At 35.6% G+C, this 72089-nt stretch overlaps 5 protein-coding genes across 5 annotated transcripts in view; 2 read left to right on the forward strand and 3 right to left on the reverse strand.

Annotated features, from left to right (window-relative positions):
- The first annotated feature begins 7904 nt into the window (after positions 1 to 7904).
- LOC117793969 lies at positions 7905 to 40886 on the forward strand. Its single transcript, XM_034634434.1, has 7 exons — positions 7905 to 8360; positions 11666 to 11845; positions 34598 to 34689; positions 34766 to 34891; positions 36687 to 37025; positions 39055 to 40308; positions 40399 to 40886. Exons 1-7 carry the CDS (start codon positions 7905 to 7907, stop codon positions 40877 to 40879), a joined length of 2928 nt encoding a protein of 975 aa, XP_034490325.1. The 3' UTR covers positions 40880 to 40886.
- A 9455-nt stretch (positions 40887 to 50341) lies between these two features.
- On the forward strand, positions 50342 to 58585 carry LOC117793970 (putative uncharacterized protein DDB_G0271606). Its single transcript, XM_034634435.1, has 2 exons — positions 50342 to 50635; positions 57446 to 58585. The coding sequence occupies exons 1-2, from the start codon at positions 50342 to 50344 to the stop codon at positions 58229 to 58231; spliced, it is 1080 nt and encodes a 359-aa protein (XP_034490326.1). The 3' UTR covers positions 58232 to 58585.
- Positions 51511 to 54830, reverse strand: LOC117793712. The gene is made up of 3 exons (XM_034634095.1): positions 54825 to 54830; positions 51883 to 51949; positions 51511 to 51811 (listed from the first exon to the last, which is right to left on the reverse strand). Exons 2-3 carry the CDS (start codon positions 51940 to 51942, stop codon positions 51566 to 51568), a joined length of 306 nt encoding a protein of 101 aa, XP_034489986.1. The 5' UTR covers positions 51943 to 51949; positions 54825 to 54830; the 3' UTR covers positions 51511 to 51565.
- On the reverse strand, positions 55260 to 55629 carry LOC117793710. Its single transcript, XM_034634093.1, has one exon. The coding sequence runs from the start codon at positions 55622 to 55624 to the stop codon at positions 55313 to 55315; it is 312 nt and encodes a 103-aa protein (XP_034489984.1). The 5' UTR covers positions 55625 to 55629; the 3' UTR covers positions 55260 to 55312.
- Positions 58586 to 65166: 6581 nt separating the features above from the next.
- Positions 65167 to 72089, reverse strand: part of LOC117793728 (cuticle protein 21.3) — a 7362-nt gene continuing 439 nt past the window's right edge. Inside the window, exons 2-4 of the mRNA XM_034634108.1 lie at positions 69934 to 70192; positions 65432 to 65558; positions 65167 to 65301 (exon numbers count right to left, since the gene is read on the reverse strand). Of these exons, the coding sequence (XP_034489999.1) occupies positions 65232 to 65301; positions 65432 to 65558; positions 69934 to 70192 (456 nt within the window). The 3' untranslated portion in view covers positions 65167 to 65231. The remainder of the gene's footprint in view (positions 65302 to 65431; positions 65559 to 69933; positions 70193 to 72089) is intronic.

The following is a 72089-nucleotide window of genomic DNA, read 5'->3' on the forward strand; positions in this document are numbered from 1 at the left end:
ATGATCGAACACCAGAGCGAAAAGTTCGATCAAATCAACTCAGCGACTCGGTCGCAACGGGTTCGATCGAGTCGCCTGTCTCTTTGTTTACGATCGAGTGGCGGGTATGATTTTTTTGCTTTCGAACAAATCGGGTAGAGAGGCGCTCGAGTCATACGATCGGATTGGATCGTGATCGTTTGTGAGCGTTCTTTTCGATCCAATCACGTTCGAGTAGCAATGATCGAAATGATTTGTGAGCGTTTGTGAGCGTTCGTTTCAATCGAGTCACGAGTCATGATCGAACTATTTGACTGATTTGATTTGATTGTGATTGTTCGAGTATAATCGAAAACGACAGTGTTGTTTTTGCATTTGTCTGCTTCTTCTTCTTCTAAGTAAATGTGCTCATGTACATACATATATAAGTTTTTATATTTATGTAAATGCATTTCTATATAAACGCAATAGCGTACACACATTTTAATAAATTATTTATTTAATTTTAAATATTTCTTATTATTTATTTAGTGTCAACTTAAAACAGTTGATTAAAATTAAAATAAAATGATGAAATATTTCGAACTGACCGTTCGAATTTAACGCTCAGTTCGAACGATCCGCTCCGATCGCTCAACCAAAGTGAAAAAATCACAACGAGTACGAGTCAGCGTTCGAGCCTGATCGAACATCTCTTACCCGCTGCAGTTTTCTGATACACACACAACATATGTATGTGGCATGCCACAAACAAATGTGTAAATGACAATATCATGATGTGTTTAGGGTATTTCCTTATCGCCATCATACTAAATGCCATTTTTCTGGACTTGCACATCATTCAAAATGAATGATTTTCAACTCAGCGGTGGCCAGTCAATAAGTAAGTCTAATACTTCAAATTCAATTTTTGCATTTTCAACACGGGCGAGCAATCCAAATAGCTATCGTCAATTTCAATACTAGTGGTTTAATTATAATACATAAGACTACAATAAATTTAATGTATTAATGTTAAATATATTAGTGTATATAATATTTGCATATATTGCAAAAATTAGGGAAATACATAATTCAAAATTTAAATATTAAAGTGGAGTGGAATGTGTAGTGAAACATGAAGTGAAATATTTAATTCTGCCTCTACAGAAAAAGTACGTAAGCTTTCATTGCATTTTTACAAGTTTTCACACCCAAATGTATTCCTTTAAGCTATTGAAAAAAGTCAAAGGATTCATCATGTTGAAAACTTTATGGAGCCACCCTCGCTGCTATAAGTTTTTGATTTGTCAAATTTCACAAACTAATTGGATGGCAAACTTACATTTATATACACGTGTATATTTAGCATATTATATTCATACATCTGCATATATATAGTATGTAAATTACAATGAGTAGCCAAGGCCAAGGACAAAGCCATACAATTTCACAGAAATTTATACGGCTTAATTAATTTGTATATTTGTTTTCAATTTCACATAGATGTGTAGGTGTAGGTGTTTATGTGTGTGTGATTTCATATCAAATAAGAAGAATGCACGGTTCAAATGGTATACATTTCATTAAATTAGTAAGTAATCAATATAATCATTGAGCTCTTATCTGTAATGAATAAAGCATTAATCCTTTAAGCTGAATTAAAGTGCAAAGCTTAAAATTTATAGAGTAAACAACAATCGACTTCTACTCTTTAAAGTACATCTGCATAAAATTGTTAGAGGAATCTGTCTTCTTTAAATTTCCGGAAATGTTGGTGCAACTATGCAAATCTTAGTATGAGGATTTCACGACTTAATAGTTCGTTGATACAATTGGATTATTATATAGTTAGTCAAACCATTCGCTTAACAAGTCGTAATTCTTGCACATTGCCATTATTTCTATTTTCCATATATTTTAAGTCCAAGCTATTACGGCTGAAAATTGGCTTTCTATAGAAGTCTTAAAACTGAAGCAGTAAAATTTACATAAACACATAGGAGAGACACACAGCAATTGATTTAAAATTGACAAATTTCTGTTGAAATGGGTGTTTGTGTCTTAGGAAGACCCAAGATAATATCCTGTATATAGCTCTTATTTAAGAATGGGTATATTAAAGTTGTACTTATTTTATATCGTGATCAAGTTCTAAGTTATTGGTCTAAAAGAGAGAACTTGACTTCTTAATCAAATTATATATTTTTGATTGATAGTGTAGCAAGTTGCTACTAGCAACTAATAAGTTGTTAAGTTTCATGTTCATACTGTTAATTTTTTGACAAATTTTTGTAGTAAAAACTTTTTCACTTTGGCCGAATACTATAAATCTAAGCTTGTATACAGTAGTTATATATTAGTTGTAGCGTAGTAGTCCCATTTTGCAGGCAATCAGCTAGTCAAGCTTGTTTAACTCGTATGTTGTTTGCCAGTCTGTCCATTATTTCTTATTATACGCAGTTTTATTTATTTTCTAGTACATAGAACTGAATTCACGGCATTTTATTGGGTGTGGAATCATGTAAATCTCTGTCGGCTACAGCTACTTAATTAGCAAAGTTTGAATGAGAATAAAATTGGTGTTAAACAATTAAAGTCGCGATGAGTAAGCAAAGAAGAGCAAAGCAAAACAGAAAAAAGGAATGGAAGAAGGGAGAAGCAAAGTGAGCAAACACAGCTTGGCTGACAGGTGGAGAGCGGCTGACGGAGGACAAGAGGGAATTGAGAAAAAGACGGACAATGGCAACTGACAAAGCCGACCATAATATATACAACCTTGAGACGCACATAAAGTTGTTAGCCGTCGCATTGTTGCTAATGTCACACGTTGTTGCTGTTGCTGTTGTTTATGCTGTTGCTGTCAGTATTATTGTTGTTGTTGTCGCTAGCAGCACCTTCGTCTAGTGTGCGCTGTTCCGCATCAATGAGCGTAAGAAAAATCAGTATTAATTACTTGACTTCTTGTTGCCAACAAAAGCAGCCAAAAGCAGCATCAGCAATGCCACATGTCGCACACACACACACACACACTTACACACACACACACACACACACACACACACACTTACACACACACACACACATTAAGACATTGATGTGGCAAATTGTTTTGATGGCAACCCTAGGACGGGTAGTCGCCAACCATTTAATGGCCAACTAAATGGCGAATCACAACGCTCTTTTAACCGCGCTAAGTGGCTGTGATTGATGCACTAACGCTTTTTCATACTAAACTACAAATCTCTCTTGCTCAATCCTACACACACATAATTGGGAACCACATTGAACTGAGGCTTTTGGTAAGAAAAGAAGATGACTCCCATCTAATGTTGAAATGAAATTTTCCAACTTTTACATTTCCTTGTATTTTTCGGCGCTGGAAAGTTTTAAAATTCGATTGAAACATAATTCCATTCTCGGTTGTACTTTTTGTTTGATGCATAATTCGATTATTTTGTCTCTTTTGCTGTGAGCCAAAAGTGGAACAAAAGAGTCAAAAGTCGAATATGTGATCCCATTTCCTGACTGTGGATTGACTAGAGCAAAATAAGAAAAAAAAAAACATTCTTGCAGGAAGGTCAACTATGACAATACTCGATTACCATTTCAATCAGGCATGTTTGACAAATCTCAAACAACAATAGCATTGCTTTCAAATGTCCAAATAATTTTCATTTTCATGCATGCAACCTTAAACATCCCATTTTCCATTTTCAAAAATGAACTTAATCATTTAGACATAGTTGTTTCTTAATTAAAAGAAGATAACTTTGAATGAAAATTGTAAATTCAGTTTAATGTTTACAGTTCTAATACACATGATAGCAAATGATGATTATAAGTAATATTTTACCGAATCTGAAATCAAGTTGTTAAACTTCAAGTGACACATTTGCGTATCAGAAGTTCAAACCACAAAGTTTTAACTGGGTGTTGCAAAAGACGTTGCAGCCACTTTAGTGGCAATGTCAGTGTCACACCAGCAACAACATCCACATCTGCAGACCACAGCGTGTTAGTTGTCTATCAACATTTTGAGCCAATTAAGAAATTTAAACTGTGAGCTCGATAACCACAGAAGTTGGGCAAAAGTTTTACTAAATTTAATACTAAAATATCATTCAATTTGCAAGTCAACTGTGAACCAATAAGGTGTGGTGGGGGTTGATTTGTTCTTTTGGTAATTGAAGTGTTTACAAGTAGATGTAAAAGTGTTCAAGAAGTGTGAAAAATCACACGTTATTCTGTCAATTGCATTGTTTAGCTTAAAACGCAGATGAGCAAACGGAACGAAATGGAATGAAACGAAACGTAGGGAGCTGAAGAGAAACTGGAACGAGCGTCCCGTTGCAATCGACACCCCCCACGGGAGCACCCTGTAGCCGTAATGCGGCCTGTCATTGCCGAATAAATCATTGAAAGGCATAATAAACTCGACAGGCAGTCGGCATAAAACGGGACGGATAGACGAAACGACGGGGAGCACACAAGCTGCGGCAGACGTGCAAGTCAAGATATACTTATCCCCGACTCCCTTTTCCAATTCCCACTTTCCACTTCCCGAATAACGACTCCTACTGGGAGTCCCTCAGCTAAGGATAGAAACAGGCGCTGCACTGAGCCATCTCAATTGGGGCCGAGTCATGTGTGTGTGTGTTTGTGCAACCAAACGTAGCACAGATAAGCGAGCCAAACAGGCTGAGGGCAAAAAACTACTAATGCATGGTGCATACCACGAGTAGGGTGGGCATAATAAAGGGAAGGGAAAAGGTCGGTAGGTTCAAATAAAATTAAGCGCGCCAACAGTTGCCAATGCATGGGTCATCAAACCGAGCGGCCGCTGCAGTCCAGGATGCAGTTCTGCACTTTATACAGGGCGTCCTAAATAGAAAATTGTAGAGAAAATATTGCAACGAATTATTTTCTTTGAAACTTTTGTTCTACATGTACTGATCAAAAAGACCTGTTGTTATAACAAAAATATTTATCTTAAATACTTTATGATTAAAATGTTAGTTATAAGACAAAAACACCAAACTTGTACCAGTCATTTTAGGTGTTTGTAGGGCTTAAAGCAATAAAAAAAATAATAAAATTAAATGTCATGCTGAGCTTTCAGATTAATTTGATGAGCATTGACGTTTCTAGGATATCTTGAATTGAAATAATTATTTTAATTAATTTAAATTTTTGTTTATGAAATTTAAATTTTAGCTGATTATTATTTAATTAAATGACATCCAAATTATATAGATCATGTATAGATGAATGCAATGAAAAAATAAACAAAATCAAAATACAATGCTTTGTATACTGGGTATGACAAATGAGAATGCACATATTTAATAAAAAAAAACAAAACAAAAAACATTCCAAATATAGTAAAGTCTTATGCATATAAAGTACTCGTATATATTTAAATGAATTAATTTTAACTCATCTGGTTCGTACAGAATGTCACAACACCTGTGGGAAATTCGATAGCAATTCACCTGATGTGGCATTTCCTGTAAATGATGGCATCATTTGGCCTTTGGCATTCAGCTGTTATGATGTAATGCAAATTGCATTGCCTTTAATTTAAATTGAAAGACAATATCAACATCAATTGGGTTCCCTTTGGGTTTACCGGAACACCCTATAAAGGTCTGACAACGACGTTTACAAACAAATATTTTCGCCGAAAGTGAAGAAAAATTAGGCACAATAAATTGAACGGAAGTTGCTGCTTAAAATGGAAAATGAAAACAGAAACAAAACAGAACAGAACAGAAAATGAAAAAATGGAAAAATAAAAGAAATGCTGGCATAACGGAAGCTTTGGAAATACCAAAATGCCGGCAACTGGTAAATGTGGAAACTCGACTCTGGTTGTTGGGGAAAGAGCCCAAAAAAGGGAATATGTCTGGCGTTGTTTGTCTGCGGTTATTGCTGTGGCTATTTGGCCAACATACATGCATACATATGCACATACGTGACACACTGACTACGTATTTGTATGTGTATCTGTGTCTGCTGTGAACTTGTTGTTGCTATTGTCTAGTCATCTGGATTGAAATTCTTGAACCGCCATGGGCCGAAAATAGGCGTACTTTGAGCTTACACATCCCATAAATACTCACACACACACTCAAGCACATGTACCTCAAGGCACAGCACTTAAATAAAGCCCCTACAAAATACAGGCGAAAATAGGGACAGAGACAGACAGATTGAGAGAGAGAGGGAGATAGATAGAGGGCCGTCACAGAGCAGCTGTGGATGTAGAAGAAGGACACACTATGGACAGACTTTATGTTGCAAGAGAGGTGCATACAGATTTTCAATTTCCATATACTCGTAATGTTGCAAGGTCTGGCTGAGGCTTGTTGCAAGTGCCGTTTGGAAATCCTTTTGGTAATTTCCGTTGCAACTGCTAAACAAAGGAAAACTAAATGTAACAACAACAGCAACAATTGCAACAATTTCAGCAGCAACAAAAGCAACTGACAAACAAACAATAAAACAAATGAATGAATAGAAAATTTTATAATGCCAGCGACAGCAATGAACACAAACCGCAGGCGACAAAATTGTCGAAAACAATTGCCGCTGTCTCGGATCTGGCAATTTATTAACTTGGTGTATTTTCACCTTTTATCAGTGATCATAATGTATCTAATGTCTTTCAACACTGGTCAATGTTGGTTGGCAACTTATGTTGATGTTGATGTAAAATTTCATATTGCATTCGATTGTTAATGAGAGGATTAAAAATATTAACTTGGTCTCGAAACAATTGAAATTATAAATATTTTTACTCATTGCTATTTTAAAAAAAAATAATTTTTTGATCTTTTATACCCGTTACTTAAAAAATTAGCAAAAGGTTATATTGTGTTCGGGCAAATGTATGTAAATGGGAGAAAGAGGCATCTGCATCCCTATAAAGTATATATATTCTTGATCAGCATCAACAGCCGAGTAGATACATGCATGTTTATAGTTCCGTCTGTCCGTCCATCCGTCAGTATGAACAAAAGGATCTCACAGACTAGAAGAGATAGAGCAACCAAATTTGGCGCACAACCCTACGCAGATCAAGTTTGTTTCAAATGTTTGCTACGCCAGCTTTTGTCCCCAAAAAGCGCGAAAAACCACCACACCTTATGTATTATATCATCTCTTAATATTATCTATTATCCTACTTAATCGCAGCAAAATCGGACAAGAAGAACGGCAGTAATAGCTAACCAAAGCTATTAATAATTATGGCAATACAAGCACCCAAAAGTATGCAGTAGTTTTCTTTAGATAGTAATTTCCATAAAGTACTTTATATATATATTTAAATAAGTAGCGGGTATTCTGTGGTTGGGATCTCGACTATAGCTTTCCGACTAGTTATATATAATTTAATGCAATTCCGAGTAATTTAATGCAATATGTTGCCTTTAAAAATGAAATACAATTTAATTTAAATTGTTATATAGACAGATAAAAATTAAATTCAACTTGTGATCTTTTTAGTTCTTCTTTAGTTTCATCTCTTTCATTTTTGTCTTGTCGGGTGGACAAAGCGAGAAATGATGAGAAAGATGCTCGTTGTTATGTTATGCCTTGCATAACTTGACAAAACGAACTGTGAACCCCTTTAACTACGCCTTCCCCTTCCCCTTTCCATTCCCCTTCCCGTATCCGTACTTATTCATTTTTAACGTCGGCAAAACTGCAATTTTTTTTTGCCTGCACCTGTATAACGTAAAACGAATGGAAAGCCACCAATTGTTAGAATCCTTCCTGCCGACTTTCCTTTTTTCCTTCTATTCCCTCCCCTTTCATCACCATTGTGTGCCTCCCTTGGGTTTCCAACAGCTTTATGCCTTTTGTTATGGTTTGCCAGGCGTGTAAAATATTCATTGTTGTTGCTGCCTCTGTTTTTATCCCATTCGCAGGTGGTAAGAATGTCGCCCGCTGAGCATCATGTGGCCACGCCCAATGGGGCTGGCGAAGAGGACTATCAAATGGCCGCCAGCACCAGTGAGGGTGAGAAGTGGAAGGATGTGCCGGATAAGTATCTACTGGCGATTGCGAACTTTCTTGCCGGCCATGTCAATGTGACGGAGGACGTGGAACTCTTCAATGGCCCAATACTTAAGGCCAGCATCAAGTCGGTCTATTGGCTATTTCTCATCCAATACGCAGCTCTCGCACTGCTGGGCGTCCTGATGAACATCACCATCATTGTCTACATCATGTATCATCGCCTCTACAAGGATGTCACGCATGCGTTCATCACCAATTTGGCCCTCTGCCATTTCGTCCAATGTGCTTTGGTGTTGCCCATTTCTCTGATGGTGATGCTCATCCAGAACTGGATATTTGGCCAATTCCTGTGCTTCTTTTTGCCCATGCTGCAGGTGAGTGTGTCTGTTCATTTATCTATTATTTATTGCCACACGGGCTCCAGAAATTTTTAATTAAACTCACTCACGAGCATTGTTATCTATTGGTCCTGCTCCTCCCGTTCTCTTGCTAGCCTGGCCAATTGCCGGCCGGGGAGCTGCCAGTGGACCAGATAAGCCGATAAACCCCATGGCACTATGACAAGTTAATAAACTTAACGCATTCTTCTTTATTTGCTCCTTCGTTTGCTTCACACAATGAAAATTCAAACAGTTGCACTGTGGAGCGAAATGTGCAATTGGACAAGTTAATTCATAATTTTGGGTTATTACTTAAACGAAGCAAGCTGTCTAATTTTTAATTATTTATGTATAATTATTTCAACTGTTAATATTAATTTTAAAAATTGGCTAAGATTTGCTAATTACACCCCATTGTGCAATGTGCAAGTAAGTTCCTTAAAGAACCATAGAGAATGGAGAGAAAGATAACAACCAATTAAAACTAAAATATAAAGTAAAAAACATAGTGAATTCAAATGGGCATGGCAATTGTTGCCCCTTTTAAGCATTCAGACTTGACCTTCATATTCGAATTATATTAAATTGCTTTTAACTTAAGTCTTGCTGAACATTACTTTAATTCATAAAAAGTTTTTAATCCACAAATATGTTAACTTTTAAAGTAAACACTTTGTCAGGAATTTGTCCCAGATTGATTTAGCATTAAAATACATATTTATGGTTTTTAAAAGAATTTCCTTAAATAATAAATAAATATAACAAATTTATTTTTTATTCTCTTTTAAAACTGTTGCACCATATGAGTAACAAATGCATTGTATGAATCCTAAAAATTGTATGTCAATAATTGAAATATGAAAACCCCATTATATTTTTAAACCTATTTATGCTATGAGTGATTTGGCTCAGAGTACATGAGACAGTTAAAGGGTTGTTAACTGTACCTAATTGGCATGTCAGGACCACACATGCATAATGGTGGCTTTGAATCAGATGTCCTATCCAAAACGATTTGCCAGTCCTACTTAAATTCACACTTTTTCGCTTTGTCACCTTGTGATATAGGGCATTTCCACGCAATAGCTTTTGCCACGTCTTGTTGCCAAAAGCCACAATGATTGACACATTTCACAGGCGCTGTTAACATTACACACCTACACCAACATATATATATATAAATACGTGTTTCTGTGTTTGTTACACACACATCAGGATATAAAATAATTTACTCTCATTCAATTTTGTTTTTCTACCTTTATTTAATGTCGTCAGCTACTCTCTTGTTCTCTTTGCTTTTGGCTCGATTGAAGAAAACAATATTTTTGCCAAATCGAAGTGGTTAATGCTCTAGCAAAAGACGTTATAGGCCAAGTCAATAAATCATCATACATATGATTTTCTTTCATAAACAGAAAGCTGATTTTAGATGTTGCCTGAGGCATCAGCTACCCACAAATAGTTGAAAGTAGTTTATGCGGAATACATACATACTTGTGAAATAACATTCTTTACAAACTTCTAACCAATGCCTATGTACTTCACAGGGAAAATAAAAATTGAGTTAGACGTTCTTGAAGATTGTATTACCGACTCATTCGTAAACAATAGACGCGAAACAAAATGCCAGGCAACGGATATGATTCGATTTGATTGCTATCACAAAGGGCGACAAATAGCACGACCCTCACATCCACACACCCACAATTACACACACGCACACACACAAAGAGGGATTCACACAGATCTTGGTAGCGTTTACGCACACATTTATCATGTGTGTGTAAGTGTTTGGGTCCTGCATCCCTTTCCTCCCTATTGAAATTGATTGATGCCACTGGTGCCACAGACAACGCTCAAAAACTCTGAAGTCGCTTGTGTGATACGTTAAATTTCATCACTTAAAGTCACATCCTGTTAAATATGAATTGCAACAGAAAATGGAACAAATTTGTTGAGAAAACTTTCAAGCAAGAGCAACTAAATAATACCGATTTATAGATATGTTAAAATTACAATATCTTTGAATTATGTTGCAAACTATAAAAAAGTTTAAGTACAACCGATCAATGTATATAATGAAAACATTGAAGAGTCTTTTTTTTACATGAACCTGTTCATCTGTTGATCCCTTCCGAGTTCGACAATCACATAAAAGTTATTGGCATATTTTTTGAAAGAAGATAGAGCTAAAAAGCTTGGATAAGTTATATTGACATTTAATTTTGTTATGTTTTTTTCAATGGAATTAAAACTGTAATTTTTATGTCAGTAAATGTTAATTATAAAATAATAACTATATAAAATTCAACTTGGAACAGACTTATCAAGTTTTAAAAATCAAAATATTATTGTTATCTTTTTTTTGTAAAATACCAAAGGTCCAAGGCCTTTATGAAAATCGGTTATAGTCATCGAGTCGAGTTATTTATATTGCGCCACCCTGGGTACATGTATGTGCTCTGACGAATATATTGACCATAGGCTTATGCTAGACAATCCGTTTAAGATGATTGCATTTTAATGGTTTGAGGTGTTGTCACAATATCCAATCTGGCATCTCAGACAAATAAACAAACAAGGAAACGGAAAAGGAAAAGACCGAGCCAAAAATGGATAGCCTGGAAAATTTTTGGCATTTGGGTATCACAACAACATATGTTATGTAAAAATACTCACACATACATTTACACAGTAAAAAATAAATAAAATAAAGTTTCACGTTTAAATTGCATTAACGTTGCCTCACAACATAAATATTTGTTTATGTTAACAATTAGCAAACCTTAATTAAATTGTATTCAAATTAATTATAAAATTAAAAAATGTGTGTGACTTATTTGAATACTCGCTGAAATTATTGTAGTGTTTTTTTTTCAATTTAATTATAAATTTAATATCTTATCTTAGAATAACTTTTTCCATAAATCAAATCAATGGACGAAATATCACTATCATAGTGAAAATATTTTAAGTTCAGAGCAGTTTTCTCTGTGTACATATTCCAAAGTATGTTAATGCCGATTCGAGCGAAACTCAATCCAACCTGTGTACAACAATAATCAGAGGCAAACAAATTTGTTTCAATCACCGCACACGGACGAAAAATGGTTGCCAAAGCCATTTGGACTAAGTAAACAAAGCTGAGGAATCAGCTTCCCCAAAATCTCATTCTCTGTCCTTGTTTGCTTCAACTTTTGGTCAGCTTGTTGCTTACCTTTACTTATACTCGTATATGTGTATTATTCTTCAGAAAATGTATCTGCATCTATAGCTGTATTTATTTCATATTTTTTCAGGACATTCCATTACATGTTGCCATGATATCACATATACTGATTGCCTGGGATCGCATGCGTTGGCTAAACGATCCGCTCAAGGGTCGCATACCTGGATTTGTCTGCTGCTGTGCCACATGGCTAACTGGCATGGTGATTGCGCTCCCTTATCCCATTTATACGATTTACGTCGAGCTTGGGGTGAGTATTCATTGGGGAACAAGCTCAATGTGTTGCTTTATTAAAAATTACGCGATGCCATAGATGCGACATGTGCCACGCGCTCACACACACATACACACACACACACACATCTACATATGTGTGTCCCCCTCATTCACTCTCTCTCTGTTTCTTTATATGATAATACCTTATACCTGCCTAGATCAAAGTAAATTCAGCAGACCGTTAAAGCATTCCACCGACGTACTCAACGGTCGACAATCGCAGACAGTGACAGTCTCTTTGTTACTTATGTTGAACAAATTTATGAACACATTTGTGCCTCATGCCACATAGTTACGTTTGTGTTCCTGCCACACCATATTGATTTCTGATATCTCAGCTGTTCTTTGCGTCATTGAGACAATACTGATGTGCATTTCCCACAGGCATCATCTAAGAGCTTGCATCGAAATGTTGACAGCGCACATATCTCAGATCTTAAAGGAAATAAAATGAATGGAAACTTCAAAATTGAAATAAATAAGCGCTATATTTGCTCAATAACTATTGCTGTTTCCCAAATATGGGAGACTTAATTTTTTACAACGCTTTCGGAATCACAGAAATCGGCTGTCATTAATTTACTTCAAAATTCAACAGAATAATACGTTCTTGTTTTGCTGGTATATAATAAATTAACTTATTCACATATCTATATATATAAAATTCTTTGTCCTATACATTCACTAATTCATTCATTCACTCATCATTGTACAGGCCAAACGGCTTAAGCTACAAGTTTGAAATTTGGGGACAGCAAATTTATGACAATTTCATAGGGAGATAAGACGTTTTGGAAAATTCGACCCGCAAAAGCGTTAAATAGAGATCAAAGTTCGCGTTTATTTTGATTTACATGTAGCAGAGTTTAGTTTTTAGTAGTGCAGAGGATGGTGTCGTAGACTCACGCACACGGGATCGCGTGTTCGAGCCCAGCTCAGAATACGCTTGAATTAATTTGTATTTTTTAATTTATTTTTATAAATGTACAAGGAGGCGCGGGTTCAAATCTCACAACAGGCAAGATTTTTTTTTTCTATTTAATTTTATTAACATTTTTAAAATTTTACGATGTTTTACAATTTGGTCAATATCGGGTTTATATATCATATAGCTTCAATAGGAACAATCGGGGTAAGATTCACCATTAGTATGGAAAACTTTTTGTTTTTTAAGTTATTTCAACCAAACTCATATATTGTGTATTTTTACCATATGATACAGCCTGACCAAAATCGGATGACTATATCATAAAGCTGTCATAGGTACTATCAAGCTCAAATTAACCTTAAGTTTGAAAAACCTTTTTGTATCTTGAGACATATGAGCCAAACTCACAGATTGTGTATTAGAGACCGCCTGTTATGATTTTGGTCAACATCGGGTACTATAATATATCATATAGCTGCCATTGGAGCAATTGAATACAAATTAACTTTTTAAAAAGAAATTTTTTTTTTATTTTTGAGCTATCTCAACCAAACTTACATAATATGTCTTTTTTATGTTACCCCCTGTTCACATTTGGTGTAAATCAATCAATTAAATCAGTTAAAAGTTAAAAGCAACAACAAAAATAGCCAATTTTGTACGAAAACTTCAAAGATAAAAAAAAAAACTAGTTGAGTCCCCAAACCCTATTTGTGCTTTTTTTTTTTGATTTGGACTTGGCCCAGACTAATAGACTTTCACCCTTGCGTTAATAAGTTTATTCAAAAAAAATATTAGAAGTGCTCCTTTTTCACGCTTCAATTCCGTGAGCGAAGCGATGAATATAAATAAACATTTATTAAATTTGATCAAATCTCATATCAAATTATTTGACATTGTAATGCATTGGCTTCAGAAACACCGGTAGCTAGAAAATTGTAAAATATACCTTATTATTCAATTCTTTACTCAATGATAATTTCTTAAAAAAATCATTAGCGCAAAAATCTAATAGAATAATCAATTGGATGCAATTAAATTTTATTTTGAGCAATTCTGCAAACCACCAAAATTTTGGAAAAGGTTCGGATCGATGGTTCAAACCATAGAACAAGACTTAGGTTCGGTTTGAAAATCGGTTTTTATTATATCTTCACTTCTCGTTAAGCACCAAATTCTAAAATATGTTTCGATTGTAGATCATTTAGTTCTGCAAATGAACTACGATGGACAAAATGCAGTGAGTTTTCGATGTTTTCATGGAAACCGATTTAATCAACTCGATAGATCGTCGAGTCGAAGTACTCACTTTCGCTTTAGCGAAAATCGAGCTGTCGAGTTTCGAACCGAACATATTATTTAAGAAATTGGTTCGGTTCAGGCTGGGGTTCACGGAGTATAAAAAATTTAAGGTTCTGTTCATAATCCGATTCGGATTGCTTAAAAACCCGAACCGAACCGGTTCAGCGAGGTTCGGCTCAGAACCGACTAGCGGCCTTGATTTTGAGTCTAGAACACTTTATACTATATGTATGTGGAATTGCCGTTTGATATTTATTGTTATTATTATTTAATGAATGCATTTTTTTTACATATTATATTTATGCAATGGGAAAAAAATATTGTTAGTTGTACTTGTCACATTTCTATGAAATTGTGTGTCAGATTTTGATTAAAAGCTTGCAGTTTATCGTATCAAATGTGTGATTTGAAAATGGTTCTCATTGTCTCTCATATATATGGGAAATACTTTACATAATGGGGCAGCCGCTACGTTGCATTCGCTTTATCATTGTCTGCAAAAACCCCAATGGTCTGATTAGCAACTGGAAACTGGCAAACTTGCAACTGGCAAAGTGGCAACTGAACTGACTCATTTCGAGGCATCTCACATTGTTGATATGGGCGATATTATACTGTGTGTGTTTGTGAATGTGTGTGTGTGTGTGTGTGTGTGTGTACTGTGCGGGCCAATTTGAAACTCGTTAACATGGCTTGTCAACTGCGCTTGCATTTTGCTGCCAAAATATTTGTTACATGAGCTCTTAAAGTGCGCCCACAGCAATGCCAGCAACAACAACAACAACGGCGGGGGCAACAGTAGCAACACAAACAACAATAACAACAACAACAATAGACATAAATATTTATGGGCCATAAAGTGTTGCAACTTTTTGATACACTCAACGTGTTTGCATTCTCCTCCATCTCCCTTTCCGCCTCCTTCCGCCTCTCTCTCTCTCTCTCTGTGCTGTGTTTGCTTGTGGATATTGCCAAGCTGTGTTGCTTGGCATCAAACAACAAGCAGCAACATGAAGCACAACAACAACACAGCATGCATATACCCTGCACTTATTTAAGTGTGTGGCATGCCATTTCATTAAGTTTATACGATTATAATTAATGAAACTTCTCTAATGCAATATAGTAACTTATTGGAATATTTAATTATCGTGTTTATTTGATTTTTTTTTGGCTTGGATATTTAATTGTTAGTCGTATATACCTTAAGTAAGCCCCGTTTAATACACTTTCCGTTGAAGCGAAATTTAAAGTTCAACTTTTATGTATAAAAACATGTATGAACATGTATAAAAATTCAAAAGTCTTTCAAACATTCATTTCTAGTAGTATTTCTAGGAATATATACTTGTGTCTTGGGTTGCACAACTATCGATTTTTGTCTTGAATACCAAAGAGGTATCGATTATTCAGACAAAGTGTTCAATATGTGCATACATTGATTGTGCGACTGTAATTTTCCATTTATTTAATTAAATATTTTATTTATATTGAAATATGAAAATTAGTTTTTAAAACTATTAACAAAATCGGAATTAAATCAGCTGATAATTAAATTATATTTAAACTTAAACTTATTTAGCGAATAGTTAGTTTAGTTTAAGCTATTGTATAAATAATCTTTTTTTTTTTAAATTTAACCTGAATTTTAAATCCTCCGCTTATAGTTTTTCTCCGCAACTATTTATTATATTTTTTTTTATCGCGTTCTATCATATTTGCAGGCCAGTCTTGTATTTCTTATTTTATTTTTATTTTCTCTCTATTCTCATTTCTGTCCGCTGCGAACGTGTCGTGACGACACTGTCGTCCGTTATAAGACTGCGCCCCTCGGTTGGTTGGGCGGGGGGTGGGTTTCTTCGTAGCCTGAAATCCGCGCGTTACAAGCTTTGGCTTTGTGTCCTTTGGACCACTAGAATGTACATACTATGTACGTCAACTCAAAATAAAGTTAGCATACGATCTTACTATTAAATTGTTAACATTGAAAGTTGTTAAGTGAGATAGAAAGATATATAAATAGATAGCTACATATATGGTTTATTAAAATTTCGTTCGAAAGAGCGAGACATGGCAATAACAAATCCATTTATATTTATTCTACACACGAGTTCTTATAAAAAAGAAGTGCCGCAAAAGTTCGCGTAGAGTTAAGCGACCCGAAGTTGCTTGCCACTTATCATTTGCCACAATGTGTACCGTGGCACAACTACGAGATACTTGAATATTCGTAGAATGTCGATTCGAACTTACCATAAAAGGAAGCATGCAGGAAATTCGTTGGTTTAGGTTTGGTTTGAACATATTTCATAATTGGGTCTTGTGTGTTGCTCGAACACAATTATATAGTACAAGTATGAGTACGACTATTTTTGTTATTTATGTTAGAGACAGCTTTCATGTTTTCATGTGCGATGGCTAACGACAATTTGTATAATTTATATGGCAATTAAATAAATGTCTTCGCTCATAAAACGGGCTACCTGATGGCAACAAGTGACACACGCAATAACGATTATGATGTTATCGATGATGATGATGATCATAATGATGTTGATCATTATACTTTTACTCGTAATAATAAAATAATAGTAATAATAAAGCCAATGATAATTACGACGATTTATAATACTTATGCCTAAAAGTCGATTTTCATATTCCGCCTTGTTCGATGTAGAGTGTGTGTGTGTGTGTGTGTGTGCGTTTGTGTGAGTATGAGTGCATACTTATAAGGCAGTCAAACTCAATCAGTCGTCAATAATTTCATTAGTTCAATATAAGCGTATACTTAATTTGATGGCTATGACTCAGAGAAAAAAAAATTACAGAAAAAACAGGCAGACAGACAGACAGACAGACAGACAGACAGACAGACAGACCAAGGACACCATCTGCTTAGACCCCTGATCCTCTGTGCTCGAGCCCTACAGAGGGCTTATTATCTCATTTGGGTACGCCGCTTGTGCAATTTATGAATAATTTAGGAATATGTTATGACCAAGTTGTTGCCATAGACTGTGTCGAAAGAAGGAGGGATGGGCGAAGGGATGGAATGTATGTGCCATTGGATATTCGGCATTCGGCATTTGGTATTTGGGTTCAACAAATTGCTTTGACACTCACATACACTCACGCACTCTAACACAATGCGTTCAGAGCTTTGATTGTCATGTGGCAAACAAATCTCTCGCATTCTATTGTATGTGTATAAGTCCGTGATTAACAATATGATTCTGAACTCATTCATTTGTATTCATTTTTAGACCCCGTATTTAAAAAAGTACAGGGGTCTATTGGGTTTGTTTTAACGAATATGTGCGTAACAGGCAGAAGGAGGCGTGGCAGACCCTATAAAGTGTATATATTCTTGATCAGCATCAATAGCCAAGTCGATATAGCAATGTCCGTCTGTCTGTCTGTCTGTCTGTCTGTCCGTCCGTCCGTCTGTATGAACACCTAGATCTCAGAGACTATAAGAGCTAGAGATACCAAACTTGGTATGTAGGTTCCTCTATATTGCAAGCAGATCAAGTTTATTTCAAAATTTGGCCAAGCCCCCTTTATCGCCCACAAATCGAAAAAAAAAATTTCATATCAAAATTATAAGAAAAATTTAAAAGCTAGTGACACCAAATTTGGTATGTAGATTCCTCAATATTGCAGGCAGATCAAGTTTGTTTCTTTTTTTAATCGGACCACCATATCATATAGCGCCCATGGGAACAATCGGTCGAAAATCAAGTTTAAATATTTTTGAATTTTTTCCATTATTAGTTTTTGCCATAGTAAGTACGGGGTCTCCGACAGTCGAGTATGCTCGACTGTAGCACTGGCCCACAAGTTTATACAATATTTGTTCTTGGAAAATAAATTCAAATTATCGCTAATTTGGAACGTTGATTAAATATTTTCAACTAGAATTTCAGTAAATGGAGTAACAAAGTTTTTTACTTAACTAAATTCATAAGAATTATTTGATTTGATTATATTAAATATTGCAGCCAACGTCAATTAACTTTTAGTTTAAATTTTGATTTCACAATTTTGAATCAGTTGAGATTTGACCTCGATTGCCACCATTTGAAAGCTTTTATATTTCGTGTGAAAGCATTTAAGATATTCAATAATTTTACGCCTTTCTTCTGGCAGAAAATCACATAAATGAAAGAGTTTTGCTTAAATGTAAGCTTTAACTAGCCATTATCCATTTGAATTTTCAGTTTTCTATTTTGACGTCTCGTAAATTTGATGCCAAATTCAAATTTTGTTTATCTTTGTCAAAATATGCCAAAACTTTTGCAAAGTAAAACAAATTGAAAATTTTTTATATTTTTATTTGACCAAGTGTCTCGCCCCAATAAACACGTCAACGATGCGACAAATTTATTTTTCGATATAGTCTGAGCGAAACAATAACAAGCCAGGGATATGCCTTTTACCTACGTCAATTTAAATCTGTCGTATACTTGATATCATAAAGACCACGACTTTATAGAACTTCAGAGAATTTTGACCGCAGTCACGAATAATAATGCAAGTCATGAACTCTGAGATAAAGTGTATGTATAACTGAATTAGCCTAAAGTTAAGACATAATTTAAGCTAAATGAAATGTGAAAGGCTCAAATCCTTCTCACTTTAAAGTCATACTCATCCTTGTACTTGTCTTACTCGTACTCGTAATGCAGCCACCAACAATAGCAACAGCAGGAACAACAATGTGGCTACAGTTTATTTATGTTTACTGCTTCAACTCCATTTTGTTGTTGCTGTTGTTCCTGCTGCTGTCGAGCAATGTCTTGTTTTTACGAATATCCGTTTGCCCGCGTTGACTTTGGCACGAACCGTTTCCTAATCCTAAGGCCACCCCACCATCCCCCCACGTATTGACGACCCCTGCTATCGAACTAACCCGGATATGCGCTTGGAAAACGAAATTATGCTACAGGCTACGGGCCATGAGAATTCAAGTGACTGCGCAAAAGAAATGCCAAAAGTAATCGCATACAATATCTAAATAAAGACCTGTAACAAATCTGAGGCTAGCAGAGGATTGCAGGAAAATACAATCAACTGTTTCCTTGGTATTTGCTTTTGGGCCTATTATAACAATTTACAAAAGTTGCACACACATGACCGTACACGTAAATGCGACTTCCGCTCTAACCGGAAATCAAAGTTCCCTATGGGCCGGCTACCCCATACCCCATATCCCATATACCACATTCCATTTTTCATTTTCCTCCGTCTTAACACTGGCAAATAAGATGCGCACTATTTTTTTTATCATAGTCAACATTATTATTATTATTTTTATGATGAGTTTAACTTTGTTAGGACGCCGACCATTTTCTTTTGTCGTATATGTGTATGTGTGGGCATGTCTAAGGCTTATTAAATTGCCATTTACCAGGCGGCCAACACGGACACTGACACAGACTTAGATACAGTCGGGCCATGCAAATTGCTGACAGTCAAAGCAAATTAGTTGAGTTCATTTGCCCAGGGGCTATGGGCTGATTGCATTGATGAAAGTTGAAGCAACGGGAACAAGAACAAGAACAGCACAATGTCAGCTCCTCTCTCTGTCTCTCTCTATTAGTATTATATGGTTCCGGATAGGCTTTGTCTATTGCACGCGCCAGATATTTTCAATAGAGCTTGTCGCCATGGATATTATTAAATCCACTTAACAATTGTCCAAGACGTGCAATTCGAAACATTTATATTGAAATTGTAAACAGCACGTGTTGTTATTATCTTCTTTTTTTTTAAAAATACACGTAGCCACATAATGCTAGAAGCTTTTCGGTAAACAAATCATAGATCAAATGAAATTCACAGACAGGATCCAAATATAATCAATTTGTTAAAGGAATTATCGCGAATTTAGAGGGAAACAAGCTGCAATAATATTAATAATAAAGAATTCCAAAAAAAAATATGCAAAACAAAGTGAAAAATTAAACATTGAATCCAGCGGGCAAGACTGAGTAGACGCCGCCTATAGAATACCCATTGCATACTATTAGGGGCTCGCACTTTTTAAAAACTTAAAACAGCCATTACGGCCGTTCTATTTGATCGATCTCGTTGTGATTAAGCTCGATGATTAATAACAAAAATAGTTAGCTATAAATAACAATGTACCAATACCAGGTACTGTGGGTGTGATTTGATGTGCGCAAAGCTGTGCCAACAATGAATATAATTATCTAATTGATTTTTTATTTTAAGGCTCAGACTTTTGGGCAGAGATAAGGTTATCGTATCATATCGGCAGAAACTATCAATAGTTATAGATCACTACCGAGCGTATTCCATCTATATTTAATAATTTTAATTCTGCCTTACTGACACGATTTGAAGGCAGATGTTCTTATGTTGTATTTTAGACACACGACGACAGCATTTTTGTTTTCATTTTTGGTATATATATGGCCCTTTGACATGAATATAACGACTATTGAAATGAAAAGGAAGAATTCATAGCATACTTATGAGGGTCATGTATCAGCTGGAGCTGAGTAGTTTTCTTTGCCAGATGCTGACTGTGTTCCTTTTTTTCTGTTTCTATTCTTTTTGCCTTCGTTATTAATGGGTAACAGTAAATTCATTTCAACGGCAGATCAGAAACGCAAAGAACACACACTCACAGCTGCAGTTACAACGCCATCCCTCACTCCTCCCTCTCCGAGAATCTTGGCTCACGCAGAGACTCAGTGTGGTAGATGCTGCAAATACTTGTAGATTTGTTGCACATGCATCTACATAAGAATCCTATTAGAAGTTCGCTTGACTTTTTACTCGAGTTTAGTTAGCGCGTGACTTTGCCAGTTCCAAGCCTGATGTCTCGATTGCACTATGGTCCATTTAACCATTACTTTGGAATAAATAAATAACTTTGGTGTATTGCCAAAAATTATAACTAGTCTTATTTTATTATTCAATATGGTAGATCATTTCTTTTTTTAAGGATTCTACACTTTACTATTATATTAATACACCACTTGGTTCAAAACAAATTCGACCTAACATTTTTTTTATGATTTTAAAATAAAAGTATTTCCTAACTCTTTTTTGTAACTTTTAAAATAAAAATCAAATATATGACTTTTTTTTATTTTTCCAATAAAAATTGACATCTAAATATAATTTTGCACTTTTTAATTAAAAATTAAAAATAAGTGTAATTTCGTAACTTTTAAATTAAATTTTGGAAATAATTGTAAGATTGCAATTTAAAAACTTATAACAGTTGGTTATCCGAACTAGTCTAAAGCCAAAATTTGTATGAAGAAAATAAATTAGTTGTAGCTTTTGTTATTTTTTATTATGTACTTTTTGTTGACAGAAATGCATTGGCATTAAAAAATTTTTTGATTTTAACATCTTTAAATATAAACTTGATTCTAAGAAAATGGTCAAACGGACCATAGTGGTGCATGCCACTACCAGCGCGCTGGTTGCAATTGTAGTTCAGCTATATTTCTCAGAAATTTGGAGCGATTTTAATGGCTCAGCTGTTCGAGTAAATTGCGTGGCAATGGACAGCAAACTTCATTGATTTTATGCGACTTGCAGTCAAAATCGCTCGTCAGGCAATCAATTTTTATAACCCAAGCAACAGCTGGAGCAGCAAAAACAATAACTACAACATCAGAAGAGGCAGGGACAAGCAGCTGCTCTAATAAGATGAAAACAGCAACTCCCCCAAAGCAAAAGCAGCAACAAGCGACTTTGTCACTGTGGAAAATCGACATTGACAAGTTTCCCATAAATTCCAGGTAAAATATGTTGTTGCTTTGGTTACTTTTTCGTACCTCAACGTGGAGTGTCTGGAGAGTGTGTCACACACACTGACAAATTCCGAAAAAAAACTTTTACATATTGTAAAATAACAATATGAAAATTTGGCAAAAGGCAGCGCATAAAGCATATACACAATCTGTGTGGGTTGCTACTAAACTTAGTAGAAAATGTGTATTAAATAAAATGATTGTCAGCTCTGCTCTATGAGAAATACCACTGATAGAAAAATTCTGTGAAAATTTAATATTTTCGCATTGATTTAACTGTCTTGCTCTATGATTTAGCGTAAAATACGGATTAACTAGATTAAAAGTGTAAGCAATTTAAAACAAAAACAAAAAATGTTGTATATAGCAGGTCGACAACTTCAACCATTAAGCCATTTTTGTCCAACAATAATGTACCAATCGGCTCCAATTTTAATTGGCTAAAATCTAAAATTAAATATAAAAAATATTTAACTGAAATATTTTTGCGAAATATATAAATTAAGTACATAAAATTTTTATTTTAATTTGAATAAAATATTTAAAATAAATGAGACATTTATTCCATTCGATTACGACTTAATTAACTTTCCGCATATTTGAAATAAATATGATATATTTATTTTTATACCCGTTACTTAAAAAATAAGTAAATCGCGAAAAACCGTCTGTTCGTCTGTATAAACAACAGGATCTTAGAGATTGAAAAAGATAGAGTAACTAAATTTGGCACACAGATTTCTGCATACGCCACGCAGATCAAGTTTGGTTTAAATTTAAGCTTTGCCTTTACGCCCCCACAAATCGCGATAAAACCACCACACCCACAGATTATAAGATAATACAGCTTTTATGGTAAATAATGTTATCTATTAATATTATCTATAATCTCACTTAACCGCAGCAAGATCGGATAAACAGAACGGGAGTAACCCCAAACCAAAGTGATTAATAAAGTTATTAGTTCAATATAATCACTTAAAAGTATTCAGTAGTTTTTAGGTAGTAATTTCTTTCAAGTACTTTTATATATATTGAAATAAGTAACGGGTATCCTATGGGCGGAATCTCGAATATAGCCTTTCCCACTTGTTTTTTATTTATTTTACGTATTTGTTATTTCTATCAGTGAACAACAGCTTCGAGTCAGGAAGATGCACAGTTTCTATAAATATTTATCGTTAATATATTCTTAGTAATAATATATATTAATATTCCAATAAAATCCAATAATCACCATTACCACAATCACAATAAGGTATAATAGAAAAAAAACTTTTCGATTGAGTCTCGCTAATTGGGCTAAAAGCTTGTCAGATTTTAAGGCAAGAGATGCTCTGTTCGAATATCCTTATAATGTTTATGCACTCTCAATATATGTGTTGTCTGTGTGTCTGTGTGTGTAGGCGTAGCATTGTGTATTTGTATTGCCTTTATATCGCTATGGGCACTTCACAAGATTTGACGATTCGGTAACGTTCTGGCAAATTGACATGCGATTGCTCCTTGCTCAAGTTGTTGGCCTCAGTTGTTGACGTTGTGCGAGGAGCTCTCCTTATGGTAAGGGAGAATCGTAAGCTGCTTATTGTTGTAAATCACTTACTGTTATTCTCATTGTTATTAAGGTCGTTGTTGTTGCTGTTTGTTGTTGAACGAGCGCCAAACGAGTTGGATGGATTGGCATTCGAATTGGAGAGTGTTTAAAATAAGCAGTACATTATCCAGTGCGCAATGCATTTGTAATGAAATGCGTAAAAACCAGGGAAATGATTTCACTCTTTTTACCATTTCCTTTTTACTTTCCTCTTTGCATCCTTTTGCTTAACTGCATAAATTTGCTTAAGTTTTTTTAAATTCAGACCTGGTAACTTCAGAAAATTTGTTGTAATTTGTTTAAAAGTCGAAAGGGTAGTGCTTTTTGTAATCATATAATTCAATTTTAATCGATTATTCGAGCATTGAGATTTCAGAAATATATATCTAATTTAATTTAATTTCTAGCTGACTTAATTTAAATAATGTTTAATGACTAGCTTTGAAAAGTATAATTAAAAAATGATTTATCGACTTAAATTGAAAACATTGGGATAAGTGTAATCGGGAAAAAAGTATAAATTTCAAATAACTGAGTCGAGTATAAAACATTTAAATTATTCTGTAATTGTAAAGATCAGAACTCTATTTGAACTTTCTCACTTAACGCTAATTTATCATCACTTTTTCCAATTCTAGTTAATTTCTATGGGCTCTTGAGGTTCTTCTTATAAATATATTATATATATTTTACTTTTTATGGCAATTATGGTTATTGATTTTATTGGTTATTGGTTGGGCATAAATTTTTTTTGTCACCAGCTGATTGCTTGGCTTGTGCATATCGACATGAACCAGAGTTCTCATGATTTCAATAATAAAAACATTCAATCTTCAATTTTTCTCTTAAATCTGATTAGAATTACTTAAAGCTATTTTTAAAAATTTATTTTAAATTTCTTGTTAAATATAGCACATAGAAGCTAAATTAGACTAAAATTTCGTTGTTCGAATTTTATTTATCAATCGAAGTAACTCTAGCAACTTTCGATTGCGAGAGCTGGTATCGATAGCAAAAAGTAAAGTGAAAGTCAAAACAGCTCTTTTTAGTCTATGTTAATAAATAAATTCTTTTAAAATATACTTCAACTTTAAACAGTTGAAGTAGTGATTTTAAACGATTCTAAAAATGTTCAAGGTTATTTGAATTTTCAGTTTATTGTTTTATGGAATTATTTTAATGCTTTATGTAGCATTTACTTTTGATTTCACTCGCTCAACAGCACACGTTTTGAAAACGACAATACTTGTCGATTTGCGGAATTCGGAACAGCAATCAACTCGATTTGCGGCAATTCCAATCGTTTTGGGAATTCGGAACAGGCCCGATTATTTCAGAACCATATGCTCATTGAAAGGTTACATACGTCGAGAAGTACTTTACATTGCTGTGTGTATATTGTAATGATGCTGCCCACGTAGCATATACTTAGCATATTCCAAAGTTTTCCAACTGCCTTCTCAATTTCCCTTAGGCCAATCTCATCTGCATTTTTCACAGAAGTCTGTCTGCCTATTCGACGGTACGGACTGAATTACAAGTAGACAAGAACGGGGACGAGTACAAGTACAAAAAATGATGGAAACGAGAAAGAAACAGAAAATACAAAACACTTTCAAGTGCCAAACACTTCTAACAAAGTTCAAATGTACGTGTATTTGGCAATTGTATTACACACACACACACACACATATATATAGATACACACATATATACACACTTGCGCAACGGAAAACATATGTGAAAAAGGGGACGATTGTTTCTGCCATCTCCTGTTTCCACTGTCAGCAGCATTTGGGCACAACCACTTGTTGTTATTGTTGTAACATGTTACAATGCATATCTTTGTTGCTTTTGTGTGCTGCTATTGCTTAAGACTCCGCCTTGTTGCATGAAATATTAATTATATCAACTTTAGCAGAAGGCAAGAGAATAAAAAAAAAGTAGTTATAAGTTGGTGTTCATTTAATATAGGAAGAAATATAAAAATAAATGATAAAACAAATTGATGGAAATTATAAAGTAGATATGCATAGGGTGGTCCATTTAAAAATTGGAATTTAATTTTGCTATATAAAAAAAAAACAGCTTGATATGTCATTTATTTATGAAAAACCATATCGGTAATTAACCACCACGGCTGACTTGTTAGGTGATTTTTTAGGTGATTGGTTCTTCGAGGAAATTAAAGCGGAAGACTTGGACGATATTTTGTTTCAACAAATGGCGCTACGTGCCACACAGCGCACGCCACAATCGATCTTCTGCGCCCAATCTTTGAAAAAAAAAAATCTGCAAACATGGAGATGTGAATTGACCGCCAAGAAGCTGTGATCTGACACCGTTAAACTATTATCTTTTGGGAAGCGGTCAAGGACAAATGTTATGCAAACATTCCTGAAACAATTGATGAATTGAAGAACGAGATTCGAGTTGCTATTGCTGAAAAAATGAAAATGCTCTCAAAAATTGGGTGGATCGAATGTGCTACTGCCAAGTCAGCCGTGGTGGTAATTTAACCGAAATTGTTTTTCATTAATAAATGACATGAACCCACCTCTTTAATAAATGTTCAACCTTTGAAAAATATAGAGCCGTTTTTTTATAGCAAAATTAAATTCCAATTTTCAAATTTACCACTCTTTATTATACGTTAGGGTGCATACATTTTTTCATAAAAAATGGTAACTGAAAACACCAAAGATTTGCTCATAATAACATGCTAAAAATTTCGAAAAAAAATACATTTTTCAACTCAAAAAGCGGGAACTAGGAATTGATTTTAGAACTATGGTTTCGTGGTGGACATCTTAGATTTGACCGTAGATGACGAAATTGGGTTACCATTTTTCAATTTTATTTTTGTCGATACAAATCGATGCACCCTAATGTACATGGAATAGGCACTCCGAGTAATTATAATAATTGATAAGACACTTAATTCACTAAATTCAATTTATCGTTAAAAAAAGACCAAGCTCAAATAATTTTTTTAAGACGTCTGTCCTGTTTTGCGCAAAGGGGGTCAAAGTTTTCTGTTTTATTACAGTATACAATATTTATATTCATAGTAACAAGATAATTGCCTAGTATATCGCCCACTTTACACAAAGGAGTACCCGAAAGAGTAATAACTCTAGCTTCATTAATAATAAATTATAAGTTTTCTTTTGCCAATGTATATAGTAAACACAACCAGATATTTGTCGTTTGGGATCACATGAATTATAGCATGGAGTTGGAAATATTTTGAAGCTTATGAATATTTCATTTACTAATCTTATAAACATTTATTACAAAATAACAAATGCAAAAATCCATTTAATAATGGAGTTTATAAACATTTATTTTGAATTTGTGGATTTGGATAATACAAACTTTATGTTTCTAGAATCATGATTAAGTGGGAAAAGACGGTTTGAATCCTAAATTGAAGATCGATTCATACTTAATATAAGATTTTTAGTACACAGCAATCTTAAAATTTTAAGAACAAAACGGTATAAATTTAAGTACGGTCGTGAATAATTTTAGGATGGCATATTTGTCTGAGTGTATACGAAAATTAAACTAGGAGGCTGAAATTTTTACACAACATATAATGTAAAAGAATATTTAATAATTAGACCAAATTGTATTATACACATAGATATAATTTTTGCTTCTATACAAAATTCAGGGATTCTCATTTTTCTGGCCAGGGTAATACCCTTTTGCCAATCTAGCTTTTTAAAACAGTTTTTAGGAGGCTTAAAAGTTTTTTATTATAAATTCAAGCCGAACTCTTAAATCATAAATTTTTCTTTGTGATTTGGCTGCATTGCTGCATTTTTTTAAAATAATTTTTTATTTTTTTATACCTCTTTTATTTATATTAGTTTTTTCAATGCTGGCTTTTTTTAACGGTCAAATTCTAGCAACAGTGCAGGGAATACGTAAGATTCTGTCTTTGTCGTTTTGAATCAAAGTCGAGTTACTCGCACATTATACGTACAATGCACAGTCAGCGTATGTATGGATGTGTATCTTTCTATGTGTGTGTTTTCTTTGTTTGTATTTGTGCACTTTACGACTTTAATTATGTAAGTACATAATTGTGTTATTATCATAAGCGTACGGTCCCCGTTCTGGTCAGGTCCTGTTTGCTCCTATGCGTGTGTATGAGTTTATGTGTGAGTGTCCTCTGTTGTATGTGCTGTGCGTCCAGGCCTGACCTTGTCTGGCCGGTCTGCTTGGCAAGCATTTTACGGCCATTAAGCCCCGGCAGTGTATTTTTTGGGGGTTACGGTTACGGTTGTTATTGCTTTTTGGGTCGTTGCCGTTTTAATGCTACGCACCCACCGCCTTCGACCCGGACTTGAACTCGCACCCTGACCAAGACTACTGTAAGTAGTATGTCGCTTGTTCAACCTTTGGGGTCGTCCTTACTTACAATTTAATCTGTGCTCAGTCTTCTGGCATTGTTATTCTTATTATTTAAATTATGAAATGCGCAATGCTTTTAATTATGCATCGAAACATTTTCGGCGCTTCCTTTTTCATTAACAAACTTTGAAAGAAAAGAAAAAAAAAAATGAAAGCGGAAAAGCAAAAATTAGAAATATGAAATGAAAATGGCAAATAATTAAAACCTGAACGGTGATTATTGCCTCAAGTTCTTCATTTTCTTTTCAATTGCGCTTCTGTGATTGTTTTTATTGTAAACAATTTATTTGTATTTAATTAGCGAGGCAAATTAATTACACATACGCCATGGCTAATTTTGTCTTTGTGTGTTTGTTTTGCTTGAGTATTTCTCTTTTTTATGCTTCAAACGGCATTTAATTAAATTATGGCTTTAATATATTTACTATGCCAACATTACATGGATCTCAGATTCCGTTGGCTTCATTTGAGAGCCTCCACCTCCAAATTGGCCTCCGTCATCGCAGGCTCTTTATATATTTCCAGTCTTCTTAATACATGTGAGGTTGTGTGTGTGTGCTGGGCGCACAGGGGCGTCCCAAAAGGAGCTAAAACTAATTGGTCAGTTAATTAAATTCCAGAACTCAAATTTTGTATCGAATTTCAAACACATTTCTAAGAAATAAACTAAACAAAAAATTAACACAAATTATTTTAAGAATCAATGTAGTTAATTTATACCAGGGACCGTAACAGTTATAATTTTTAAAATAAAAATTATGAAATAAATATTATTTGCGGATTTTTATAAAAAAGTTGAAAAATAACTTTTAACTTTAATTTTTATTTTAAAAATTAAAAAAAAACTTAATTTTAATTTAATTTAAAAATTAAAAATACCTATTAATTTTAATTTTTAATTTAAAAATTAAAAATGATTAATAATTTTTATTTTTATAATAGAAATTGACAAATAATTTTTATTTTTATCATAAAAATTAAAAATAATTTTTGTTATTCAAATTTTTTTTAAAAATTGCTTTTTATTAAATTTTTTTAAATTCATAACTATTATTTGCAGTCTCTGATTTATACAATGACGAAATTAAAATAAATGAATGATATAAAAATACGAACTTCTTATATTATCTTAAGAATTAAAAGGTTTAATTTCTAGGGAATAACTTATGTTATCGAGAACATTTTCATAAACTTGGCTGCAGTTGCTAAAATAAGGACGACTCTGAGCGCAGTGTCAGGCGCAGGCATTTTAGCTGGTACTAAATTATTATTAAGTGCTTTTCATTTTAAGTTACCAACAAATACACACAAACATACAATGGTTTGTTGCCTCTGTGATATCCTTTAGCAACAATTCGTCAATGTCAAAATTACGACAGTGGGCACGATTATACTTACGAGTACTTTTGCGCCTGCTGTTGCAATTTGTTGTCAGTGCCTGCCCCCAGCTCTTAAGCTGCCACTCCTTCCTGCCCCCGCGCCTTAAGTTACCGTCTGAAACTTCCTGACTTATCTCCATAGCCATACCAATTTTGCCGTCTAGATATTGCGGCGAGAATCTGTGGAATGTCGCCTCTGTTGCTTGCCTTTTGTTGCTGCCACGATGGAAATAAATTGTTATTAATGCTTTTGGTTCATAGAACGCCTTCGAATGCGGCCCTAGCCTCTCTTTCAATTTAGTTCAGTTCACTACAGTTTTCGCTAAAGTCAATGAAATATTTGAAACGCGCGCTAAATTCTAAATGCCAGTCTGGATGCTTGACTGTGGGTGTGGGTGTGGGTGTGGGAGTGTGTGTGTATGTGTGCGTGTGCATGGAACGGCGTGGGTGTGGCCAAAGCTCAAATAATGTGCGGCAATTTGATGTGGCAACCACTTGTTGCAGAAGGCGAATGTGCCCATAAACCGTTTACGGCCGCCATCAAATTGATTTGTGCCGCTCACACGAACCAAATCAATTTCACTGCTTGAGGAAAGGTAATCATAGCTCGACTCAATTCAGCAAAAAACATCAACAGCAAATGGGTGGTACCAAGGATGCCAACCAAAAACTTAACCCCAAACAACCATCCCCTTACAAACTACCCAACGAAGGGCGTCAGTAAGCTTAAAAGCGAAGTGGAAACAGTTACAGACGGCACACAGCAAAGTCGCTAAACCTAAATACGCCAAACGAACGAAAGCCATGACAAAACAGAAGAAGAACTAAAACCGAACGGCAAACAAAAAATAACAAAAAATCTCCCAGCTTGACAAAGTTGTGCCTTAAAAGTCGGCGCTTGAATTTGCTTTCAAGGCCATCAGAAAGTTACAATTCTAAAAAACAATTGTGAAATATTTTTTGATTGCATACTTTTAGGATGGTTTGGAAAATTTGATCTTAAAATTATGCTCTATATTATGTATATCTACCGGAACTGAAACCGAGATAATCAGGTGTGTTCCAGAAATCTCTAGAGATTTTAAAGTGAAATGTTTTTTAAAGCAACAGTTCGAAATATTAGAGATTTTATATTTACAAACATATTGTTTTTTCATTTTTATTCAATTTAAAAATATTTTAACTTAACTTAATAAATATTTAATTTTGTAAAATCTCTCAAGAATTTTTAGACATTTGAAAGCAATGGTTTTTTGTATTCAGGAACACCAACAAATGCTTTTGAGATGCTTCAGCGCTGCTATAAATTTGTAGAACACACCTGAATTCCTTTTTTAAGAACCGAAAAACGATACGTTTGTACCGGTTTCGGTACACTTTATTCAAAAATAATATTAAATTATTTATTTTCCGTATGTATGTAGGTATATCACTTTGCTTTATATAACAAATAGCTAACACTTTCAGTAAGGTTTTTCTAGATTTTAGTTTGAAATTTCGAAAATAAAAAAATTTTTAGTGTTAGGGCCGGTTTTTCAATGTCTCCTTAAATTTTATAAAACAGATACATTCAAATTTGACATTGATTTCAAAACATTTTTATTCAAAACTTCTGTTGTATAGTTATCAAACCCCCTAAATACACATTGAAAAACCAGCCCTGAACCTATTATTTTTAATCAACTACTTACATATATCGATTCTAAGACTTTTTTCTCGTGTTAAAAATCATGACAAATTGGACAAAAATTTTGACTCGTAAAGTTGCTAGATCTAAAGTCTGACCAACCGATTTTCAAGTGGAATGCTATTTTAAATGTATGCCCTCTAAATTCATTCTGCATTTAAATTTTAATAGTTAAGTTTTAAAAATTTCTTTATTTTAAATTCATATTTTTTAATCTGAATTTTCAACTTTTTCATAATAAGTATAAAACCAGACTTTACCATTTTAAACTGTTTCAAAATTTGCTGACATAGTAACTATCCGATGAGTTCCATAAATCTCTAGAGATTTTGAAAAGAAATGTTTATGAAAACAACCGTTCGAAATGTTGGTGTTCCTTAAATGTCCAAGATTTAACATTTTCGAATATATTTTTTTGTATCTTAAATCAATTTAATAGATATTTTTATTCAATTGAATAAATATTCAATTTCGGAAAATCTCTCCAAATTCATTTAGACATTTGAAAGCAATGGTTTCTTTTTTTTTGGGCTGCTTTAGCGCTGTTACAGATTTGTAGAAAACATCTGTATATGATTTCTGTTACAGAGAGTATCAGATTGATGCCCGCAAGACTCGTTAAATTGCGTGCGGCTTCCGTTTCGATTTTCGCCCTTTCCCATGCCCAGCACAGATCCAGTCCCTCATATTCTACTTGGCTCCTGTAGGCGTCGACGTAGGCGTCGCAGTTGGCCGCAGCCGCAGCCGCAGCAGCAACAGGAGCAGCGTCTCATAAAATCGCTGGCTGGCTCGCTAAATGCTGTGGGGCCGTCTACAGCTTCATCGTTATAGCCATCAATCCCAGCCTTATACTTATGCTCGTGCTCATCCTCAAGCACACAGTCATTGTCATTGTCGTTGTCGTTACCATTGTTGTTGTTGTTGGTTTTGTCGTCCTGTTTGTCCTTTATTTGCATTTTGCTCCCTGCGTTGGCCAAGGAATTCAAAACAGATTTCGTGGCCAGATTGTACAGCGCTAACAGTTCATTACCCAAATGACTGCTGTGGTCTGATGAAACCGTTGGCTGGGTTCGCCGGAATCGTTGGTGGGATCGGGGTCAGGGTTTCAATGTGGTCACTACAGTGATTTAGCTGAAAAGGTTCCATTCAAATTTTTGAGTCAGGCATCAGGCCCAAGCCAATGCCAAAGCCAAAGCCAAAAACTTTTGCTCATCTTCCTTATGCATACTGCTTATAGTTTAGGCTCTGCAATTTTCTTTCAGACTTTGACCTAACTTTTCCTTTTCCACTTTTTCTCCCTTCTCCCGTACAATTTTATTTTTGTTGCTCGTACGCTCGTACAAAATCATTTTCGAGTGTCTTCCATTCAATGTTGACCCTCTCTCTCTCCCTCTTCCTCTCTCTCTCGCTGTGTATGTTTGTGCATTAAACATATGCAAGAGAAAATGAAAACTTTATCACTGTGCCAGGTTTTTGACAAAATAAATGTGTACGGCAAATGTTAACGAGGCAATGGGGTAGAATTTTTCAAGTCCTTCGTCTTAAATCCCAATTCGAAACCCAGCTCAAGCGAAATAATCACGTAAAGCACTTGAAAATACTTAAGCTCAATTAGCTGCAAGTAACTTCAGGTCTGGACAATCGAGTGGGCTGAGCTTTTAATTAAGTGCTACTCGGAACTGTGTGTGTTCATGTTGCAAAGTTGCAACTTGCAAGTTTCGTTCAAGCAAAAGCCGTCTTGAGGCAACTGCAGTGATTAAATAACTTGCTACTTTAATCCTCATAAGCAATAATAATAAACTGGCACTTAAGATTAAAATAACAGCAACTACTTAACTTTAGTTAACAGCTATAAATAAAGATTTTGTTTTTTAAGAAGATTAATTATCTGATAGAAAAGATCTTAGAAAAACAAATTTACCACTGAGTGCAGCTCACAGTTTGCATTGTTGCATAACTTAAAGAAAACACATTCAACAAATCCATCGGATAATTATAATTATGTAAGAGTCATATTCGTTTCGCAATTATTTCGAATATTTGAAACATATAAATAACTATGCTTATCATCACAAAAGCTGACAATGTCAAGCTTTCTTTTTGTCGTTTTTGGCATTTTTATTTATTGCCAAATTTTACTCATTCCATGTAATAAATTAAAGCAAAGCTCGTAACGCACTCGTAATGTTGCTCGGCAATCTCAGGCGACTTTCATTTGAGTAATTTGAGAATTTTCCATAAAACTGCTGATAATGATAAGAAACATCCATGGCAACTACTTTGGTGTACACTGGCATTCCATGCGTATGCGTAATGTGTCTTTTACTTTGACTCTGTAGCGCGTAAGAAGTGTACACGTTTTATCAGTTGGCCCATTACGGCAATAACTTAATATCCATAAATTCATTTCCGCTTCTTGTTCAATGCCGCTTGAAGCTCTCCAGTCAAATACTTGCATGTGTATGTGTAATTACAATTACGCAAAATGCCTCCACAAAGCGTTCGTGGTGGCATGCCACAGGCCGTAGGGGCAGCATGGAGATCAACGCATTGTGTGCTGGAATGTGTGTTGGAGGGTGCAAGGAATACAATTACGAGTGAGCAGACGAGAGGGTAAGAGTGACAGAAAGAGAGAGAGAGAGAGAGAGAAAGGACACAGGTAATAGGCATTGGTAACAGGCCTTGACATCGGCGGGGACTATGGCCAGGGGCAAGGCCAGAATGGGAGCCACGGCCACGGCCATTGCCTGCGAATTGAACTTTCCGTCTGAGGGAAATTCCATGAAATTGAATTTCTATTTTCTTATTTATTCATTTTTGTTTGTTTTTTATTTATAAAATCAATAGCAGCTGGTCATTTACCTGCTTTGTATTTGTTGTCAGTTGACTGTTCCGCGACTGTAATTATAAAGTTAACTAGCTTTGATTAAATGACATTTTATTTGGGTTCGAATGGGAGTGTCTTTAATTCAGAGACCTTAACTGTTTAAAGTTTTAAAAATTAAAATTGCAACTTAACAATTATTTCCAAACTTTTATTTAAAAGGTACGATATAACACTTATTTTTGATATTTATTAAAAAAGTAAAAGATAATAATTAAATAACAATTTGTATTTTAAGGTTTAAAAATAACACTTATTCTGGATTTTTTGAATGAAAATTTAATAAAGTGATTTTTGATTTTTATTTTAAATGTCAAATGAGTTATTCAATAACTTTTAAGTAAAAATCAAAAAAAAAAGTTCAGTTGAATGTCTTTTGAACCAATAAATAAATTTAAAGACTCTTATTTGTGACATTAAAAATAAAAATCATAAAAAATAACACTTATTTTAAATTTTTATTGAAAAATTTCGGAATAAGTGTTATTGTTCAAGTTTTAAATAAAAATTGTTATTAATTTATTATTTCTAACTTTTTTAATTAAAAATTATTTTTTTCATATTTTATCGGAAATAAAAGTTTTCAGCTTAGATCTTTAATTACGACAAAAATTAGAAATTTTGGTGTATTGCATGTTATCCTTACATAATTCTATCCTACTGAATTATTTACGGTCCCTGCTTTAATTTGTATTGAACACTTGAATTAAGCTCGTGTTTATTTGCAGGACTACATGCCCCAGCTGGCTGGAATTGGTCTCTGTGTTATCAATTTGATGGATGACATGCAGGAATACTCTCGTGGATTGTTTCTAATCATGTAAGTTACGACATTTTTGTGTATTTCTGTATACGACAATTGACAAATGTTCTACCTTTTGATTATTCAATTTCAGGTACTGTGGACCAGCAGTTTTATTGTCATATTTGTATATACGCACCTCCCAGGAGTTGCGTCCCCCCGATGGGCCCTTTGCGGTCATGATGTACGAGCATCGAGCCGATCTTCGGATGAGACAGAGGTAAGTTAAAAGAAGGAGAAAGAATTTGAAATATACTTGTCAGCAAGGCTGCAAATCGGTTCTGAACTGAACCTCGTAGAACCGGTTGGCCTCGGATTTAAAGCAGCCTGAACCGGATCATGAACCGAACCCTTGAAATTATTTACTTTGCGAACCCAAACCCAAACCAAACCACTTTCTAAAATACATTTTATGGTTTTCTAATATTACGTTATTATTTGAGACTTCAGATTAAAATAAGTCATATTTTAATCTTCAAATAAATTTAATTTATAATGAAAATTTGATTTCTCTACAAAAAAATTTAATTATTTTAAAATAAAGAGAAAAAATGCATAACAATAAAAATATTTTTATACCCTGAGCCCATTGAAAATGGGAAGAAAAGGGTATAATGTGTTTGGCAGAATGTAATTTAGGGGCTTGTATTTATTAATTTATATTAAAATAGAGCTATTACTGGAGAATGTATAATGTGTTTGGCAGAATGTAATTTAGGGGCTTGTATTTATTAATTTATATTAAAATAGAGCTATTACTGCTGTTCTACTTGTCCGCTCCAAATAATTCTTATCTCTAAATTCATCATTAATCAGGCTCTATTTGTGATTTTTTTTTTTTGAGGTAAGTTCCACCTAACAGACAAGTACCCATATAAATAACACGTATAGTATGTACATATAACTTCTCCATCAAAAGTGGAAGTTAGATATTGTTTTTAGTTCCATTTTTTTTTTGGGCAATTCTTCTTAGAATTCATAGTAGATTACGATTTTGATAATCGCTTGGTGCATTTTTTTTCTGTATACTCACTGTAAAGCATCTCCCAAACCAGAGCGAATAAATCGCAGCGGCAGCGGCGCGAATAAACCGCGTGATGTTTTCCGCGCCAAAATCGCAAGTGTGTTCACACCGCGGCGAATTTATTCGCGGTTTCTTTATTCGCAAAAATGTCTTCGTCAAATGACAGCCATGAAAAAAGACATTGCGCATAAACAGCTAAACGCATAAACGTCACATGTGATGATTTTTAATAAATATTTTTCAATAAAAGTGAATGATTATAAGTTAAAAACTGCTTCTCGTATTATATTATTATAATTATATTGTATTAAAAGCCAAAATATAATAATTTAACATGTAAACAAGGCAAAAATTCAACACATGCATCACATGTGACGTCATCAGCGCAGAACATGAGCAAATTTCTGCGCAATCTAATTTTATCGTTCTTGGCGGCAAGCGGAAAAAACGCTGCATGCGCGGTTCTGGAAAAAAACGTTGCACATTCGCCGTCGAAACGAATTCGCTCCGCTTTGGTGTGCATACGTTCATAAGACGCAATGTAATTATATATTCGCGCCGCTGCCGCTGCGATTTATTCGCTCTGGTTTGGGAGATGCTTAATGTAAATACCTGTGACCGGTTTGTTTGCCGTGAGCCGTGTCATTAAATTAAGATAATAAGCACTTGGTGGGCAATGGATGAAGTAAGTTCATTACTCATCTGGATTTTGGCATCGATTTGGGTCTCAGTCGTGCGAGCCGTAACACTGCTAATTGAGCTGATTAATTTTGCGAACGGATTGAAATTGAGATTGAGGTTGAGGTTGAGGTTGAGAGCACGGAAACCGGAGAGCACCTGGTCTCTTGTCGTCCGTTGCTAATGAGCTCAATTTCAACCCAATGGCAGTTTAATGACTTCGATTTCCTCAACAACTTTCTTTTTGCCCATACCTCTTGTTCATCTCTTGGCTTCGGCTTTCGTTTTCGTTTTCTCTTTCTCACCCTCACAGAAACTCATCCACATCCTCCATGGAGCCGCGCACACTTAGCGGAGGAGGCGTGGCCGGACTAAGCAACGGCCACACCACCAGCACCCGCTCCTACGATCTCTACAGCGCCGAACTGGATGTCCATCGGGAGAAGCGTAAGCAGCGCAATTTTGGAAGCATGGCCGCTACTCAGGTGGTCTGCCTATGTCCATTGATGATACTCCGATTCGCACGTCTCTCCCTCGAGGAAACCTACGAGAATCAGAAACACTTTGACTTTACCTACTTGATGTTTGTGTGGGTCGCATTTCTACCCACGGTCATATTTCCCTGTATTTATGCCTCACAGATATTGCCCAGGTATGTGTCATAATGTATTTTGCTTGTCTTCAGATACTTTTATAATTATACGAATGGAGCGCGTGAAATAATTAATAATTGCGAATTACATACTAGCTTAAATTGCATTTCGTATATTGTTGCTTAACAGTGAAAACCATTCATGAATGCATTTCCAAGTACTTCCAAGTGTGTATGCAATTACATATTTCATTTGAAATTAAAAGGTCTGTAAAAAAAGTATCTTGTTATTGAATAAGAAAAACCAAAAAATGAAGGAAAATTGTTTTTATGCGTTAGCTTCCAGGAACTTGGTATTTACTCGTGTATTAAGAGCAAATTAAAGTCTAGATGGAAAACAAGCTCTGAAAAGTTTAATTTATTTTCCGTATACGTATATATATTTTGTATATATACATATATATAATTTAAATTCAATTTTAAATAAAGAGATATATTTTGATTTCGTAATTTTTTTATTATTTACACCAAAAATAAGGTGTAAAATACATTTTTGACATATTAATAAAATGTAAAAAAATTTCATTTTTATTTTCGAGTTTTTACGAGTTTTGTTATTGCGTCTAACGTGGATGAACGAAAGTGAATTTTGATGAATTTCCAATGAAATTAGCACCACAAAAACCATATTTTTTGTTGAAAAATATTTTTTTCTAAAAGAAAATAAAGGTTTTTTTATGAAAACATATAATTTGACTGTGGGGTAAAACTTATGTGCATTATTTTATGCAAAAACTGACGAAGCCCTATATGGCTCTCTATGCATAAGGGGAAAAAGATGGGAAGCCATATATGGCTCTCTATGAATATAGCTTACTTGCTGTGAAAGGTTGTGAAACAGTTTATTTTATCATTGTAGCACAAAAATACTTTTAGGGTGTTCACTTTACAGTTGCAGCATGGCAGCGGGCAAATGTGCTTTATTGAAATCGTGAGCGTCCCTTTACAATTCAGTCCTGCCCAGATATTTTAATTTCAATTTTATAATTTGGCTTGAAAATTTTTGAGCTTTCTGGTAGTCTAGATGCTAGAGTTTACGATCTAAGTACAAAAGTTGCCGGCTCAAATCTGGAATCTTCTCAATCATCTCAATGTTTTCAATTTATTTTTATTCGATGCGCCCATTATTAACAACTTATATATTTATAAAATATGAAAATACCATTAATTTTTTGTTGTTTCGACTTTCAAAAATACTAACTTTCGATTAATTTTAATTTTAATTTAATTAATTTTAAACGTGTTTTTTATCATCATTATATGGGCATATGTGCCTGACTTTTCGTAGTCAAGGGTCTGGGTCTAGCACCCTGGCAGGAAATTTTTCAGTACCAGTTGTTGTTGTGACGTCTGGCAAATGTGCTCACTGCCATGCTGCCACTGTCAAGTGAAAACCCTAAAACCCACAAAGTAAGCAATATGCATAGAGAGCCATATATGGCTTCACTTTTTTTTTAAGCTATCTACAAAAAAAATTTTTTTTTTCAAGTATATCTTAATTAAAAAAAAAAATAAACACATACTTAAAAAAAAATATTTTTTTTATCGGTTCTGGGGTCATTCAGTAGAGGATTAAAGCAAAATGAGCACATTTATGACTCTGACTTGTTGTTGTTTTATTTTATAAGGGTCTGGGCAAAACTAACGGATTGAGCAGATTCAGAGTCAAGCATTATTTTAAAGTGGCTCGAGATTCGGCACTCTGAGTACTGCGTGTATTTTGTTATTTCAGAATTTCGGTTGTCCGGCGAGCAGGCGCCCTTGTTTCATTTTTTTTGTTTTTCAAAACATATGTAACTGTTTGAGTACTGCGAGCAGCAAGAGCAAAGACGTGCTCTCCGTTGTATTGGAGTATTGATTTTCAAGCTTTTTTTTTGCAAAACACTTGTGAGACATTTCATTCAATGGATTTATTCCTAATATGCGAGTATATTCCTAATTGACATACTATATTCACATCATTCCATTCACATACAAGACCACTGATTGACCTTGTTGTTGTTGTTCTTCTTCTTCTTCTTCCTGCTAGAGATGAACAGGAGCGTCTGCGTGGCTATTTTCGTCTGTCGGCCAAAAGGAAGCAGAAGTCACAGCGTCGGAGCGATGCCTGCACTGGCAGCTCCCGTGAGGACTCCATTGAGAAGGATGAGCACACGAATACGACCAATATTGTGGGCAGTGGACCAGGGTCGCATCCACAGGGTGACTTACATAAGCAGCTGTCAAAGGGCAACGCAATATCGGTGCGGCATGAGAGAGGACATGGACATGGCTTGAGTTCCAAGGATCGGTATAGTGGTGCACCTTATAGACAGGCTCAGACTGGCAGCAAGGATAGGGATCGGGATAGGGAACGAGAACGTGATAGAGACAGAGATAGGGATAGGGACAGGGATCGAGAAAGGGATCGTGATAAGGATCGGGATAGGGATAGGGATAGGGATCGAGAACGGGAACGGGAGAGGCAACGTGGCGGAAATACGGTGAGTGGACGAGGTGCTGGAGATGCTGGCGTGGTCAATAATCTGGGCAAGAATATGCGTGGTAAGAAGCATGATGTGAAGATCAACATCATATCGGATGGGGGGCATGCCACCTCGCAGACACGCAAACAGCCGGCGAGCAGTGGCAGCAACAACAGCAGTCGGAGCAAGTCCGGTCAGGTCAGACGCAAGTTGGCCATAGAGTGTATGTCCGTGTCCAACAACTCGGTGTCCAATCTGACCGCCTCCACGTTCTGCAATGGCAACAGCAGCGCCCTTTTGGACGACAGCAGCACCAGCAACTATGGCGATGGCGAGGAAAGCTCTGTGGTCAGCAGCATGATGCATCCGCCCCAGCGTTGGCCCACTTTGACAGCAGGTGGAGGCGGAGGTGGAACAGGTGGACTGCGTCACAAGGATGTCTCGTTCAGCGAATGCAGCAGCACCTTCTCGTCCAGCACATTGGATCGCGACCTAGAGATAATCGATCTGCTCGAGCGTGAGCGCAGCATGGACATCCAGGAGATGATGCAACGCGAGCAGCAGGGCGAGAAGGTGCGTCTGTCCATTAGCGGCGTTGGACGCCAACTGCCGGATATCGAGAAGCTCTACGCTCAGCGCTCGCCAAAGCCCAAGCGAGACTCCGGCTACGGATATGACAAGGCAGCGTTGGCTCTGGTCATGCCTGGCAGTGATCCGCTGAGCATCTCGCTCTCGAGCAGCAGTCAGCCCACAGAGTATAGCATGTGCTCCACGTTGCAGGATCAGCATCAGCAACAGCATCAGCACCAACAACAACAGCAACAACAGCTCCATCATCAGCAGAAGCAGAAGCAGCTGCAGCTGCAACAGCAGCAACAAAGTCATCAGCAGGCACAGCTGCATCTCAGTCAGCAGCATTTGGATGTGGAGGAAGAGGAGGTGCCGCAGGACTTTTACGATAGCTACACGCCAGGTGGCAGCAACAACTTGCCGCCAGCGGTGCAATCCTCCATGGTGCAATCCGCAACAAGCGCTCCGCCCCCGCCCGCCTATCAGTATCAGTATACGCGCCGCTTGAGCCGCAAGACCTCCACGACAGGATCCCATCATGTGGGCGGCGGGACATCGCGCGGTTCCAAGCGGGACAGCTTCAATTCGCTTAACGGCACCGATCTGATTGCCGGCGCTTTTTGTGAGCTCGATCCGACTCAGCCGCTTAACAAAATGGCCGGACTCGAAGGACGTATGCGACGCAGCAGTCCAAGGAATGCCAGCTTCAGTTCCAGCTCAGCACGTAGCTCGCTTAAGTCACGGGATTATGGGCACGGATCGCAACATTCGGCTCATCCCGAGCTGGACTTTAGGGAGAATATATTTGCCGAGCTATAAGCGTTTCTGGGACAATGGACACGCCCCCTGCTCCTGCCCCTACCCATTCAGAACTCCACTTACGAAGCAAAAAGGAAATGCAATTCATTTCCCACATGTTTTTTGTAATACTAAAATATTGTCGAGGCACAACTGTGCGAAATGTTGCAACTTTTTTATTAAGCATTTTTTCTACTTGTTGGCATAGGAAAAATACTAGAGGAATGGGGAAGTATGTTAGTGAAAGTATAGCTGAAATTTTTGGCTTTTTTTTTGTGTTTTACTTTTGTTCTTTTTGAAAAAGTTGTGGGAAAGCGGAAGCTGCAAGTGTTGAATTTAAATAAGAACATTTTTGCAGCTTTAGGGAATTTTTTGATTACCAAAACTAAATAATAACAAACAAATATGAATAGTAATAATATTAATAGATAATACATGTATGGTTATCTCAATCTACGTTTTTAATGCCTATATACACGTAATGATACTGAGAGAAATGATTGATTGATTGAACGAATGGGAAAGCGTGCCTACAGAATAGAAAGCGAAAAGTGAAAGAAGAGGGAGAAAGAAAGAGAGACAGAGAGCGAGCGGCAATAGTTGCTCAGTTAAAGTGTTATACACAGTTTATAGAAACTAACTATTTTTTAAGCTGCTCCGAAAGGAAAGAAAATAAAGATCTTAGTATAGCTATGAAGAAAAAAATATGAGAAAAAATAATCAAATAAATATAAAATTTCTTAGCCAGAAACTTAAATTTGTTAGCATAATTCATGTTACTTATTTAACGAAATTGTTAAAAATATCGACTAAAAGACATTAGAATAAGTCAGTTTATGCTGTGTTTAGCTATGAAGAATTCTTCACCAAAAAAAATATATATAAAAAAAATAATATTATATAGTAAAAATATTCAAGCATTGCCAAAAAATACAGCATGCGAAATGTGCCAAGCAACAAAATCAATTTTTGAAACCAAAAATACAAACATATTTTGTGTATATACCAAGTACATTAACAGCTATGAGGCAGTGTTATTCGAGTAAGATTAAGTGGGGCGTTCCTATTTATAAGAGAATTTGGTAATCTGTTAAACTGATTGAAATTTAAAAAGTATTAATGTTTATTAATTGTTGGGTGTTCATTAAGCTAACAGGTTACCAGAGTATATTGACGTTGTGCATACCCTACACAAGAAATGTTAATAGCTTTTCAAAGTTACAAATTGCAATTGTGTTTCAATGTCCAAAATAATATCATGTATGCTCCAATCTAAAGCTATACCCTGTACCCATGTCTAAAAAAGTCCAAATACAGAATTTTCTCCTGCATTTTACAGTTAAATAACTTTAATGCTTCATATTAATTGTTATGAAATATTCAGCATTTTTAGATGACAAGTATAAATACATATATAAGCGTTAATTGTAACTCAAGGCTTTATTTTTCACCATGCGGTTGTAATACATTTTTCGGGAAAATGAAAACAAACTAAGGGATTAACTAACTGTTATGCCCCATTTATAATGTATAATGGGTACAGGGTACACACGGGGAGCCCAATAAACGAAATTAAAAAAAAAAAAAAAAAAAAAAGAATGATTAAATCGTTTTATATTCCACATGAATATGCAAAGTAAATACAAAAATATATTGACGGGGAAATGTTGTGCAAACGTTTTTAAATATTAATTGCCAGCAGCAAAATTTTAAAAACAATTATCATACAAATATAAAGTTTATTGAAAATTACACAAACACACACAACAACAAAAATGTCTATACAATTATTGAAACATATATAATATGAATAATTCAATATCAAGTTAAACTGGTTGCAATTCTTCTGAGCCCCGGGAATTGCGATTTGTTAATTTTAATCGAACTTAACTTAATGCGAAATCTATAGCTAATTTAACGATCTTGACTGGTTCTCAACCCCTTGACTTTGGAAGGAAAGGACAAGGAAAATATAAGTAAATGAACTATTAATTTAATTCAATTCGATTCACATCCGAATTATAATACTAAGTATAGAAATACGTGTAAACATACATATACAATATTAAAAAAAATAAGCTAAGCGGCGCAAGGAAAAGATTCCGGAGCTCTAACCAAAGGCACATGAAAGGCCCATAAAATGTAAGACCCCGTATAAATAAGTACATATACTATATATATATACATACATAAAAAAAAAAAATATATATATATATATATATATATATATTCATATACACTACTTATATGTTTGTGGGTATATTGAATACGGTTGGTTTTTTTTTTCGATTTTTGTATTTGGTGTACGAAACAAAGACAGAAACTAATAAAAAAAATTTATGTGAGTTAAACATACAAAAAAAAAAAAAAAAAAAAAAACAATGAAAAACAATAATCTGCTGCATTGGTGTTGCCTTTTTTATTTGTGTTTCAGTCCTGCACAGTGGAGCAAAGTTAACAACAAACTACGATGGCTTACGATTGAAAAAAAAGGTAAGGGTTTTAGCGTTTGAAATGGAAGATTTCAACTGTCAAATAGATTCTATTAATTAATAGAGATTATCCTTTTGACGTTTTGTGGTAGTGTGACTACAAAATACTTACAAATTAAATCAAAAAGTTAAAAAACTTGTCGAATAACTAGTGAAAGATTCTAAAGAACTATATATCGAAATGAAGTGTTAAAAATTTCAAATTGGTAAAAGTTTTTATTTATTGCATTAAGGAATAATACCGGAACCGTTAACTGAAACAAACCTTTCAATTTATAGGAGCGGAACCGAAATTAATTATTTTACAAAAACCTAATACCGCAACGCTTGTACCGGTTCGGTTTCGATACATTTAGCAAAAAATAGTTGGCCATTTTCTGTATAGGTCCGACTCCAGCAGGGCCGGAAATAAAAATTAATGTCAAACTTCATATAAAAAAAAAACTGCAGGAATTTAAAAAATTTTTTTTTTTTATATAAAGTTTGACAGAAATTTGTATTTCGGGGTCTGCTGGAGTCACGCCTTATGTATAAAATTGTTATTAATATTACAAAATAACACAAATTTTGACTTGTATACTATAGTTGCTAGGTGATAAGTTGAACCAACTTCAAACTTCCACAACTTTGTCGAAACACAACTAATTTTTGAATCGAATGCCACATTCATGATGGATCGGCAGTTAAATTCATTCTGCAATCAAATTTAATTAATTTGGTTGAAAAAATATTCAATCTCTAAATCTAGGCTTCCATTTTAATGCAAAGATTCCACTGCTTATTATATTGCAAAGTAATAAGAAACATTTTAAGCTTGACTCTGCGAAGTAGAATTATATTGTAAAAAAAATCATGCGAAATTGGGCATACATTTTCACTTGTAGAATTACTCAACCGATATTTATTAGGCCTCTAAATTCATTCTGCACTGTAATTTCCCTGTGTTTTTAGAAAATGCAAAATTCTTAATCTCAAGTTTGAACTCTTTATGTCTTTTTAATATAGAACAACACTTAAACATTTTAAAATGTTTTTAAACAGATTTGTTGCTTAAACCGACCGGTACGCACCAGTTTTAATACTAAAACCAAATAGTTTGGTTTTATCCCCTGATTAAATAAAATTAAATTAAATGGCTACATTTAAAAGTGCTACAGAAATTAGGTCAACAGAAATTTATTTATTATATGACCTGTATTTTAAATTCATTAAAACTATTATTTATTTTTTTTTAAATTATGAGCTATATGTTTTAAAAATTATAAGCTGTATTTGTTTTTAATTATTTTTTAAACAATCTTAGCACTTTTAGCACTCAGGGTGCAACTGAGTCCACTGTAACAAGACGCAGCCATAAAAAAGGTTGATTCCTGCTGTTTATCTTTCAGCGCTGGCCTAGGTAAGCTGCGTATAGTATGGATGCGGATGCAGGAACAGGGATTGAAGCTGGATCTGGTGGAGAATAACTGAAAGTGATGTTGAGGCCACGTGCCCATGTCGCCTCAATTTAATCTGTGCAAACGCAAAGGCGAAAAAGGGAGCCAAAATAATTCGCAGCGCAATAAACTTTCCAGCATAAGGGAGGAAGGATAAAGGGAGCGATAGATATACATATATAAGTATATGAATATACCCATGCATATATATATTTTTATTTGGTATATGTGTTTGCGTTTGTCCATCGAGGTCAGTGTGCGAGTTCAAAAGTTCAGCTGTTCAGTTGGGTTTAACAGCCTCAAATCGAATCCATATGGATGACCCTCTCTCTCTCTCTCTCTCTCTCTCTCTCTCTCTCTCTCTGTTTTTCTCGCTATCTCAACAATTTGTGCCCTAGTTTGTAACGGTCACTTGCCAGAATCGCAGTTGAGGTCACTGTGCGTCTTTGAATGACCCAGTAATATGATTAAGTGCCGTCATTTAGCAGCTCACTCTACACAATTATTTGTCTACTCTATTCTCTTTTCTTCAGCATTTTTTGGCTACTTTTGAATAATATTCTTGACTCTTTTTATTTGGATTCCATTTTATTTGTTTTGTGTTTTTTATGGTCAATGACATAATCGTAAAATCAGAAGAATTTCATGTGTTGTTATCGGCTAAAACGACTTTGCGTCCTGTAATCAGGAAAGTTGTTAAAAAAAGAAACTCGGCCAAACTTTTCTTGACATTTGACACAAGTCCATTGACCTGATATCAAATTAAAGTAACGAATTGGATTGGTCAGGTTCTTTTTAAGATGCTAGCCAGTATCTTCCTCTGGCTTTTAAAGAATGTGGGAATCTGAAGTTGTATTCGGGTGACTTTGTATCTGAAATCATAATGTATGTATCTATGTATTATATCTGAAATCATTATAACTTTTTGAAAGTTTGTATTCGGAAATTTGTTATTTATATACATTTTATTATTTCTCATATTACCAGGAATCATTTTTATATATACTATGATATATACTTAGGATCCTCATCTCAAACTTCTATTTTCTTCATTTTTATATATCTTACCACTTTGCATCAAAATGAATTACCAAGGAGAAGTACTCGTATGAAATGTGAAATGTCATTTGGCTTAGATTTGAGTTCGGGTTAAATTACATTCGCAACTTTATTTAAAAGGTCGTTAGCCCGTTATTATTTTTTAGAAATACAAGTGCCCTTCATCTGCTGGCAATTTGAAACCAATAGCATAATTTGAGTATCGTAATACTCGTAAGAAGCCTCGAGTTAAGCTATAGCTGAAGACTGTGAGCTGTTAACTGGTTTGCTGTGGTCTGTTTACTGTTAACTGGTTGTCTGTCTGTTGATTGTTGCGTGTGTCGTCTTCATTGTCGGCTCATTGGCATAATGCGTGTTAAATCGTAAATTGCGAATGTATCGGATGCCATTCCATACGCACACAAATTCACAGTGTGTTCACATACACTGATAGAAATATGCTGTGAAATTTTAATATTTTCACATTGATTTAACTATTTTGCTCTATGATTTAGCGTTAGGTACGGATTTCAAGTGTAAGCACCTTTAAACAAAAACAAATATGAATATATTTAATTTAAATATATTTCGTATTAAACTTAAATTGTTTTCATAAGTCTCCATAACTCGCACAAAAATATTGGCACTCGGTAAGTCAAATTTTTCGTTGAAATCACCAATAAATTTTATTTTATAGTAAAACGCCCTTAAAACGTTGACTGTTTAATTGCAAACTAATAACTTTACAAGTGATTATCACTACAGGGCCTTAAACAAACTAAAAGCCCTTTTGTTAGAAAATAACATTAAACAAAATAATTATTAGACCCTAATTTTAGATTTTTTTAGTTCTGTTTAGCTTGAATAAAAAGAGAATAATTTAAATTTAAAATATAGTATAGTAAGAGTAAAATCAATTGAAGTATATGAATTTTAGGAACTTATTTCTGATTTATTATGTTTTGTTTAACTTTAACGTTAAAAAAAATTGAACAGCTCGCAATTGGAATGCATGAGTTGCAGATAAAAAAAATTAATATGTAGTTTATTTTAATAAAGCTAAAAAAAATCAAAAACTCGAAGTCTCCATAAGTAGAACTTATTTTGGGTAATGGTGATTCGAGTTAGGTGAAGTTCAACTGTATTTTGTTATTATTATTTTTTTTTTTTTTTTTTTTTTTTTTTTTGTCTGACATCAATTTAAAAACGCTTTTATTAGTCTCCCGCATATTTATAATAAATATGATTTAAGTTTAAAATAAATATGATATTTTTAATTTGAAGTGTTTTTCTCTTTGGTTTTACTATATTCATATTAAATTTGACATTTAAGTATGTTTTTCTTTTAATCAAAGTGTATTATATTTAATTTAAATAAGTTTTCTAGTTAAATCTAACGTAATACTAGATATTACTAATAGATAAAGTTAATTACCACAAAAAACGTATTATCTTACAAAGTGTGGGTGTGGTGGTTTTTCGGAATTTGCGGGGGCGGAAGGAGGCGTGGTTAATATTTGAAACAAACTTGATCTGCGTGGGGTTTATAGAAATCTGCAACTTTTATAGTCTCTGAGATCCTTTTGTTCATACAGACAGACAGACAGACAGACGGACAGACGGACATGGCCATATCGACTCGGCTGTTGATGCTGATCAAGGATATATATACTTTATAGGGTCGGAGATGCCTCCTTTTCCCTGTTATATGCATTCCAACGAACACAATATACGCTTTTACTTATTTTTTAGCTAACGGGTATAAAAAAATCAAATACGGTTGTATTTACTTTTACTATTCATTTTTTCTATCAGTGTACATACGCACATACATACATATGTACATACATGTATGTTCATTCGCATACCCATTTCACGCCTCGGACATGGGGTATACGTGCGTTTGCCGCAAATGACACACATAAACAACTTTCAATCATATAAAATGAGCTTTCAATTGCGATTGCGTCTGCAAAATGAAATGGAACGCGCGACCAAATAAATTTATGGCAATCACGTATACGCAATGTGGACAGACTGCCCACTGGCAACTGGCAACTGGCCACCGTTTACTGGGCCTCCCCACATTTCCTTTTAAGATATACTAAGTACGTTGGCTCATAAAACTTGTCTTTCATAATCGTTTTTTGGCTCACACTCGTACTTTATCATTACATTACAAAGTTGGCTAATTGCAATTGCAATTGCAACTGTGGCAGTCGCTTATCACTTAACCTTCACCCCACTTCCTCATGTGACCTCTTCCCCAACCTCTCCGCATCACCCTCGCCCCCACAACGGGACAGACAGACAGACAGACAGACAGACAGACAGACATACAGACAGACAGACAGACAGACAACTTGTTGCCTTGCATATTATGTATGCCACGCACGTATCTATAAACAACATTTTATGCCGGTCTTTATACTTAGTGTGCCCTGTGCTCGCACATTTTTCCCCATTTCCCCACTTAGCCTTCTCTTCCCGACTCTCTTGCCTTTGCCTTTCTGTGTAGCGTGTGTTATATAAGCAACGAGACAATATTCAATTTGAATTGAAATCACCAACTCCATATCCATGTCACTATCAAATTCCATGCGCATTTCTACAAATGCTTTGTGGGCTAGCGCCACTTTAAAGAAAGTGAAATAATTATTGTAAATATGTTTATAACTTATCTTAAAGAAATATAGCAATATAATAAATATCTAGATAACTGATAGTAAGGCCAAATAAAATAAATTCAAAGAGTACAAGTTTTCCGATCTAATTTTTTTTTCAGCTTTTGCACCATTTTAAAAAAAAGTCCTATATTATTGCATAAATGTAATTTCAATAATTTTTTTTTTTAATTGAAACACGCTTTTACTCCTCCCAATCCGACTATGAAGGAGTGTTTTATATATTTACATAAAATCTAATTATAAATCTAATAGCTTGATACTTAGCATAAACGTTAGTTAGACTAAAGTGGACATTAACTTTTTTTTTGTTTTTTAGTAGGATCTAATCTTCACCCCCTCCCTCTTCGAACAATACAAAAATTTCAATTAAACAAAATAATCTAAATGAAAAACTAAACACTTAAAATATTGGATATTTGTTAGTTCAACTAATGTAGAATTTGAACTATTTTTTGTTTTTTTTATTTGACTTTCTCTTCACTCCCCTCCCATACTGACTTTAAGGAAAAAACGATTTTTTTTTAAAAAGATACCTTGATTTACATTTTTCATATTAACACTTTTTTTTTATGTCAAGAAAATAAACACAATTCGCGCTGCATGTTGCAAAGAAATTTGACGCGCTATTTCAGTTAACATGGCAACTCTAAATCAGCTGACTTTGATCGAGCCTCAAACATTAAGGGTAGTCCCAAAAAATCTAAGAAAAATTATTTTTTTTCCATCCTCAAAATCCAAAAATTTTCCAGATACTTTACAACAAAATATTTTAAGTTAAGCCAAAAATATCGGACTTTTTTCCCATAGTGCATTGTTTTAAAAATTCATATTGACCTCAGTTTAATTCAACATGAAGGTAGTATACAGTTTATTAACAAATTAACAAAATTAATTGAATTGCTTTAAAGTTTAGTTTTAATTCATTTCTGTCTTTGTCAAGCTTTAGCAAATTCTTGAACTTGAAGGTCTGCAGATTGAAGGCAAAGTAAGCTTACAAATTTACTCATTTTAATTGTTATTTATTGCATCATAGCATTTAAAAAAAAAAAAAATTTAAACTAGGAGGAAAAAAAAAATAGAGTTTTGTAAAGTTGAAGTTAAATCAGTATACTTTTAGTTGGTTCCCTAAAATAAATGCAATTAAAATCATTCAACTAAATTCATTTATTACCAATTCTAATCATTTATGCTGGTCTGTGATAAACGTAGTAGAATATTGACATTGTTTTGCTAATTAATTTCAATAAATAAATAACATAATTTGCATTGTTTTTTCTTGCTTCTCGATTTGAATTCTCCTCTCTCCACTCTCTCTCTTTGTCTGTCTTATGCAACTTTTAAATATCTATATATATAAACCTAATATTGCCCATTTACACGCCCACAATTTAAATGATCCAAGCTTACGATTTGGGAATTAAAGAGACGTTTGCAGGGAGGGTTGGATTGGTAAATCGGTGGATCGGTGGATCGGTGGGTCTGTTGGGCTGTCACCTCACGCACTTGAGTCCACAAAGCCAATAAATAAATTTTCCATTTGCCATCAGCTGCTGCAGTTGTTGCCACTGCTGAATGCCAAGTAAATGGCCAAAAGCTGAAGCCAAAACCAAAGGGCCAAGTATAAAACGTTAAAGCGACGGGCGGGCAACGCACAGTCGCAATTTGGGAGTAACTGTAATCGCATCGTTGTCGTTGACGTTGTCGTTGTCATTGTCATTGTCATTGTCGCTGTTGTGGGCGTGGCATTAATTAAGATCACCGCGTGTCTGAAAATCTGAATCAATTATAATTAGCGTTTGCTGCCGTTGTCAGAAATCATTGGAGATTGATATGTTTGCCTCTTGGTATACCTATCCAGTGTTGACCCTGTGCCTGCTGCTTCTTGTTACCCAGCAGGATGTGTGCCAGGCACAATTATCCTTTCACACCGATGCCAACTCCAACTCCTTCACACTAAAGACGCCGGCACTGCAACAGAGTTTCACGCGATACTATGGCGCCGCCAAGCAGCAACAACAACCGCAACAGCAGCAACAGCAGCAACCAGAGTTGCCACAAGCTCAGCTTCAATCATTAGACGAACAACAACAACAACAACAACAAGAACAACAACATCAACAGCTGGTAAGTTTTTGGTTTATGCATTTACTTTGCGAAGCAAAAGTTGCACTTGCTACAACTTGGGTTTCATCAAGTTGACGACGCACAGTGGGACAATCTCTCATTTTGCTGTACAAAAATCATATCTTAAAAAATTTCAAAAACATTTGATAAAAAACTTTTTAAGATTTAAAATGAATGTTTGCACTGCTTGATAGGTCCACTGGTTGATTCAGAGTTTTCGGTCAAAGTTCAAAAATATTTTCAGTGCATATTTTACATGTAAAATTAAAAAAATAAATCTTTTTTTTTGTACGAAATATAAATTTTAATATGTTTCATCCCTTAAACAGCATTGCTTAATATATAAAAAATGTTTATTATTTTTTTATTTTATTTTTTTTTTTTAAATCTGGTAACGTATATAATTGCACTGTGCTCTTCCCCTTTTATCACCATTTTATTGCGAGGTTGCTTCAGTTTTTGGATTATAAGTGTACTTAGGCGCACCCAGATGCATGAAAGACCGGGGTAATTTTGTTAGAGAATTGATAAACAAAGACTCCTGTAGTAGTGAGATGGAGTCCAAGTGAGTTCAAATTTAGTTATGTTCCACCAAAGTTGAAATATAGCCTAATTTAAGTAATTTTTTATAACATTGCTTATATAAAAGGAAAACAAGTTAAAAAACTTAATTGTCCGGCATTTCATTATAAATAAACCTACTTTTTGTATAATACCAAAAACATAAATATCGGACTAATAACTTGTCAACAAAACAGTTTTAAAGCTTTGTATTTTTTGTAAAATTTGCACATTTGTGCTCGCACTGAAAAATTTGTCAAATTTGAGAGGCTGTCACGCCCACAATATTAAACTGATTTCAAAAACCTTTTGGATTTGTAATCTTTGAAGATTTCTCTATCGATTGCATTTATTACTTTTACAGTAGCTTTAATCGAATAAATGATTTTTGTACCGCCTTCCCGCCCTAATGTCCCACTGTGCGACGTCTCGACGACGACGACGACGACGCCGACCTGCCCCAATTGGCCGCATGGCATCCCCAAAGCCCATTTCCATGCCACCTCTCATCTTTTGGCCAAACATCTCAACACTTTGGTCGTTGCGTGCGGCGGCTCCAGTTTCCACCAGTTCCTTCAACTGTGCAGCTGCCAGCAACATGCCTGTTTCCAAGTCCTAGTAGGGACAAATCGGGGGGAGGGGGAGGGGATTAAAGCTCCACTTCCTTATGTTGTTCTTGTTCTCACCTGTGGACGGGCGGCAATGCAACCTGCGAGCAGCAACAATGCGATGCAAACCGAATTCATTTCTGGTCTGGTTGAGGTTGCTCTCGATGCGGCTTATTTAACAGCCAACTGGGGTCGTCTCCGATGCACCATTTGGCTAATTAGCAGCAACTGCAACAACAACAACAAGAGTCCGGCTCGTGGTCGTGTTCCACATACACATCCGCCGATGCAATCTCAGGCAACATCTGTAACCAGAATTGCACTCGCATGCACTTGTTTAGTAATTAGCAATCGTATCGTGTTCTAGTGTTAAACAACATCCAAAGGCATTTAGATCAACGTAATCATCGTTACGTCGAACTTCTGACCATTAACGATTCGAACCGTAAATTACGCCCAAATGTTAACTGTTATCTTGACTATTTGTCATATGACATATGGCAACTTCCAGTGTTGCGCAACCTTCAAGGTCTTATGGTTACAGATTATGCTTGTATTTCCGCCAGTTTCAATAAATGTGCATTAAATACTGCATTTATATTTATCACCCCAATCATAATGAGAATTTGAAACGCAACTGAAAAAATATATTTTGCTTATAATCCTCTGATTATTGTCAGTGTTGGAAAACAACTGGAAAATATTTGTAATTAAATTAATCCTTCAATTGTGATATGTTTTTTTTTTTCAAAGCTGAAAGTTTTAAAGAATTTTCGATTCTGTCTCAAGAGCAATGTGCAAAATGTTTTTTTAATTTACTTTCGTGTTTATTTATCTGACAGTGATGCAATTTTAAATTGAGATCAGGAATATCATGTGTGCCAGAGCTCCAAACTCAAGCATTATAATTGATCTTGAAATTCGCTATTCTGTGATTTACTGGGTGTGACAAAATTATAATAGAAACCATATATCTGTTTAGGATAAAGATACATCTTCGTACAGAGAACAAACACAGAAGTTATTCAAGAAACAAACAGAGAAAAAAGCTAGTCGGAAAGGCTTCTTTATTAATGTTTTTTAATTTATTACTTACATTTTGTTTATATTAAGGCTAACTAGCGTACTGCTACCACATGGCAGCTTAAACTAATTTTAAATCAAGAAGAAAAATACGAATAACTAACAAAATAGTGAAATATTCACTATCAATTACAATGAAATATAATATTTGACATGATTGAGAAACTAGTAAGACTTACAATAGGAGCACGATATATTTACATTTGGACATAAACTTTCTAAGACAGGATTCTGGAAGGCAGATCCCGTGGGTGGTTTCTTTTGAGTCTCCTCTTTCCTCTGTATAGCAATAGCCGTCGTGCGAGTACATTGGGATGCGATCCCAGCCTGACTCTATATTTTTCTGCGTGTATTTGTATAACATCGTCAATCTTAGGTACTTCAAGATCCCTTTCTATGTCCCTAGTGAGCATGTACCAGGGAGCATTGCAGATTCTCCTGAGTATCTTGCTCTGTGTCACTCGCATCTAATTTAAATGGGTTTTGGCAGTAGTCCCATAGATTTGGAGCCCATATTTTCAGATCGGGCTCAATCTGGCCTTGTATATGGCTACCTTGCTATGAAGGGAGAGTTTATATCTGGGAGACTGCAGTCACTCCATTTTGGCAGCTTTCTACAGGATCGTTCTTTTGACCATTGTCGCATTGTCGACCAAGCTTTAGGCATCTGTCTAAGATGATCCCCAGGTATTTATAGTGATCTTCGTACTTAAGCACAGAGCCGACCATTCGTATAGCTGGACAGAATCCCACTCTTGTGGCGAAGGTGACATTCGCGCATTTGCTGCTGTTGATGCCAATATTCCATTTGAGTGCCACAACTCAAAACTTCGCACATACTCCATGGCCTCCAAAGCAAAGTTAACTACTCGATGCAGTTGTTCTGGAGTGAAATGATCCTGTTGTTCATGAGAACGGACAGACAGACAGACGGACATGACTATATCGACTCGGCTGTTGATGTTGATCAAGAATATATATACATTTCAACGAACACAATATACCATTTAAAGCAACTTTTTTAAGTAACCACTATGGGAAAAAAGTCTGTAATTTTTGCATAAACTCTAAATGTAAAGCTAGAGACTTGAAATTTGGCATGGACCTAAGTTAGACTAATGTAGAATTTCAATTTTTTTTTTTTAATTTGATCACGCCTTAGCCCCACCCCCTCCCAATCCGACTATGAAGGAACGTGTAATATAATTACGAAAAATCTAATTATTAAGCTAGAAGCTTGATACTTAGCATAAACGTTACTTAGACTAAAGTTGGATCTTTTCTTCACTCCCTCCTTCTTTGATCAATACTAAAGCTTAAATTAAAAAAAAAAGGAATCTAAATGTAAAGCTAGACACTTAAAATTTTGGATATTTGTTAGTTAAATTAAGGTAGAATTAATAACATGTTTTGTTTTTATTTGACCCCTCTTCACCCCTCTCCCATACTGAATGTGAGGCAAATCCGATTTTTATCATAAATGTACATCTGCAACATGTGTGTTTTCGCGAAAGGGGGCAAAAACGGTCAAAAGTTATAAATGACATCTGATTCAATATGGTTTAGTTAACAACCTTCCAACAAAACTCTTGTGATGCAGTGTGATGTACAAAAGTAATACTCCACGAAACATGAGCAAATTTAATAGTTTTGAGCTAAAAATCTAAAAAAAATATATTTTTGTTTTATCCTGAGTATCCAGATTTAGAAAATCTACAAATTTTCAAGATACCTAACAGCAAAAAATTTGAATTAAAAGCAAAAATATTGGACTTTTTTCCCCATAGTGGTAGCGGGTATAAAATGGAGAAAATTAGAAAGATCTGACGTATTTATTAGATTACATATATTGCTAGATTTCTGATTCAACTCCGTTGATAGCCTTTAAAATATTAATGCATCTTTTTTTTGTTTTATTTCTCTTCTTTTCTTTAAACAGTAGCACACGTTTATGTAGGTTATTTGTTGTAATCCATTTTTTTTCTCTCCTTTTTATTCTCTTGAATTTCTGTTATTGTTCAGCTCATTTTATCCTCGATCGAAATTGCTTTTGCGTTGTAGTTTTATTGAAATATATAAATATATCTAAGATCTCCTCTTTATTACCATTTATATTATTTACCTATTTTCAAACTGATCATTAGTAATTAATTATTGGCTCATTTGGCAACAGCTATAATTTTATAACATGTGTATTTTTTGTTTACTTTTTAGCACTGCAATGCATTGTTAATGATTTTATATTGTGAAATTCTGTGTAAATAAGCTGTATAATTTAATGATCAATCCTATTATGTCTTAAATTTTATTCAACTCTATAGAGAGTTGTTTCTCTACCGAACCTATCTATTAAAAGTGAAACTCAAATTCTATTTGCTGCTTTACAATTTATTTTGGGAAAATGCAATTGTAATTGCGATACAGTTTAATTGGAAACTGGAAGCTCCTCAGCATTGTTGTTGACGCCGTCGGCAAAGACGTCGCGTAGCTCCTCGAAATAATTGTGAAAGGAGTCAACCATGGATTGCCAGGCGTTTTTCACACTCTCCCCAAATTGTTGGGCTGCTGATGTTAGACGTTTGTCCAACCTCGGTTCATCGGGGTAGATGAAATGGGGTCGCACATTGTCATACTCATTGGAGTAGTCCAAATCCAGATCGTCCTGGCAATTGGCCAAGGTCAAAAGCATTGCCATAACCAGAGTCAGGCCAAAGAGTAATTGCCAAGTGGAAGTCATTGTTTCAACTGATCAATTGGTAACGAGGCATTTTTGCTTTTGTATTCACAATTGGATTGAGTCAGAGATAGGGGAGATAGAGTTGAAACCGGAAATGTTGCACGTGCTGCACGCCAATTGCAATGGCCAGTTGCATGTCTGAAATGTTTATTCAGAACATTTATGGATAATTGAAGATCGATAGATAAACCGAAAGCAAATAACATTTGTCAATGTTGTTCAACTCGTGCAATTAGATTGAGTCAGCTTTAATAATGTTGAATGCAACCACAAGTGGCATGAGTAAACTAATCGATTGTGTTGCTTCTTTTCGTATCAGATTCGAATTTATTAAAACATTTATCATTGATAATTGATCATTTAATTGATCAGGCTGTTGCCTGAGCTGCTGCCCCTTTGATTTGCTGCCGCATCTGTTGCACGACATCGAACACGTTGTCCACGAACGACAGCCACATTCCCTTGACGCGATCCCCCAGACTGGGACCACCCTGTTGTTGCCCTGTTGTTGTTGCATCATTGGGCAACATTGTCTGGCGGCGACGCCGATGCAGCTTCTTCTTCTTCGACTTCTTCTGCTGGTCCATTGTACGAATGACGCGGGATCTGACGGCATTGTTGGCAGCACGTTTCCTAGCGGCCGCCATTTTCTTTCTGGCCTCCACGTCATCCGAAGACTCCGTCGGCATCTTGTTAAAGCACGGCGAACGCTTGCCTCGATGTGACCTCAAGTGCTCGCCGTGGCTGACACTTCGTTTCCGTCGTCGTTCGTTAGACTCATCAGAATCGGAATCGGAATCGTCACCTGACCGTCGAGTCATTGCATTGCCGTGTCCAATTTCCGTCTTGGAATGGATCTTCATTAGCGCCGTATCAAAGTTCAACTGTTTGGTAGCCTTGTTGCCATCCTGCATGGTATTCATTATTTGTTCACCCACATTAAGGGCGCCCAGGGCGAGTTGCTCAAAAGGATTCGCATTTGGAGACGGATTCGATGGCCTGGCGCTTGTCCATCCCCCGCCTATAAAGAGGCAGAGACAAAGGCCGAGCATCTGCCCAACTAGGTGCATCTCTTTCAACTGTGCTCAGTTCATGTTGTTGCAAACCATTTTATGTGACATTGTCGCACATTTCGTTCGCGTGCATCGCATCTGCACAACACGGCGTATGATCAATTTCGCCCTTTGGCACACATTTCCCAGTTTATTTTGCGTTTTGCGTTTGCCGTTTCGAGTTTCGAGTTCACGTGCTTGTTTGCATTTGGCCTTTGTATGATGTTTAACAGAGCAGGCTTTGAGATACTGTTCCGGGTTGTTCCGACTGTTTGGAATTCAGCTCGGAGCCTGAGCACTGTCAGTCTCGTTTTTTCGCTTTATCAATTTAGATTTCGAATTTCCGAATTTCTTTTTTTTTTCTTTCGTCTTTCTTCTTTTCTCGTCGTGTATAAAAAAAAAAACTGTGCAAAATTTCCATCACTGCCAAATTGTTTTCGTGGTTGCAGACAACTTGCTTCTCTATTTATTACAGTTTTAGCAAATCGCAATGAGAACTGCAAGGCGTACCAAACATGGTGGTCGACTGGTATGACTGAAAGAACTGAAAGAAACTCGAATTGCAGTTGAATCTCTGGCATAGATGGAGGCAGGATGCAAAATTCTAGTTTATTGCATCTGCTTTGGGGTTGCTTCCGAATAAACTGTCTTTAAAGCGTGACCAAATTCGGGAGCTGCCGCAATTGCTGAAACTATGCGGGGAGTACAGAGGCCTATCTAATTCTATAACTAACCGGTTTGGTCTTTTCTTTTTCTTTTCCCTTCCTAGCAAATTCCAAATCGTTTCTCCGGACGCACGGGAGTACAATATACGGGTGTGTTTCCGCAACAATCCCTCGGAGGTCGTCAAGTCAAACCAAAGTCGGAGTCAGTTGTCAACACGCTGCAGCAACAGCAACAGTTGCAGCAGCAGCAATATTTGGCACAACAACAACAACAACAACAGCAGCAGCAGCAGCAGCAGCAACAACAACTGCAAACAGTGGGAAATATGCCCAGCTACGCGGATCAAATGCAAGCCGCCTTCCTTGATTACCAGCGTCAGCGATTGGAGTTTGAGCAGCAACAACAGCAGCTGCTCCAGAAGCTCTACACCTACTATCCCGATGTGTCGATCGGTCAACAGTCTCCATCTCAGTCGCAATCTCAACCAGCACAGTCGAACAGCTTTGGGCAACGGCAGTCGGCCGGTTTCTATGGCAGCAACAATGGATTGCAGTTGCAACAACGCCAGGCTGTGCCACAGCCGCAGCAGCAGCAGAGCCAGCTTACGGAGTTGCAATCGCAGTCGCAGCCAGCAGCTGGTAGACAGCCAAACTACTATTCGACCCTCCAGCACATGGGATTCCTGCAGCAGCAGCAACAGGATATTCTCCGCGAGCAGCAGCAACATGTTGCCCAGCAATTTGCGACCGGGCAGAATGCGCCAAACACCTCCCAGAGCTTTGGCATGGCAATCCCCGAATCCTCCGTATTGGGTTCTCCATCGTATCAACCTTCGTCAGCCGTATCCCATGTGAGATTCAGCAGCGGCAATCTCAACTACAATTTCTAAACGATAAGCGGATACACGGATACACGGATAAACGGATAAACGATAAGCGATAAGTTATAAACGATAAATGGGAGCCGAAATCCATTGCAATTGATGCCAATCCTCAAAAAATGCCATCTCAATTCTTGTTGTTGATTTTGCAGCTCATTTTCACATCGTCAAGTGGAACCAACATAAACTCAACTTTTTTTTTCTTTTTTTTTCGCAAATAGCTTTAGTTTCATCATCATCATATATTCTAAGTTCTATATGTATATACATATATATCTATATATATATATATTCTTTTGTAAACATGTCCAAATTGGCTACAGAGTAGAAGCGAGTAATAAATTGTCAGTAGTAAAATTTATACAAGTTTTTATAATTTTCTCTTAAATGAACTGAAATGAGTCATTGGGATAGTATGTAAGTTATGATTGTTGAATCAATCAAATGTCAAGCCATATTCGATTATTGCAAATACATACATATACTCTTACATCAGTATTATTCGACTTAGGCAGACACATGTCGAGATCTCGACTATAGAAATAACCGTAACATACTTTTAGGTGCTTGTATTGCTTTAAAATTTAAAACAGCCATTATATTTAATCGATCTTGTTGCGATTAATTACGATGATAGTAAATAACAATATAAAAACTTGATATCTTAGTTTTAAAGAATGCCTTCAATCAAAAATCTACACCACATTAAAATCACATGTTCTTGCTGCATATATCTTTCGAACCTCAATAATATTATAGCAATTAAGGTGAAAATTTGTTGATAGTGCTTAAACAAATTGAATTATTGCTCCGTTTTCATTTACCCTTAAGTGTTAGCTGTTGAAACATTAAGATGACTTATTTCCATCCCTGAAAATATGTATTCCATCTTAATTCAAGTGTTCTCCAGTTTAGCTTCAATCAATTTATGACAAAGTTTCGCAATAATTCAAAATAGTTAATAGCGCTGATTAAACGTTGTTTGATTACCTGAATTGTTAGCTGTCTTGGCTTACAATTAAAAAGAAGTTCTCTCGATAGTGAGTTTAATAATTAATATTTGATATAATTATTTACCAATGTAAACTTTGCAACTTTGTTATTTCAATTTAATTTATATGAATTCAATTCAATGCCTTTAAAATCAAAGCAGTACACAGACAGTCGGACTGACACTCGCGTGTGTGTAGAAGGAGTTTAAATTAGCGTGTGATTACAACTGCAACTTATCATCAGTGCACCATATTTGGACGCACTTCGCTTGTGGCATTACGCATACGCCCCCGTTGCCCAATTTGAAATGCAATCAAAGCTATCGCAACTAGTTAGATAGAAGTGTGGAGCATGCGACAGCACTGCAACTGTGCAACTGAACTCCTCACATCTCACTTTGGGAATAAAGCACTGTATGGAGAGGGGGAATGCAGAGCCGGGACGAGTTTTGGGCCTGGTCGTAACAGTCGATGTCATTTCGGTTCGTGTTGTGTTCTGTCAGCTTGGGAAATGAAAAGGAAGCCAGTCACACACACATACACACACACACACACACACATTCGTCCCGACAGCATGCGGTCTTTGTTCAAATGTATTTGTGCTCGACTGTTTATACAAATATGTCCCTGAGTGTGTCAATCTCTGTGTCGCTTCGTCTCTCAGCGTTCGTCTGTCTTTGTTTGTTTTCACCAGATTCGGTTTTTTTTGTCCTTACTTCCTGCTGCATATTTCTGTTTCTGTTTATTCGCTCTTGTTGTTTGTTGGCCGCACTAAATTGAAATATTCCATGCAAATATGTTCAGCTACAGATATCCCCTGCTGCTCGCCCTTCACCCTTTTGCATCCACTTTTTACCCCTTCGAATCTACGTGCGTGGGATGCCGCCATTTCGTAGCAATTCCCACCAAGAAGTTGCCAAGGATAGTGAAAAATTTGCTTGCATTTATTGCATTCACTTAATTACAAACAACTCTATGAATTTAAATCTTATCACAGGAGAACGTGCAACTATATATTCTTCGTGATGACCTACATAAATGGATACAAAGAAAATTAACAATGTGTGCAAAAAAAATAGAGACAAAATAAGGAAGAAGTCTCTCTCTCTCTCGTCTTAATCATAATATATTTTATTATTAAATATTTATTTATTTTTATCGAAGACTGGATCGACCAGTTTGGCGGCGGCTTTATTGTCGGCCATAAATTGTCATATAAATCAAGAAAGACTATTTAAGGCTTCAAGCGTAAGCTCTTCATCAATAGCGTTTCCCTGTTAGAAATATGAATAAATTTTTGTGCTGTTACTGCATCGAATAATTGTAACAGAGATTGCAGTTTTCATGAACCATATCTTTTGGTGGCTTGTCTCCACACTTATTTAAACAATTTACATATTAATTAACCCACTATACCGGAAATACCGACTGCATCTTTGAATAAATTAATTTTATTTTTATTTTTGACGGTTTTGACAAAAGTTGACTTCCAAAATGGAGTGCTTGTATTATAATGATTTTTGATTTTTTTTCATCTAGGAACAAAAAAGGTAATGAAAATACAAAGAGAATACTTCAATTCTAGTAAATAAGCTTCTTATGGATCAAGAAAGTTAAAATATAATTCATACGAAGTAAACAAAGAACATAAAAAACTCGGTCGAACAAAATCTCGCGTGCGAAAGTCATTAAAGTTAAATAAAAAATTTACTTCTTAATATTTTTAAATCAAATAAAAAACATTATTAAGATGCATCAATGCATAACATTGATAAATTATTCGCATTAAAATACTCCCTCAGGTTTCGCTGTAATTAGTGTTTGAACTGTACGCCGCGAGAACGACTTCTGTTTTGAGTCGCATGGTTATGCCTTCGTTCTTTGTAATTTTTTTTAAAAAGGAACCATTGCCCAATATCAACATTAACAGTAAAAAGAGCTCCATTCAATAGCTATAAGTTTCGCTGTTTGTTAAAATTCAAAAATGTTTTGGCAACTGTTTTGGCAAATGTTTTTTCACATTCAATGCGTACGAATGTCGCATTCGACTTTTGAGAATCTCCCAAATGTCGTCTTGAATTCCAACATTGGGCGCATGGAAATGCCTAGTTATGATGAAATGCACCAAAAGAATTACCAAGTCAGACTTCGATCTTATTTGACCACTTGTTATATTGTAGATCGTCTCCCATCCGTAACAAAATTTGGTGTTTACACGTAATTTATATTCTTGATTTTATAAACTAAAACTTCATTGCAATTTAACTTATTTATAATAATTACGATTGATTTAAAGTAAAAAAATTTAGATATTAAATTTTAAACTTTATTTAATTTCAAAGGGACCCTTAGCATTGAAGTTGAAACCGAGATCCAAATGAAAACATTTTTTGCAACAAAAATTATTTAAGCCATGACATTCCGTTTTAAATTTGACAATTTAACAAGAAAAAATTTCTATTATTTTTGAATGTTAAAAAAATTATATGCAAACCAAAAGTGAATTATTTTTGCAAAAAAGTTGTACGGTAACCGTACCGGTACAAACGTTTCGGCTTTCGGTGCTTTCAAAAGGTTCCGGTGCTAAATTTAAAACGGTTTGTTTCTGTTAATGGTTCCGGTTTCGGAATTATTCCCTGATTGCAATTATAGACGCTTATTCAAGAAGAATCTCAATATGAAATTTTCTTCATGTAAGTTTTTGATCTTGTGTATTAATCATATGACAGGCACTCGGTGTAAATGAAACTTTAGTGCTAATTTATTAAGTTATAGTTAATAATCTGTAAATTCATTTAAATTGAGTTCAAGCCAATGTACGTTTAAAAAATGTTCAATCAATTGGATTTTAAATTATACAATATATGTATTTTGTGGTAAATTTTCAATTAGTTTTAACTATGAGCTGAAGTGTTTGTCTTCGATTTGCCTTGGCTTTTGTACTTTGTTGAGTTTGTTTAGTTTTGTTAAGTTTGTTTGCGTTTGCCTGGTTTCGTCCATGTTGACCTTGTCTTAGAGTCCGCTCCATTTTCTCTATATCCATCTCCGTCATCATCTCTTTTTCCTTTACTTTCTGCTTGTCCGTTTGCAAAGCTTCGCAGCGTTTCTTAATGCAATTGTTGTGTTTTGGCTTTCAGTTTCCTTTCTGTGGCAATTCCATCAGTGGCTTTGTCTGTTTGTATTTGTGCAAGGCGTGTCCTTGGGCCCCAGGTGTCCTCTTCTGAGATACTTTGTAATTTGTGTATGTATTTGCATTTGCACTCCTAACATGTATTTGCATTGCGTTCGCTAAATGAAAATGCCAACAGATTTTCTTTTTGGCTGACAACTGTTGCCTTGGTTTTCCACTGGCTTAAAGACTTCAGCCAAATGAACTAAGCTGTGGTTCAAGACACGCACACACACACAAACACACACACACACACACGCACATAGCCCTCAGGCAGTCGGGATTGGAGGGGACTTGGGTGGATCGGTGGTTTTATGCCAGGCATAACTTTGCATCTTAATTGATATCCAGCTGCGTATTGAGTTCTAGTTGTGTTTGGCCAGGAGTCTTGCGTGTGTCTAAGTATGTGTGTGTGTATGGTTGTGAGTGGGTGTGTGTGGGTGTGTGTTTCCAATTTCCACGAAAAAGTCAGCTTAGCAAACATTCGCATAACCGCAATAAGCAGACAATTATTATACAAGACACATACACACACACACACACACACACACACGCACAAGCCCACAGCATGCTGCTTTTGTAGAAGATACATTTACGACTTTGTTGTTTCTGCAGTTGTTTGCTTTGAGGTTTTGTTGGTTGCTTTCAAGTCGCCTCGTGTCATCAACTAATGCAACTCGCAAAATTCAAATCATACTTTGTAGTATTTGCCACACGTGCAACCCACTGCTGTGCCACACTGCAACATACAACTGTAACAGTAACAGCAGCAGCAGCAACAACAACTGTAAGTGCATAAATTCAGGGCAACATTCGGAATTTGATCGACAGCTCAATTATTTGCATTGAATTTCAAAGGACGCATTGAATGCTGCTCGTAATTCAATTTACAGTTAATCAATTCTTTTGTTTTTCCATTTATTATTTATGTGGCATTTTGGTAAAGTCATGCACATAAAAAATTTGATTTTAGGGCTACATTAAAATCATATTTTATATTTGAATCCAATTATATTTTATGTCATATAAAGTCTAAGATTCGATGTATGAAATTTATCAACAGATGTGCCTACCGACTTTTAATATTGAATCTTATTTATTTGTCTTAGATTATTTTAGATTCTTATTTTAAATTTTAAATTTCAAACTAATATTTTTATTTCAATATATATTAAAAAAACATTTTTTTTTTTGTTTTCTAAATAAACTACAACCTTTTCTCTTCCCTTAAATCCTTACTTTTCCGATACCTTTCGAGAAATCCTTGACCTTACTAATACTTTTACTTTGTTCAATTTTATACTACTACTTATCTTTGTATCACATATAAATACTATGACTAATACCAACGCTAATACTTTTTTTTGGCTTTTTCCAATCAGTGTTGGATCATTTAATAACTTTTTTTATCATTTCAGTTTTAAATTTTTTTATTAGAATATATTTTTCATAATATTATTATAATTTTAGTCAACTGTTCTTAGCTGACATTAAATAAATAAACAACTGTTAAAACATTTCTTTTTAATTAAAAGAAATCTAAAATATCGCCTATATTTGATTATTAAGTAAAAAGAAATAACATTTATAGTAATTTGGATTCCCTAAGATGTATTTTAACAATCAAAAAAAAAAAATGCTTTGTTCAAATAAGGTTCTAATTTGTACCCATATACCATTTGCATTGTTTTACAGTTGTGAAAAATATATAATGGTGAAATACAGTTAAGTTGTTCAGAATACTTGTCTATAAATCAATTCATTTTTTACAATATGGTGCGCGGATATCTTTTGCCTTTTATAAATTTGGCATACGCGTTGACATTTTTATTATTTGCTCATCATTTGAAGCTATATTAAGATCATTGTGCTACAAAAATACGCGGCAAGTTCTATTTTCGACTTGCCCCGGGGCGCACATGGCGTATGCGTATATATATGTCATATGTACAATGGTCGTTGGCCTAAAAAATGTGGAAGGGATTTTTGGGCATTTGAACTTTAATACTTTCGCTCGCTTTCGCTTGGCATTTGGCGCATAGAACGAGAAGTCTAGCAAAATATGTGAGATTGTATGTGTGTGTACCTTTGTGTGTGTATCTCTGTGTGAGTGTGTGTTGTGGGTATGATAAATTCCATGCAATGCGCCATAAAGTATGCAGCAGTATGTACGATATGGCAAGTGTTCAACTGGAGCGTGGCATATAAATCGCAGCATAGTTTTCGGTTGCATCCATATATCATAACTGTAATGGGTAACCCCTGCCCCCCACCACCCCTAGAATAGATCAGAATAGGCTGTGCCTCCCGATTGGCCATAGTCTACAACATTTAGTATACATTAAATGATTTTATTCTTTCCAACATTTCACATGCATTTTCTGTACAAAGTAACTTTTAAATAAAACATAAGTTCAACCGCGATAAAAAAAAAATCGTACACACAAAATTACACAATTATCATGTAATACAAAAAAACAGAGAGACGGTGTGTGAGAGACTTTCCCTTTGAACATGGAGCTAACCACATGGAAAAAGTTGATTATGGTGCACTGAAAATCGGCAACGTTGCAAAATTAAAAATTCAATTTATAGTAACTATTCAATTCCGGCATTGCCATTATGCGAATTTCAAATTTGATGCTTTTTTTTTGTTTGTATAAAAAATAATTAAGTGCCGAAGGTCACATATTATTTACAGTTAGGCCATGAATATTACTCGTATTTATATTTTTATCCGGTAACTCCATGTTGGGAACTAGTGGTGGTGCTGGTGCTGGTGGTGCTGATGGTGCTTGGTGCTTGCTGGTGCTGCTACCTGGTCCTGCTGCATGCTTAGACCAAGGCCTTAGTAACCATAGTGAATGCCATGGCCCGAGACGGATGTGTGCACCAGTGCGGGGGCAGCAACGGCAGCCCTATGCGTATGTGAGAGGAGGATGAGGAGAAGGATGAGGAGACGGAGAGGAGAGGAGACGAGACGAGAAATTATGTGATGAGACCATGAGGCTATCCATCTCTATTTATAAAGCCAAACGCATTACTCACTTAAGCACTGGGGCGGCAGCCAGATGCGTGGTATAAGCGGGGGCAGCATAAGCGGGGGCAGCATAGGCGGGGGCTGCATAGGCAGCGGGTGCAGCGAGTCCAATGCCATGTCCAATGATGCCAGGTGCTGTCGAGTAGAGTACAAGTCGCATTAACAACCGCCAGGCAATGCATAACCACAACTGGAAAGCCCCTTCTTTCCAAAAAGAAACAAGCGGATCAGTCGAGCGCAGTCGACTGTCGGATACCCTGTGCCTAGGCTCTTAGATGCCTTTCGGGAAGTTGAAGATTTTATGGCCCTGCAGAACTGTGTATGCAATTTTTTACCGATTTTTCCGCTGAAAGCTATATGATATAGTGGACCAATTTAGGCAATTCGGTCAGGGCGTATAAGAAAAAAGAAAATTAATAATATTCGAGTTTGATTGAGATATCTTCAGAAACCACAACAATTTTAATACTAGTATTCTAGTATTGACCAGGACGTTTAAGATCAACTTACTATAAATGCATATGGTGTCAGATTGAATATCTCAGAAAACAAAGAAGTTTTTTATAAAACTTTATATTCCGTTGAGCTTCTTTATGGCAGCTGTGTGATATACCTAACCAATTCTAATCAAATTAAGTCGGAATGTAAAAGACAAGCCCAGATGAATATTCTGTTAAATTGGTTGGAATATCTCAAGAAATAATGAAGTTTTCATACTAAAACTTGTTTTTCGGCCGATCGTTACTATGGCGGCTATATGATATAGTGGTCCGATTTAAACTGAACTTGGTCATAGTGTATAAGACATGGGCAGACTCTTGTCGGCATTAATAACTCATCACCAAGTTTTCATAATAGTGGGGGTTTTTTTTTTTGCGAATTTCTCCGTCCATAGTGGGCGTGGCAAAATTTTAAATTAAACTTAATCTGCCTGACATCATGAGGAGCTTACATTCCAAATTTGGTACTCTTATCTCTTACCATCTCTGAGATCTTTTCGTTCAAACGAACGTGGCTGTATCGACTCGGTTGTTGATGCTGATCAAGAATATATATATTTTATAGGTTCTGTCACGTCTGCTTCTACCTGTTACATACTTTGCACAAATTTAATATACCCACACAGGGTATAAAAATGGCCAAGAGAACAGCATCTGTATCTGGTTGTTGGTTTCGCAGGGAACAACAACCCGAGCGTGTTGTTAACATTAACAATGAAGTCGACCACGCCTCAAATTGGTTCATTGTTGGAAGTTGGACACCTTTGTACACGTATTTGAATTCTTAGTGGGTTTGGGTCATATTTGAGCACATGGAATCTTGACAAGTCGACATCAATCAACAGACATGGCAAGGTCTGCTGTTTGATATTGTCAAGCGAACATGAAATGTGATATATGTCTTGCACAGTGTGACAAATGGTCAAAATCAGAAATTGTCGCTTTAGTGAAGTTTGGCAACATTGCAAAATATATGAAAACATTGAAAACCTAATGCAATTTTGGAATAAACCAAAATGTAATTAAATATGTCAATTGAAAGGGGTCATTTTTATTAATTGAGCCTCTAGTGAAGTTAGGCAACAGCGCGAGAGATATAAAAATGCTGTATATGTAAAAAAAAAAAATATATTTGCCTGTTAGTTGTGAATGGCTACAACTTTAGAGATAATTTACAATAGTGCATAAAATATAGAAATGCCGAACAATGCTGAAGATTGGCAATAGCGAGATTTAAATATACTGTCCTAAAAACAATGGTTTTTAAGTACGAATTGATATTGAGAAGAATGGCAACATCGTACTCTGAAAAATAATTCTCATGAAATTAAAACAAATAGTTTTCAACACTACCCAAACTTTTAACATGTTAATGTTTCAGACCATCAAGTAAAGCATATCGGTGAAGTGCGGCAACGCAGCATTGATAGGCATTGGGCAAACGTCCTGAAATTGTCCTGTTGTCCTGTGCATTAAGCGTGCGAGGCGGGCCACATGGCCTGACAATGGCAAACGCCACTTGTCCAAATGACTGACGAACTGACTGGCCCCACTTGGGAACTCAGTCTCAGTATCTTCATCATCATTATCATCATCATCATCATCTTCACGACCATTGACGGGCCATGTGTCAGTGCTTTAAACTAGTTGGCAACAATGAATGAATGATTGATTATACGCCAGACGTTGGCCAATATCCCGCTGAGTGACTGCCCAAAACTAACCCAAACCCCAATCTGTAACTCCGACCCAAACCTGTGCCTTACTAATCGACAGTTGCCGAACCAGAAATCGATAGTAAACAGTGGCAACGTCGGAAGGTTGCATACACGACTCGGCTACGGCTGCGACTTGTTTGACACCCGCAAACACGTGCAACACGTCTTTAAATGGTATATTGATAATGTATGAGTAATTTTTGAACCTACTTTCGGCCCTCTCTGCATCCAATATAAAAAAAATTATCTTCTAATTCTGATCTAATATTTTGAATTTCTAAAAGAACATTTTTGATGGATCCGCCACTTTGAATATTAAAAATTAACTTCAAATAAATTATAAGAATCCAATGAATTTTTCTAAAAATATCAGCCATATTGGATCCGACATTTTAAATTTTTAAAATTGACTTCAAATTCGTAATCAGCGACCCCAAAACCGCCAAGTAACGAGTTTCATACGAATCCGTTGAAGTTTTCAAAAAAGTGTCAGCCATATTGGTATATTGGGGTTATTTCGAAAACCTGACGTGCTGGGGCAAAATGAACTTCGGATTCGGTGTATTCGGATTCGGATTCAAGCATAGTAAGACCCGCCGATAAGAACAACAATTTTTTTTGTGTGGCTGTGTAATTGTCTAATCCTTATGGGTTGATATTTATCGATTTTACGGCATTGAAACTTAAACTTTATATAGTTTAAGATTTTTTGTGAATAAATTGACTTTCATATCTGAATTCTACATTTGTATTATAATTTTAGATAGCACTGAAGATTGTGTGAATAAAAAAAATTTTATAACTAGCTCTTACCTACGATATGTTTAATTTGTGATAGTTCTAGTAACATTTTAAATACCAAAGTGGGAAATTAAAGCTAATTTTGTAACAGAAAGATGAAACATTATGGGTTAATTTATTAAATTTTATAATTAAATTCATACTAAACTAGAATTTTGTGCAATTAAGAATTTATGCGAAAATACGAATCATTTCGTGTAATCAAATAAGTTGTATGAATTAAATAGAATGTGCAGCGAAACTTGTTTATATTTGATCTAATATCAAAGAAATAGTTAGGTATTTGTGTTTGTATTTGTATGTCGCCAGATGGCGCCACTTATGTCTTTCACAGAACTTATCTTATTATTGCAGTCGCCTCTGTGTTCATGGACCAAAGCAGTTAATGCTTATATTTTCTTTAGATTCACGCTACTTTGAGCATATACCAGAAACTGCAAGTGCCCCTATCCGATCATCCCCTTGATGTCCTGCTATTCACAATCCCTTATCCGTTGGGCAGCTGTCGTAACTTACGTAGTCAAGCATGGACAGAATGAAAGTTGTGCTTTGTATTTACACAGCATCAAGTTTGTTTTGGCCAAGTGCACTTGGCCGGCAAAGTGAAAATATAATAAATTGCACCACAGCTCAAAGGGACCAAAGGAGAGAGAGAGAGAGAGAGAGAGATAAGAGTAAAAAGTTGAAAACTGCAGCTGGGTCAACTTGACTACAGATTTGATCAGAAAAGGGGCCAACTATTGACAGCTGTAAAATTGTTAAGAAACTTTGGCTGGAAAATTAGTAAACATTACAACTACGATTACGACTAAAGCTACAACTACAAAAGCGGTCAACAGGTGCAAAAAGGTGCTGAAGATTAGATTAGAGTAGGGCAAAGGCATTAACTGGAACTGGAACTGGGCCATAGTGCATCATGGCCATCACCTACCATAAGCTGGAGCGGCGGCGTATTTCACAACTGGAGCTGGTGCGGCAGCCAAATAGCCATGGGACAAGGCAGGAGCAGCAGCGGCACTATAGCCATAACCATAGCCAAGATGCGAGGCACCCGACAGATGCAGTGCGGGTGCAGTGGCACCATAGTGTCCGCCATAGGTGGTCGTATAAGCGGGGGCAGCAGCCGCGGCGGTGGCATAGTGTCCGCCATAGGCCAAGGTGGGTGCTGCAGCGGCAGCATAATGTCCACCATAGGCCAAACCATGACCAGACAATGCACCATGGCTGCTGGCCAGCTGGATGTGAGCAGCCGGAGCGGTGTGTCCAAGTGCATAGCTTGTGGTGGCTGCTTGTGGTGCAACTAGATTTAGATGTTCTAGGTGTTAGCATATCAACTACGTGCATTATACAATGATCATGAGTGCACTGTGCATGTTGTGAATGCTGAGTGGTGAGTTGTCAGTGGTGAGTTGTCAGTGGTGAGTTGTCAGTGGTGAGTGATGAGTCTTGAAAGTGTGTTTACGTATCTTTGTACAAGCAAATTTCACTCACCGGCATAACCATGAGCTGGCGCTAAGCCACCATCGTTGCTAATGCTGGAGCGTTGGACATGGGACTGAGAGTGTGCCGTCTGCACTTGACTGGCATAGTCCGACTGCGACGATTGTCCGTAGTGTCCCTTCACCGTGTGCTCCTGTGTGTTGCCCACCGATGCGTGATCCACGCTGGGTGCACTAATCGAATAGGCAGCGGGTCCGCCGGGTTTCGCCTGGGCGCAGGCAATGGCCATTGCGGCAATGCAGAAGACGAGCTACCAAGGAACATTATATAAAATTATTATACGAATATTTATAAATACATTTACTGAATACATAGATACAAGTATGAGTAGTCGTATCTGCGCCCAATCGGGGCATGCATAAATTCAATGAGTGCTGCAGCCGCTTGACAACTCATATGTGTTTTGTTTGCCACACTCGTATCGGAGGCAGGCAACACACGAGGCTGCGTTAACAAGGAAATTGCAGACGTATAAACTTTTAATTAAGTTCGCAAAGTAGTTGAGAACTCAAAACTCTCTCGCTCGTTCGCTGTCTCACTCTCACTCTCACTCTCCATCTAATTCTTCTCTCCCTCTATTACTTGCACACTCACACCGCCTGTGCAATGCGGCGTATGCGTATTATTTACGGTGCATTTGCTTGGAACAAGAATATAGAAACTTTGGGTTGAGTTTTGAGCTTTGCTGAGTTTTAAGCATATGAATCTACCTAAAATCATATAAATTATCTTCTCTGCACACATTATTCATTCATTTGTAATTAGCGAATTAAGGTATTCATCTAATTGGCTCTCTTTAATACAGTACGAATCTAATCTTATTTTTCAAATCTCTTTAATATGCACAAATTTACTCAGCTACTCGCTTCATGTTTACGCTTAACATGTGGCACATTTGTTTTTTATATTTTTTTATTTTAATTTTCCATCAAATATTCTCGATTAACTTGTTACTCTTAACTCGCTACCTTTGCCTGGATATTCGCCAGTTAATGCTCGCTAATTGCAATCATTTCGCTGTAATTGTGTTGTCAGGACTTGCTTGTTTGCAAATTAAGCTTTAATTACCACTAATTACTTTTAATTTTCTCTTTTTTTTAATCGTTATTCGCCACTCAGTATGGAAGGGATTCAATTAAAATCTTGTCTTGTGAGAGAATTTCAAGTGAATCTTAGTTGGTTTATTAAGTCTCTTAGTAAAAGCCTTTTACATTTGCTTTGCCTTTTGCACTTCACATTCATTTTATATTTTATATAAAATTCCATTGAATTCAATTAACGTGCAAAAATGCTACAAAAAAAAAAAACATTTGAAAACTTCAAGGGTTAGGGACATTCGGAACATCAGGGAGTTGTGGATGCCTTTTTTATTTCAAATGTATATCATTTGCGTTTGTTCCATTTAATTTAGACTCTACTCTGTTTTATTATGTTTTGCTCTGTCCGTTTCCTTTCTGTTGTTTTCTGTTTTGTTTTGTTTTGTTTCATTTTGTTTTGTTTTATTTTGTGCTGCCTGTCTTGCACTTGGCGCGGCTTGTATTTGTCTTTGGGTATTTATCTGATTTTAATTAAGCGTAACTGACTGCCGGACAGGAATGGGCACAGCATAGGGCCAGAATGCTCTGGACAAAGCAACGCTACGTTCCCTTAAAGATGCTGACCCTTTAAGGTGACTCTCCAGCCAACTCTGTTGCAGTTGCTGCAAGAATTCACACATGAAATTATGAATAAGTGATGCTGGCGACAGACAGCTTTTCTTTTTTTGCAATTGATTGACCCACTTGGCCATGGCCACAGTTCACTGACTTTGTTATATACTTTTTCTATTTTCATATTATTTTTGCATTTGCTTCAATTTCGAATGCGAATTTCAGCAAATTAACATTGAAACATTTTTCAGCGCGATGACCTTAAACTGAATATTTAGTTTAATTTGAATATCAAAACATGCTAAAATATAATAGATGTTAGCTAGAACTACGCAAAAGCTGTCAACTCTACTAAAAAAAACAGCATGGAATGTTTTTTTTTTTTAGCCAACTCAATGATCAATCAATCTTAATGCATAATTTAAAATAATATTTATCTTGAATTCGAATTATAATTTTTTAGTGATATTTGATTCCATGTCAGACAAGGACAGAACT

This window comes from Drosophila innubila, chromosome X, assembly GCF_004354385.1.
Source record: "Drosophila innubila isolate TH190305 chromosome X, UK_Dinn_1.0, whole genome shotgun sequence".
Lineage (NCBI taxonomy): Eukaryota > Metazoa > Arthropoda > Insecta > Diptera > Drosophilidae > Drosophila > Drosophila innubila.

What these genes read in the sequence shown, in the direction of transcription:
- LOC117793969 (XM_034634434.1), top strand. Translation starts at nt 7,905, where the DNA reads ATGTCGCCCGCTGAGCATCATGTGGCCACGCCCAATGGGGCTGGCGAA. An exon ending in TCTTTTTGCCCATGCTGCAG is followed by an intron (nt 8,361 to 11,665) that starts GTGAGTGTGTCT and finishes ATATTTTTTCAG; the next exon opens with GACATTCCATTACATGTTGC. An exon ending in GATCTTCGGATGAGACAGAG is followed by an intron (nt 34,892 to 36,686) that starts GTAAGTTAAAAG and finishes TCACCCTCACAG; the next exon opens with AAACTCATCCACATCCTCCA.
- LOC117793710 (XM_034634093.1), bottom strand. Translation starts at nt 55,624, where the DNA reads ATGACTTCCACTTGGCAATTACTCTTTGGCCTGACTCTGGTTATGGCA.
- LOC117793970 (XM_034634435.1), top strand. Translation starts at nt 50,342, where the DNA reads ATGTTTGCCTCTTGGTATACCTATCCAGTGTTGACCCTGTGCCTGCTG. An exon ending in AACAACAACATCAACAGCTG is followed by an intron (nt 50,636 to 57,445) that starts GTAAGTTTTTGG and finishes TTCCCTTCCTAG; the next exon opens with CAAATTCCAAATCGTTTCTC.
- LOC117793712 (XM_034634095.1), bottom strand. Translation starts at nt 51,942, where the DNA reads ATGAATTCGGTTTGCATCGCATTGTTGCTGCTCGCAGGTTGCATTGCC. An exon ending in GCATTGCCGCCCGTCCACAG is followed by an intron (nt 51,812 to 51,882) that starts GTGAGAACAAGA and finishes TGTCCCTACTAG; the next exon opens with GACTTGGAAACAGGCATGTT.